Below are 72,089 nucleotides of genomic sequence, written 5' to 3' on the forward strand. Positions count from 1 at the left end.
TCAAAAATTCTATTTTTATCATTTACCTACTCGAGGACGAGCAGGAATTAAGCTTGGGGATGTTGATACGTCTCCAACATATCTATATTTCATTGTTCCATGCTATTATACTATCATTCTTGGATGTTTTACAATCATTTTATAACAACTTTATATCATTTTTTGGGACTAACCTATTAACATAGTGCCCAGGGACAATTGCTGTTGTTTGCTTGTGTTTTTACTTCGCAGGAAATCAATACCAAATGGAGCCCAAACGTAGCGAAACTTCTTGGTGATTTTTTCTAGACCGGAAGGCACACGATGGGCCAAGAAAGTACCTGAGGGGGGCTCCGAGGGGAGCACAACCCACCTGGGTGCGCCTGGGCCCCCAAGGTGGGTTGTGCCGACCTCGGCCGCCTCCCGCACCACCTCTTTGCTCTATAAATACCCCAATATTACAGAAACCCTAGGGGAGTCAAATATCAATTCCAGCCACCGCAAGTTCCAGAAACCATAGATCCAATTTAGACACCATCACGAAGGGGTTCATCATCCTCATTGGTGCATCTCCGATGATGCGTGAGTAGTTCATTGTAGACCTACGGGTCTGTAGTTAGTAGCTAGATGGCTTCCTCTCTCTCCTTTCATTCTCAATACGATGGTCTCTTGGAGATCTATTCGATGTAACTCTTTTTGCATTGTTGAAAGTACATGTAGTCCCCATGTGTGGTTTTGGTAATTACTGAAAATCCTTATGGACTAATGTTTGCATTGAGATATACATTTGAAGGTTAGTCCCATTGAAAAATAATTGAAGAATAATGGAAGACAACTCATTTGAAGCAACAATTACATCAAGATGATCAAAATGGAGTTCATTGGAGTATCTTAAGGGTTGCCATGCTTAGAGCTATGGTTTGAACCATAATGGATCAATATATTAAAAGGATGATTTGAATGATGAATTCTAGGAGTGGCTCAAAGATATGATCATAATGGACTCATGTGTTGAGTCATGATTGATCAAGTATTCAAGCAAGCTATTCAAGTGAAGAATTCAATATACCCTTCATGACTTCAAGATTAAACATGGAGTAGAGATATCGGTTGACCAAGATGAAGCTCAGACATCGAACTCTAAATGGTCAACACACGCGCGCAAACGATGCACCACATAGGATCTTGTGGTATGATAAGAAATTATCAATTGCACTATGTGTACTGACCCATACTATGTGTTGTCTATGTTTTTGAGGGTTACATGATTCTCATGGGTTCGCATTGAGAGAGAGAGAGAGAGAGAGAGAGAGAGATCTCAAGTGTCCATGAGAGGATCACATCAAGTGCTGATTATCATGGTTGACAAGGCAAGTTCAAGATAGCTATCCTGAAGGATTGCATGCTTGAAGCTTGTGGATGATCACATGACGAATGTATGAAGATTAATACAATTCAATGCTCCCCACATGGCTTATCGGGGAGCTATTTGAAGCCTTCACCGAGTGTCATGATCAAGATCATCGTTCTAACTTGAGCCAAGCATAAATGTTAACATCAAGCTCAATTGGAATGCTTTAGTCAAAGGTATTAGTTCTTGTGGCTTTAGTTGTTAGGATCGATGACCATCAGAAAGGATATATGCTCAAGAATGAGTTTTTGAAAGCTATCTAGTATAGTACTTTTATGATTCTTGAGTTATAGGGATCCCGCACTATTAAGAGGGGATCAAAGGGGTTAGTGATAGATTTTCTCAAGTCAACATCTTCTATTTATACTTACTCACATCATATTCCAACATAAGCATATTTCACTCCTATCCAATACAAATAAAAAATGCCTATACATCTACAAAAGAAAATCCAAAGCCAAATTGGGTACCCAAATACATGATAAAACCTTTACATAATTTGCATCCTACATTTTTGTTGATCTTAGGTGGTTCTCTATGTGAGGACCTGGGCTTTTTCCATAGCTTTAAAACGAGCCCAAGATCATCAAAATCGGAGTCCAGATGTGAAAGTTATGCATGTTTTAGTTTTGGGGTTCCTATAGTTTTTGGGTTAGTCAGATATCCGGGACTTGGCCCAGAAATCCGGCTATAGATGTCCAGAAATCTTACCGAAATGTTGTTTGTGTACGCCGGATGTCCGGCACTTCGCCAGATGTCCGAGGTCCCAAGTTTGGCCAGATGTTCGGGCTTCGGCCAGATGTCCGGGCCGTGTAACCTATTTTTCTACGTACGTGTGTGCACACCTCACAGCGGCCGGATGTCCTAGGCCCAGATGCTCGGCCCGGCACAACCACCTACAGTCTAACAGCCATATTTGCACAACCACTATATATATCCCTCTACCCATCTGGTAGAGGGTTGACCACTTCATCACAAATCGCCCCAAGAACACATGTGGCTCCCTCTCACTCTTCCGCACCTCCTAGATCCTGAAAGCATTTGTGACTTCTTGAGAGTTGTTTCAATCAAAAATACAGATCCAATCCCTCTCCCTCTTGTGACCAAAGGAATTCGTGATTTGAGCAAGTCTTGAGCATTTCCCCCTTTGTTCTTGTTACTCTAGGAGGTTGGAGACTCCTAGGCGGTAGGAGTGCTCCGGTGAGGAATCAACTTGTGATTTGTCCCCCGAAAAAGTTTGTGAAGATTTGGTGGCCGCCTCAAGGTCTACCACTAGTGTTTGGGAATCACCTTTGTGGTGATATCTCAAGGGGAGAATAGGGTGCCTTCGTGGCGTTGGTGTTCCTTCGTGGTAACATCCTATAACATCCCAATTTTCAATTTAGGTATTATACATAGATCATTCATATGCATCCATGTTTTATGCATTTTGTTGTTTTGTTTTAGTTGCCTTTTGATCCAAGAGGCCTTAAGCAACTCAAGGACCAATTTGAGAGAGTTGGAGGTTTCACAAAGATCCAATTTTGATTTATCAAAATTTGGTATTTGGATCAAATTGTTTTTCAAAATTCTTTTTCAAATATTTTAATATGACTTCTTCAAAACGAGTAGAAAAATATTGGAAATTGAATTTTGAATTTTTGAAGAGTTTATTGATTTTTTTCGCTAGTTTATTTATCAGTTAGCGGCGTAATTAGTACTGTAATGTTTGTTTTTAGTCTAGGCATTTATGCCCTGATAAATGTTCACGAGGTCACTAATAAGGCCATATAGCTATGTGATTTTTTCTGGAATTTTTAGGATTTATTTTATGTTTATTTTTCGTGTTTTAGTTTCTGGAAAAATTGTTTTATAAAAAAAAGTGTGTCGCCGAACTGGGCCGGCCCAGCTCAGCGCCAGGCCGCGGCCCACCTCCCGCACCACCTCCGCTGCCGGCTCGAGATGGAGTCCCGAGCGGTCCCGCCGCTGCTTGCCGCCGTGTTCGACTAGGACACGGGAGCCGCCAACGCCCCTTCCCCAAGTCGGACCCCCTACGCCTTTATATAGCCACCCGACTCCTCCCCCCTCTTCTCTCCACCTCAGCCGGCACCGCCGCTCGCCAGCCGCGCCGCCACCGCCTGCCGCCGCCGCCGGTACTAGCGAACCCCGCCGCCGCAAGCCCTCGCCGGAGCCCCGCCGCCTCGCCCGCGGCCACCGCCGTTGACCTCGTCGCCTCCATCACTGAACCTGCCGAGAACCGGTAAAAACCGCCGGTCCGATCCGGTTTTCTCAGTTTTTCATTCGGTTTATTCTTTCAAATCGGTTTATTTTTATTAGTTCGTTTAATTAGTGAACGTTCGTCAGATTTGTTTCTGTAATGAACGAATTCGTTCGTTAGCCTCTTTTAGCGGATGTTCGTCCGATAGTTTTTTTCTTTTCAGTTTAATTTTCGGCCAGGGACCTATCCACGAATATTTTCTTCGCAGATTAGCCCCTGATATTTAAACGTTAGTATCTTTTAGCTCGTTTGTCCAAATTAGATGAAACCAATGCCTAAATCTTCAGAGCGATCCCCTCTATCAAGTAAACCAACTTGAATAAGATTTTGACAATTTAAAATTTGAGTTTAGTTCAGATTAGTATTTGATCTTATTTTGTTTGTATCTTGAGTTTCGTAGCTCCGTTTGAGTTAATTCTTTTTGCTAATCGTAGCTAATCACATGTACCTACTGTTAAGACCTAATCCACATAAATATAGTGTTGTTAGAATTTTTTTCTGTTTAGCTTAGTTCTTTGCTTGTTTTCGAGTTTTACTTGGATCTTTTCTCATTTTCTTTCTTGCATCGTTTGCTTGATTGCTTATGTATGCTATTGTTTGTATACGCTAGATTTTCTGTAGTGTGAAGCTTGTTATTACAAATCTCTAGGGTTTTCCGATCGTCAGGGAGGCAAGTTCACACTTTGATCATACTTTTAAATACCCAGTTTTTACTATGCATTAGTTTCACCCTCAAAGATTGCATAAGTAGGTTTGGGAATTGGGCATTGCTATGTAGTTCATGAGGTAGGAACCTATGATCCTTGAAACACCGCGGGATTATTAGTTATATCATATATTGCTTAGCGATGCTTGTAGACAGGGATTGGTATGTAAGATTCATGCAAGTTATGAGAGAAATAATAATTAAGATGAAGTTTAAGGTGGCAACATTAACACACATATGGGTGGAATGGTTGGGGCACCCTGGAGAAACCGGTGGCTTGCCCGGGCACCTAGAGAAACCAGTGCTTGCCCAAGGGAATCTCGGAGTACTCGTGTGATTACCTACGGAATGCCACCCGGGCTCAAAGGGATCATATTATATTTCATGCCTAGAAACTTCCATGTGCAGCCACAAGACATTATGGGCTCTAGCATAGTTGAGTAAGTTGTGTGATCTCTTGAAGAGGTGGACTAGCACATCTAGAGGATAGTAAGTGTACCGACCTACCCAGAGTCAAGAGTTTATGCTTCAGAATGACTATGTCTCGATCTTCCGATCATGGATGCAGTCGAGTCTTGTGGGGAAAAGTGCGCAACCTCTGCAGAGTGTATAAACTAATCATGGTTAGTTGTGTCCCCGGTTATGGACATTTTGAGTATCTAGAAGTGGATATTTATGATGATCTCATCACTCTTTAATTAATGAATTGGGTTTAATGATGGTACTTGGTTAATGTTGGGATTTGAGTTGGAGGAACCTTCTCAAATATTTGTATAACTTTGTACTCCCTCCGTCCCAAAATAAGTGACTCAAGTTTGTACTAGGTTTATTACAAAGTTAGTACAAACTCGAGTCACTTATTTGGGACGGAGGGAGTAGTAAATAAAATTTATTCCTTTGTTGTAGGGAAAAAATTAGCTTTATGCAAAATATTAAACTTAGAGCCTCCACCAGCCAAATATGCATGTAGATATAGTTTCTTGCATTCATTTGCTCTACAGTGTAACTCTGCCAGCATATTCCATGTGCTGACCTACACGGCTGCAACGTCTCATGTTGCAGACTTTACCGACGAAGAATAAGGTGCGATAGGTCGTTGTCATGCACTCAGCTATGCCGTTGGAGTTGATGGACCCATTTACCTTCGAAGCTTCTGCAGTTATTTTGCTTAGATGGCCTTCAACCATATTATTTGTGTAATAATACCCTTTATGAGGACCTCGATGTAATAAGTATGTGATTGAACTCTGTTATAATTCCTTGAGTACTATGTGTGTTAGCATACCAACCCAGGGATGACACTTAAGCACAGAGATTTCTGCCCATTGGGATCATGGTCGCTATAAGATGGTATCAGAGCCCACGCTGACTGTAGGATGCGACCACTAGGAAAAGCCACATGATACTCTTCTCTGCTCATTTCTAATCCTCCTCTATTTCTACTCTATAGATGACGGACCCCAGGAACAAGTTCACCCAGCCGGATGATGACACCCCTTTCGGATGCCACTTGAAGGAAGTCACGAAGTACCTGAACATCGGACTACCAAGCTTCACTAGAACCTTCACTGCAACCTTACCAAAAGAGGAGCGCTGGAGGATCAAAGTTCGTGTAACTGGGAGGACGTTCACACCAACAACAGAGCCCATTGATTTTACCTTGGATGCGCCAACTTGGAACCTGCGAAAGAGCATGGCAGCCCACATCACTTTTGGACGCATTTGTGAGGTGTACCACAAGGAGCTTGAAGACACCGTCTATTAGATATGTGGACGCTGAGACGAGCAATGGGAGATGATTCGCACCAGGAAGGATGGATCAATTGCAGCGTACATTCAGGAGACAGATCAGCACATTCGTCTATATGAGAACCAGATGTGCGCTATCATGAAGAAGACCAAGAAGGTGATGAAGAGGAATATCGAGCTGGAAGAGGAACTCAAGTCTACATGCGATGGATATGAAGAATTAATTGTTGTGGTACTGGAGAAGCATGAAGATCTGAAGAAGAAGCTAGGAATACCCGTGGTGAACCAGAAGTAAGAACCTGAAGTGGACATTCGTTCGGATGACTACATCATATTGGATGACACCGACACGGACAGTGACGCAGATGATGACAGTGATGATGATTATGAAGACGAAGCGGGAGCAGATATTATGGAGTCTTCCACCGATCAAAATTTCTAGACGACCACCATGTTATTAGTAGTATTCTTCCAAGTAGTTAGAATCGATTGATTTGTAAAAGTAGTTAGATTGTTTGTGTGAATCTTGTTTGATATTGAGTGGTGTGAAATGAATGTATTTGCCACATATGCATATGGGTAGTGACATTGGATTCGTTTTCCCACTGGAGCTCACCCAGTTGATCCAGCAGCAGAATGCCTTGATGCAGATGTTGGTCCAGAACCAGAACCAAGGCAACAACAACAACAACAACAACAACAACAACAACAACAACAACAACAACAACAACAACAACAACAACAACAACAACAACAACAACAACAACAACAACAACAACCCACCTCCACCACCCCCTGTTGACAACCTAGCCCGTTTTTTAAGGTTGAATCCACCGGTGTTTTCTAGGAGCATCGAGCCGATTGTTGCAGATGATTGGCTCCGCAAGATTGGGAGAAAGCTGACCACTGCTGAATGCATGGATGCGAAGAGAGTGCGCTTTGCCGCACATCAGCTTGATGGACCCGTAGCATCTTGGTGGGAGAATTTCACCACCACTTACCCCATAGCTGCAGTTACCTGGGATCAGTTTCAGCAGGCCTTCCGCACTGCACATGTTTCAGCTGGGGCCATGAGTTTGAAGAAGCGTGAGTTTTTCAACTTACGCCATGGGAGTCGTACAGTGGGACAGTATGTTGATGAGTTTAGCAAACTAGCACGCTACGCCCCAGATGATGTGGCCACAGACGCCGCAAAGCAGGAGACGTTTCTTGAGGGACTCAATGATGAGTTGAGTATGCAGTTGATGGTGGCAACCTTCAACAACTACCAAGAGTTGGTAGACAGGGCCCTCATGATAGAAGGCAAGCAGCAGCAGATAGATAATGGCAAGAGGAAGTATGGACAAGGGAGGTACACTTCTGGAGCTCAGCAAAAGCCTCGCTATTCCCCGTACCTCATAACCATGTTGGGCATAACCATGGAGGACATTCGCACAATGGAGGAAGTTGACACAACCACAGTGGCCCTAAGAATGGTAATGTGAATGGAGGAAGCGACAGTCAGAACCGTTCCAACCCCACGACACCCGCCAAGAAGGATCTGAGTCACATTACTTGTTTCAAGTGCGGGAAGACTGGACACTACGCTACTGAATGTTCTGAAGCCAAGAATGAAAATGGCAATGGAGGTGTTACAAAGAAGCCCAACCCTTTCACCAGAGGTCAGGTAAACCACGTCAGTGTGGAGGAGATTGTGGAGCAAGCCGACGCAGTTGTCGATAAGTTTTTGATTAATGCATTTATAGCCCTTGTTCTTTTTGATACTACTGCATCTCATTCATTCATATCAAGGGGATTTGTGGACAAGTTTAAGTTGCCAACCGTAGCCCTTAAGTCACCTATGTTAGTAAGTTCCCCAGGAGCAGAGTATATGGCTAGTAGGGAATGTTATCAGTTGCCAATAACCACAGGTAGACATGTTTTCCCCACCGACCTTATTGTCCTGGAGTCACAAGGATTGGACGTGATCCTAGGCATGGATTGTCTATCCAAGTTTGAGGGAAACATCGATTGCGCCAGTAAATCAATTCTTCTCACCACCCCAGAAGGAAAAAGGATCAAGTATGTGTCTAGGCATGTGCCGAGGAGGACTCAAGTGAATTCCCTATCGAGAGTTGTTAGGAGGAAGTACTAGTGGTTAAGGATTATCCCGATGTATTTCCAGAGGAGTTACCAGGCCTGCCACCAGATAGAGATACTGAGTGTTTGATTGAGTTATTGCCAGGCACTGGACCAATATCAAAGAGACTGTATTGGATGCCCGCAAATGATCTGGACGAAATTAAGAAGCAGATTAAGGAGTTACTGGAGAAAGGTTATATTCGACCAAGCTCATCACCTTGGGGAGCCCCAGTGCTTCTAGTTGAGAAGGATGGATCTCTAAGGATGGTTGTTGATTATCGTGCGCTGAATGAGGTAACGATCAAGAACAAATACCCTCTGTCGATGATCAATGATTTGTTTGACCAGCTGCAGGGAGCTAAGGTTTTCTCCAAGATTGATCTTCGATCAAGTTATCACCAGCTGAAGATACGAGAGCAGGATATACCAAAGATAGCTTTTACCACGAGGTATGGGTTATATGAGTATACGATTATGTCATTTGGTTTGACTAATTCCCCTGCCTATTTTATGAGTATGATGAACAAGGTGTTCATGGAGTTCTTGGACAAGTTCGTTGTGGTTTTCATTGATGATATATTGGTCTACTCGAAGAATGAAGAGGAGCATAAGGAACATTTGTGCTTGGTTCTCGAGAAGCTCAGGGAACATCAGTTTTATGCCAAGTTCAGCAAATGTGAGTTTTGGTTGAAGGAAGTTGGATTTCTCGGACATGTTATATCAGGAGAAGGAATAGCAGTAGACCCCACCAAGGTTGCATCTGTCACTGAGTGGTTGGCACCCACCTCAGTTGGAGAGATCCAAAGTTTTCTTGGACTCGCAGGTTATTATCGGAGATTTATTGAGAGTTTTTCCAAGATCGCGAAGCCCATGATGAAGTTATTGAAGAAATACACCAAGTTTAAATGGACTGAGGATTGTGAGGCCAGTTTTCAGGAGTTGAAGAAACATTTGGTTACAGCCCACTGCTGATTCTCCCAGACATACGCAAGGATTTCCAAGTTTATTGCAATGCTTCACGTCGGGGACTTGGAGGCATTCTTATGCAGGACGGAAGAGTTGTTTCATATGCCTCACGATAGCTTCGACCTCATGAGTCGAATTAAGCTATGCATGCTTTGGAGTTAGTAGCCGTAGTGCATGCACTCAAGACATGGAGACATTTTCTTATCGGTAACCGATGTGATGTTTACACAGATCATAAGAGTTTGAAGTACATCTTCACGTAGAAGGAGTTGAACCTCAGGCAGAGGAGATTGCTGGAACTCATAAAGGATTATGACATGAGATTGCATTATCATCGAGGAAAGGTCAATGTTGTAGTAGATGCGTTGAGCCGCAAGAGTTATGTTAACACGCTCATAACCGGAGGATTACCTTAGGAGTTAGGCGATGATCTCCGAGAACTTCGCTTGGAGATAGTTCCGAGAGGTTATGTTGCATCATTGGAAATTCAACCTACTTTACTAGGAAAGATCAGAGAAGCCCAGAAGACGGACAAGGAGATTGCAGAGATAAAGGAAAGGATGAGTAAAGGAAAGGCCAAAGGTTTTCGTGAGGATGAGCACAAAACTTTATGGTTTGAGGATCATATCTATGTGCCTAATGACCCTGAGATCAAGAAGTTAATTCTTTAGGAGGCTCATGATTCGCCTTATTCAATTCACCCAGGCAACACCAAGATGTATCTGGACTTGAAGGAGAGTTTTTTGGTGGACAGGAATGAAGAAGGATATTGCCGAGTATGTAGTAGTATGCGATGTATGTCAGAGAGTTAAGGCAGAGCATCAGAAACCAGCAGGGTTACTTAAGCCTTTGCCGATACCCGAATGGAAGTGGGATAAACTTGGCATGGATTTTATAACAGGATTACCCAGGACCCGTTCAAGCTATGACTCTATCTAGGTGGTAGTCGATCGCTTGACGAAGGTAGCCCATTTCATCCCTGTCAAGACAACTTATACGAGTGCTAAGTTGGCGAAGATATACATGACCAGGATCATATGTCTGCATGGAGTTCCGAGGACCATCGTATCAGATAGAGGAACATAGTTTCCTTTAAAGTTTTGGAATCAGTTGCACGAAACTTTGGGTACCAGGCTAGAGTTCAGTACAGCCTTTCATCCGCAGACAAATGGATAGACCGAGAGAGTCAATCAGATTCTGGAGGACATGTTGAGAGCTTGTGCACTAGATTATGGATCTAGTTGGGATGATAATTTACCCTATGCAGAGTTCTCGTATAACAATAATTATCAAGCCAGTTTGAAGATGGCCCCTTTCGAAGCCTTGTACAGAAAGGACACCATTATCGTGGGATGAAGTTGGAGGTCGACAGTTGTTCGGAGACTTAATCCGAGATTCTGAGGAGAAGGTTAAGTTGATTCGAGATAGACTCAAGATAGCCCAGTCCAGGCAGAAGAGTTATGCCGATACTAAACACAAGGAGGTAGCCTATGAAGTCGGAGATAGAGAATATCTTCGTGTGTCTCCACTTCAAGGATTTAAGTGATTTGAAGTCAAAGGAAAGCTAGCACCATGATTTGTGGGACCATACCGAGTTTTCGAACGTATGGGAGAAGTTGCCTACAAGTTGGAATTACTCGAAGGATTGTCAGGAGTTCATGATGTGTTTCACATTTCCCAGTTGAAGAAGTGCCATGCAGAGATGGTTGATATTCCTCTGAGAGATACAGTGCCACCGGAAGCAATTCAGTCGGATTGTGATCTGACCTATGAAGAGAACCCATGAAGATTCTCGAGTTTTCTAGCCGGGTTACTCGCAGCAAAGTCATCAAGTTTTGCAAAGTTTAGTGGAGCCACCATACCGAGGAGGAATCCACCTAGGAGCGAGAAGAAGACCTCCGCAAGGACCACCCACACCTTTTTGCTGACCAACCCGAATCTCGAGGGCGAGATTCATCTTAAGGGGGGTAGGTTTGTAAGATCCCAATTTTCAATTTAGATATTATACATAGATCATTCACATGCATGCATGTTTTATGCATTTTGTTGTTTTGTTTTAGTTGCATTTTGATCCAAGAGGCCTTAAGCAACTCAAGGACCAATTTGAGAGAGTTGGAGGTTTCACAAAGATCCAATTTTGATTTATCAAAATTTGGTATTTGGATCTAATTATTTTTCAAAATTCTTTTCCAAATATTTTTAAATAATGAGAGAAGATAATATGACTTCTTCAAAATAAGTAGAAAATCTTAGAAATTGAGTTTTGAATTTTTGGAGAGTTTATTGATTTTTTCGCTAGTTTATTTATTAGTTAGTGAAATAATTAGTACTGTAATGTTTGGTTTTAGTCTAGGAATTTAGGCCCGAAAAAATGTTCACTAGGTCACTAATAAGGCTATATAGCTAAGTGAATTTTTCTGAAATTTTAGGATTTACTTTATGTTTATTCTACGTGTTTTAGTCTCTGGAAAAATTTGTTTTATAAAAAAAAGTGTGCCCCTGAACTAGGCTAGCCTAGCTCAGTGCCAGGTCGCGGCCCAGCTCCCGCACCGCCTCCATCGTCGGCTCAGGCCGCAGTCCCGAGCGGTCCTGCCGCCCCTCGCCGTCGTTTCCGACTAGGACACGGGAGCCGCCACCGCCCCCTTCCCCAAGATGGACCCCCAACGCCTTTATATAGCCGCCCGACCACCCCTCTCCTCTCCACCTCAGCCGTTGCCGCCACTCACCAGCCGCGTCGCCGCCGCTGCCGAGCCCCCCCACCGCAAGCCCTTGTCGGAGCCCCGCCGCCTCGCCGGCCGCTGCCTCCGTTGACCTCGTCGCCGCCGTTGCCAAGCCTGCCGAGAACCGGTAAAAACCGCCGGTCCGATCCAGTTTTCTCGGTTTTTCGTTCGATTTATTCTTTCAGATCGGTTTATTTTTATTAGTTCGTTTAATTAGCGGACGTTCGTCAGATTTGTTTCTGTAACGAACGAATTCGTTCGTTAGCCTCTATTAGCGGATGTTCGTCCGATAGATTTTTCTTTTTAGTCTAATTTTCGGCCAGGGACCTATCCATGAATATTTTCTTCGCAGATTAGCCCCTGATCTTTAAACCTTAGTAACTTTTAGCTCGTTTGTCCAAATTAGATGAAACCAACGCCTAAATCTTCAGAGCGATCCCCTCTATCCAGTAAACCAACTTGAACATGATTTTGATAATTTAAAATTTGAGTTTAGTTCAAATTAGTATTTGTTCTTGTTTTGTTTGTATCTTGAGTTTTGTAGCTCCGTTTGAGTTGATTCTTTTTGCTAATCGTAGCTGATCACATGTACCTACTGTTAAGACCCAATCCACATAAATATAATGCTGTTAGAAATTGTTTTCTGTTTAGCTTAGTTATTAGCTTGTTTTTGAGTTTTATTTGGATCTTTTCTCGTTTTGTTTTTGCATCGTTTGCTTGATTGCTTATGTATGCTATCGTTTTTATACGCTAGATTTTTCGGAGTGCGAAGCTTGTTATTACAAATCTCTAGAGTTTTCCGATCGTCAGCAAGGCAAGTTCACACTTGATCATACTTTTCAATACCTAGTTTTTACTATGCATTAGTTTCACCCTCAAAGATTGCATCAATAGGTTTCAGAATTGGGCATTGCTATGTAGTTCATGAGGTAGGAACCTATGATCCTCGAAACACCCCAGGATTATTCGTTATGTCATATATTGCTTAGCCATGCTTGTAGATGGGGATTGGTATGTGAGATTCATGCAAGTTATGAGAGAAATAATAATTAAGGGAAAGTCTCAGGTGGCAACATTAACACACATCTGGGTGGAATGGTTGGCGCACCCTGGAGAAACCAGTGGCTTGCCCGGGCACCTGGGAAAACCAGTGCTTGCCCAAGGGAATCCGGGAGTACTTGTGTGATAACCCTATGGAATGCCATCCAGGCTTAAAGGGATCATATGATATTTCATGCCTAGAAACTTTCGTGTGTAGCCACAAGCCATTATGGGCTCTGGCATAGTTGAGTAAGTTGTGTGATCTCTTGAAGAGGTGTACTAGCAGATGTAGGGGAAAGTAGGTGTACCGGTCTACCCAGAATAAAGAGTTTATGCTTCAGAAAGATTATGTCTCGATCTTTCGATCATGGATGTGGTCGAGTCTTGTGGGGAAAAGTGTGCAACCTCTGTAGAGTGTATAAACTAATCATGGTTAGCCGTGTCCTCGGTTATGGACATTTTGAGTATCTAGAAGAGGATATTTATGATGATCTCATCACTCTTTAATGAATGAATTTGGGTTTAATGATGATACTTGGTTAATGTTGGGATTTGAGTTGGAGGAACCTTCTCAAATATTGGTATAACTTTGTAGTAAATAAAATTTATTCCTTTGTTGTAGGGAAAAAAATTAGCTTTATGCAAAATATTAAACTTAGAGCCTCCACTAGCCAAATATGCATGTATATATAGTTTCTTGCATTCATTTGCTCTATAGTGTAACTCTGCCAGCATATTCCATGTGCTGACCCACATGGCTGCAACGTCTCATGATGCAGACTTTATCGACAAAGAATAAGGTGCGATAGGTCATTGTCATGCACTCAGATATTCTGTTGGAGTTGATGGACTCATTTACCTTTGAAGATTCTGCAGTTATTTTGCTTAGATGGCCTTCAGCCATATTATTTGTGTAATAATACTCTTTATGAGGACGTCGATGTAATAAGTGTGTGATTGAAGTCTGTTATAATTCCTCGAGTACTATGTGTGTCAGCATACCGATCCAGGGATGACACTTAAGCACTGAGACTTCGGTCCATTGGGATCGTGGTCTCTACACATCCATCCCTCCAACGGTGACTAGCTTCCCTCCAAGGAAGTGAATATCGGGATACATCCTCGTAGCCACTACTTGTGGTTTACTTTGGTCACTTGACCTTGCATTCACTATATATATTGTTGTCCTCATTATATTGTGTTGGTTACGATATCGTAGAGATTATTTAGGCCAACACTTTATAGTCCGCAATTCGTACTTGCTACTATTGATATATCTTATGCTTAGTGTGAATTGCTAGCATGTAACATTCATTCCCATATATTGTGACATAACTTGTGTAAGCTTGTAGTGCTTACTTGAGTTTGCTTGTATCATTCAATTCCATATATTGTAATACAATTTGTGTAAGCTTGTATTGCTTACTTGTGGTTGTGTGTATTATTCATTTCCATATCTCGTGATATACATTGAGTAAATTTTTGTAACTTGTGCTTACTCATATGCTCATTATTCTCATCTTGTTTATCCTAAGTTGTTGGTGCACTTAGTGAGCCTAGTATATTTAGGATTTGTGCTTGAGAAGTATCCTCTTAGTTTATTTCCACATTAGGATATAGCCAAATCCGTCAAAGATTTTAAAACATTTATTAACCCCCCTCTAGGCGACATTGTGGTTCTTTCAGTTGTGTTTGTTAGGATCCGATGAACTTTGAGTTTATGAAAAGATCTATGTTTTTATCCATGAAATTTATTTGAGTCTTTTGATCTCTTATATGCATGATTACTTACAGCCTCGTATTTCTTCTTCGAATCTTTGGTTTAGTTAGGCCAACTAGATCGATGTTTCTTGCCATGGGAAGAGGTGCTTTGTGATGGGTTTGATCTTATGTTGCTTGATCCCAGTGACAGAAGGGGAACCGACACGTATGTATCGTTGCCATTAAGGATAACAAGATGGGATCTATTTCTACATGAATAGATCTTGTCTACATCATGTCATCGTCTTTATTACATTACTTCGTTTTTCCATGAACTTAATACACTAGATGCATACTGGATAGCGGTCGATGTGTGGAGTAATAGTAGTAGATGAGGCAGGAGTCGGTCTACTAATCTTGGACGTGATGCCTATATAATGATCATTGCCTGGATAACGTCATGATTATTTGAAGTTCTATCAAATTGCCCAACAGTAATATGTTTACCCACCGTATGCTATTTTTCTTGAGAGAAGCCACTAGTGAAATCTACGGCCCCCGTGTCTCTTCTTTATTATATTTGCCTTCAAGATCTATTTTTATTCGCTTTTATTTTCAGATCTATTAATCCAAAAACACAAAAATACTTTGATGCACTTTATTTTATTTGCGATCTATTTATTCAATCTATTACAACTTTCTCCTGTCCACGTGCCAATTTCTAGCGCCGTTACCCGAAAGGGACTGACAACCCCTTTAACACGCCAGGTTGCAAGTATTTGTTCTTTTTGTGCAGGAGTTGTTTACATGGTGTTGCGTGGTTCTCCTACTGGTTCGATAACCTTGGTCTCATCACTGAGGGAAATACCTACCATTGTTGTGCTGCATCATCCCTTCCTCTTTGGGAAATACTGACGTAGTTCAAGCCGACATCAGTCGTGCAGCCCCTCAAGTGTGAACCTATCGAGGGTGATTCCTCCAAGTTCACCTTGACGATTACATCAAGTGGGGATCCATCGAGGGTGATTCCTCGAATTTCCCCCTGGATGTTATGGACACACGGATACCTTGACTTTACCTCAGTCCCTTGTTGATGTCGGGTCAGACCCGAGGGGTACCCGCGAGAGTTACTAAAGTCAGGTTGACCTGAAGGGTACCCGCGAGATAATTACGAGGCATGGCCGGGCGGGCAGACCACCCTAGAGAGGGATGGGTCTGACCCTTGTCAGAGGTCCTCGAGACGGGGTGTCGAGATCACTTATCATCTTCGCGCGCTCCTAAGAAACTAAGGGTTTGGATATATGATCTGAGTATGCCTCTCGCTTATCAACCACCACACGGGAATAAGTATGGGCACTTAGCATCGTACGATTCTTCCGAAAGCTCTCAGACGTCAATAGTTTAGCGGCATGCGCCCGGTTGGACGGTAACCACCTGCACTTGTATTAGGGGGTGGGTCTGCTCCAGGCCGCGTTCTTAACATATAGGATTGAAAGGGCGATTGGCCCATGACCCCTTCGCATTTAGGATGTAGACCGGTGTGCTGGCCTCTCTGTTGAGCCTAGATAGGACTACGATGTGTCGATCAGCCGAGGCCGGGCATGATCCAGAGAAGTGTGTTCGACCGGAGTTAATCGAGTGTGTTGGGTAAGTTGGTGCACCCTTGCGGGGAAGTTAATCTATCCGAATAGCCTTGTCCAAGGTAATGAATGCTCGGAGTTGTTTCCCGATCTATTACAACTAGAACTGAATACTTGTGACACTAAATGGATATGATGCTCTGGGATCACTTTCTCGCAGGGAGTCGAGGAAGGATCTCTGGGCGTTGATACTACAACATACTTATTACTTATGTTATGTTACTCTACTCTCTCCTGTTGCTGCAAGATGCTGCAAGATGCTAGTCTTTGATAGGCTAGGCCTTTCCCTCTATTTTGGCATTTCTATAGTTCAGTCCAAAGATAAAGCCCCATTTCTTTGATATTGATGCATACTTAGTATAGATCTGATGTAAGTCTTGCGAGTACTTTGGATGAGTACGCACGGTTGCTTTGCTACCTATTTTGCCTCTACCCGATTGCTGCGATCAGATGACGGAGCCCAGGAACCAGCTGATCCCGCCGACAACTATTACAAACCCCGACGGAGCCTACTACTACGTGAAGACCGCCAACGACCAGGAGTAGTTAGGAGGCTCCCAGGCAGGAGGCCTGCGCCTTTTCGATCCAGTTATCCTTGTTATGCTAGCCTTCTTAAGGTAGACTTGTTTATCTTATGTCTGTACTCAGATATTGTTGCTTCCGTTTGTTGGAGAACGTTGCATGGGAAAAAAATCCTACGCTCACCAAGATAAATCTAGGAGATGGACATCTACGAGAGGAGAGATTGCATCTAAATACCCTTGTATATTGCTAAGCGGAAGCATTAAGAAACGCGGTTGATGTAGTTGAATGTCTTCACGATCCAAGCACGATCTGCCTCATGAACTCCCGATCTAGCGCCGAATGGAAGGCACCTCTGCGTTCAACACACATACGGCTTAATGATGCCTTCACCTCCTCGATCCAGCGAGCGATGGTGAAGTAGTAGCTCGAGTCCTCCGGCAGCATGATGACATGGTGGCAATGGTGGTGGAGAAATCTCGGCAGAGCTTCGCTAAGCACTACGGAGAAGAAGATGGCTACGAGGGAGAGGGAGGGCAGCGCCGTGGCATAGATGGGTGCGGTTGCCCTCTCTCTACCTCTCTATATAGGGGGGAGGGGGAGACGCCATAGGGTTTCCCCTAGGGGGTGGCCACAAGGGAAACCCTAGATGGGTTTTGGGTGGCCCCCCTTAGGTGCCTTGCCCCCGAGAAGGGGGAGGCATCCCTAGGGGTGCACCAACCCTCCTGGTTACGTAAGATGTGGTGGGAGGGGTGCACAACCCCTTAGTGGGCTGGTGTGCCACCGCCTCTTGGCCCATGAGGCCTCCCAACACTTGTCGCCCCCCCCCCCCCCGAAACCCCTTTTGGTCATGCTGGTCATCACCTCGTACCCCCGAAACAATTCTGGAGTCCAATACCCTTCGTCCAATATATCAGTCTTCACCTCCGAACCATTCCAGAGTTCCTCGTCATGTCCAAATCTCATCCGGTACTCCGAACAACCTTCGGTAACCACCATAACAACTCAACTATACTTATATCGCCAGCAAACGTTAAGTGTGTAGACCCTGCGGGTTCGAGAACTATGCAGACATGACCGAGACACCTCTATGGTCAATAACCAATAGCGGGACCTGAATGCCCATAATGGTTCCTACATATTGTATGAAGATCTTATCGGGCAAACCTCGATGTCAAGGATTTAGCTAATCATGTATGTAGTTCCCTTTGTCTATTGGTATGTTACTTGCCCGAGATTCGATCGTCGGTATCTCCATACCTAGTTTAGTCTCGTTACCGGCAAGTCTCTTTACTCATTCTGTTATACAAGATCCTATGGCTAAACCATAGTCACATTGCTTGCAAGCTTCTTGTGATGTTGTATTATCGAGTGGGCCCTGAGATACCTCTCCGTCATACGGAGTGACAAATCCCAGTGTTGATCCATGCCAACTCAACAGACACCCTCGGAAATACCTATAGAGCACCTTTATAGTCACCCAGTTACGTTGCGACGTTTGGTACACACAAGGTAGTCCTCTGACGTCAGTGAGTTGCATGATCTCATGGTCATAGGAACATATACTTGACATGCAGAAAACGATAGCAATAAACTTGACACAATCATATGCTACGTTTATAGTTTGGGTCTTCTCCATCACATCATTCTCCTACTGATGTGATCCCATTATCAAATGACAATTCATGTCCATGGCTAGGGAACCATAGCCATATTCGATCAACGAGCTAGTCCGGTAGAGGCTTACTATGGACATGTCGTTGTCTATGTATCCACACATGTATCTGAGTTTCCTATCAATAAAATTCTAGCATGGATAATAAATGATTATCATGAAGAAGGAAATATGATAATAACCAATTTATTATTGCCTCTAGGGAATATTTCCAACAGTCTCCCACTTGCACTAGAGTCAATAATCTAGTTCACATTGCCATGTGGTTAACACTCATAGTTCACATCTTCATGTGACTAAGACCCAAAGAGTTTACTAGAGTCAATAATCTAGTTCACATCTCCATGTGATTAACACTCAATGAGTTCTGGGGTTTGATCATGTTATGCTTGTGAGAGAGGGTTTAGTCAATGGGTCTGCAACATTCAAATCTGTATGTACTTTGCAAATCTCTATGTCATATTGTAGATGCTGCTACCACGCTCCACTTGGAGCTATTGCAAATGGTTGCTCCATTATACGTATCCGGTTTGCTAGTCAGAGTCATCCGGATAGGTGTTAAAGCTTGCATCGACGTAACCCTTTACGCCGAACTCTTTATCACCATCATAATTGAGAAACATTTCCTTATTCCTCAAAGGAAAATTTTGACCACTGTCCAGTGATCCACTCCTGGGTCACTTCTGTACCCCCTTGCCAGACACGTGGCAAGGCAGCCGTAGGTGCGATACACAGTATGGCATACTGTATAGAGCCTATGGCTAAGGCATAGGGGACAAGCTTCGTCCTTTATCTTCTTCTACCGTGGTTGAGCTTTGAGTCTCACTCAACTTCAAAGCCTACCACTCAGGCAAGAACTCCTTTGACCAATCCATTTTGAAATCTTTCAAAATCATGTCAAGGTATGTGCTTTGAGAAAGTCTTATCAAGCGTCTTAATCTATTTTTATAGATCTTGATGCCCAATATGTAAGCAGTTTTACCCAGGTCTTCCTTTGAAAAACACCTTTCAAACAACCCTTTATGCTTTCAAGAAATTCTACATCATTTCCAATCAACAATATGTCATCCACATATACTTATCAGAAATGTTGTAGTGCTCCCACTCACTTTCTTGTAAATACGAGTTTCTTGCAAACTTTGTGTTGGGGATATGACTATTGGGTATGACCCGCCCAGGAGGGGCCGGGTTATACCTATGGCAGTTCATCAATACAAAGCCCATGAGGATGTTGAAGATGGCGATTCATGAAGCAAGGGCCAAATCCCAAAGGCGACTTAAGGCCCATAGGGGTAAACCGCAATATGTGTATGACTTATATTGTAAGGCAAGTATATTTAGTCATCGAGCCGGACACGTTGTCTATGAGCCGGCGGGACTCCGTGAGCCGCTGGGCGTCAACCTGTGTATATAAAGGGACGACCCGGTGGCAGTTCAGGGCAAGAAACAAGAGATCGAAAGCTAGGTCAAGCAGAATCGCTCCCTGGTAATCAAGACATAAGCAATACCACCTCAAACTGGATTAGGCCTTTACTTTCACCGCAAGGGGCCGAACCAGTATAAACTGATGTGTCCTTTGTCCTGTTTAACCCCTTTAAGCTAACCTAGTTGCGATGGCTCCACGACTAAGTCCTTACACTAGGACATCTATCATGACAAATCCACGACAGTTGGCGCCCACTGTGGGGATCGTGCATGGTGGTTTTGAGTTCTTGAAGGGCAGCTTCAAAGGGATCAAGGGATACACTGTGGGTCGGATGACCAAGAGTCGTCGCAGCAAGCTGTACATCGATGATGCAGGCTGGGGCCCCAAGGCCGGCTCAATTGAGTATGGGTACCGGGGCCCCTTCGACGGAATCCATGTATTCATTGGCAAGATCTGCGAACCGGGCCCAGAGCCGGACATCTACACCAACATCATCGAGACGGCTCAGTGTGCGTGACCCGCCCGAGTTCAGCCCGCCGTGAAGCGTACCTTCGTGGGATTCATCCATGGGGCGGAATCTGAGGATAGATCAGTGTCTGGTGGTGAGACGGTTGTCTACCCCGATGGTGAGTTGTCCACTGCCGACACTGATTTGCTGTACTAACTGCAAGATGGCCAGCTTGGGGGCTATTCCGATGGCGATAGTATTCCGGACCCCTGAGCCGCCAAATAGGGTTGCGATTTTCATGGCCGGTACGCAGCCCGCGCAGAATTCTTCGACTGTGGTAGCAATGGTCTCCGGGTCAGCAATTGCAATGGCAGCTGGGGCAGGAGGCCCTGTGCGCCCGCTGCTACGTCTTGAGCTTGCGTTGGTTTTCCTCGAAGAGGAGAGGGTGATGCAGCAAGTGTAGCATAAGTATTTCCCTCAGTTTTGAGAACCAAGGTATCAATCCAGTAGGAGGCTCCTCAAAAGTCCCACGCACCTACACAAACAAACTGAGAACTCGCAACCAACGCAATAAAGGGGTTGTCAATCCCTTCACGGCCACTTGCGGAAGTGAGATCTAATAAAGATAGTATGATAAGATAAATATATTTTTGGTATTTTATAATACATATGCAAAAAGTAAAGATGCTAATAAAAGTAGATTGAAAGCAAATATGATAAGAGATAGACCCGGGGGGCCATAGGTTTCACTAGAGGCTTCTCTCAAGATAGCATAAGTATTACGGTGGGTGAACAAATTACTGTCGAGCAATTGATAGAAAAGCGCATAGTTATGAGATTATCTAGGCATGATCATGTATATAGGCATCACGTCCATAACAAGTAGACCGACTCCTGCCTGCATCTACTACTATTACTCCACACATCGACCGCTATCCAGCCTGCATCTAGAGTATTAAGTTCATAAGAACAGAGTAACGCATTAAGCAAGATGACATGATGTAGAGGGATAAACTCATGCAATATGATATAAACCCCATCTTGTTATCCTCGATGGCAACAATACAATACGTGCCTTGCAACCCTTTCTGTCACTGGGTAAGGACACCGCAAGATTGAACCCAAAGCTAAGCACTTCTCCCATGGCAAGAAAGACCAATCTAGTAGGCCAAACCAAACTGATAATTCGAAGAGACTTGCAAAGATAACTCAATCATACATAAAAGAATTCAGAGAAGATTCAAATATTATTCATAGATAAACTTGATCATAAACCCACAATTCATCGGATCTCGACAAACACACCGCAAAAAGAGTTTACATCGAATAGATCTCCACAAGAGAGGGGGAGAACATTGTATTGAGATCCAAAAAGAGAGAAGAAGCCATCTAGCTAATAACTATGGACCCGTAGGTCTATGGTAAACTACTCACAACTCATCGGAGGGCAAGGATGTTGATGTAGAGGCCCTCCATGGTCGATTCCCCCTCCGGCAGAGTGCCGGCGAAGGCTCCAAGATGAGATCTCGCGGATACAGAAGGTTACGGTGGTGGAATTGTGTTTCGTGGTGCCCCTGGATGTTTTCGGGGTACTTAGGTATATATAGGAGGAAGAAGTACGTCGGTGGCCGCCGGAGGGGCCACGAGACAGGGGGCCGCGCCCTACAGGGGGGAGGGGGCGGCTTCCTATCTCGTGGGGGCCTCGGCTGCTTCTTGACTTGCACTCCAAGCTCTCCGGATCACGTTCGTTCCAAAAAATCACGCTCCCGAAGGTTTCATTCCGTTTGGACTCCGTTTGATATTCCTTTTCTTCGAAATACTGAAATAGGCAAAAAAACAGCAATACGGGCTGGGCCTCCGGTTAGTAGGTTAGTCCCAAAAATGATATAAATGTGTAAAATAAAGCCCATAAACATCCAAAAGGGGTAATATAATAGCATGGAATAATAAAAAATTATAGATACGTTGGAGACGTATCAAGCATCCCCAAGCTTAATTCCTGCTCGTCCTCGAGTAGGTAAATGATAAAAAAGAAATTTTTGATGTGGAATGCTACCTAGCATAATTCTCAATGTAATTTTCTTTATTGTGGCATGAATGTTCAGATCCAAATGATTCGAAATAAAAGCTTATAAAACATAAAAATAATAATGCTTCAAAGCATACTAACAAATAATCATGTCCTATCAAAATAACATAGCCAAAGAAAGCTTATCCCTACAAAATCATATGGTTAGGCCATGCTTCATTTTCATTACATGAAATACTCCCATCATGCACAACCCTAATGACGAGCCGAGCAATTGTTTCATACTTTTTAACGCGCTTCAGCTTTTTTAACTCTTACGCAATACATGAGCGTAAGCCATGGACATAACACTATGGTGGTATATGGTGGTGGTTGTGAGGACAAAAAGGGAGAAGATAGTCTCACATCAACTAGGCGTATCAACGGGCTATATAGAGGTTCCCATCAATAGATATCAATGTGAGTGAGTAGGGACTGCCATGCAACGGATGCACTAGAGCTATAAATATATGAAAGCTCAACAAAAGAAACTAAGTGGTTGTGCATCCAACTTGCTTGCTCACGAAAACCTCGTGCATTTTGAGGAAGCCCATCATTGGAATATACAAGCCAAGTTCTATAATGAAAAATTCCCACTAAGTATATGAAAGTGACAACATAGGAGACTCTCTATCATGAAGATCATGGTGCTACTTTGAAGCACAAGTGTGGAAAAAGAGATAGTAGCATTGTCCCTTCTCTCTTTTTCTCTCTTTTTTTCTCCTTTTTTTCTTTTCCCTTTTTTTATTTGGCCTTTCTTTTTTTTTCTTTTTGGCCTTTCTATATTTATTTTTCTTTTTCATTTTTTTGTTTTTGTAAAGTCCGAAGTCTCATCCCGACTTGTGGGGGAATCATAGCCTTCATCATCCTTTCCTCACTAGGACAATGCTCTAATAATGAAGATCATCACACTTTTATGGATTTACAACTCAAGAATTACAACTCAAAGCTAGAACAAGATATGACTCTATATGAATGCCTCCGACGGTGTACCAGGATATGCAATGAATCAAGAGCGACACGTATGAAAATTATGAAGGTGGCCTTGCCACAAATACGATGTCAACTACATGATCATTCAAAGAGCACTATGACAATGATGGTGTGTGTCATAATAAACGGAACGCTGGAAAGTTGCATGGCAATATATCTCGGAATGGCTATGGAAATGCCAAAATAGGTAGGTATGGTGGCTGTTTTGAGGAAGGTAAATAAGGGGTTTATGATACCGGTGAAAGTTGCACGGTAATAATAAAGGCTAGCAACGTAAAAAGGATGAGTGTGCCTATGTCCATGGACTCACATTAGTCAAAAGAGAACTCATATACTTATTGCAAAAGCCTACTTAGCCCTCGAAGCAAAGTAATACTACGCATGCCCCAAGAGGAATAGATTGGTAGGAAAAGACCATCACTCGTCCCCGACTGCCACTCATAAGGAAGACACTCAAAAGAGCACCTCATGCAACAAATTTGTCACACAACTTTTACCATACGTGCATGCTACGGGACTTTCCAACTTCAACAAAAGTATTTCTCAATTTCATAATTATCCACTAGTATGACCCTAACATTAATACCTTTATATCTCAAAACAATTATCAAGCATCAAGTTTATCATGGCATCCAATTCTTTTTCTATGATAGTTTTTATTATACCCAACTTGGATGCTCATCATTCTAGGACCAACTTTATGACCATAGAAAATACCATGCTGTTCTAAAAGAATCTCAAAAATATATAAGTGAAGCATGAGAGACTAGCAATTTCTTCAAAATTAAGACACCACCGTGCTCTAAAAGATATAAGTGAAGCACTAGAGCAAAAACTATCAAGCTCAAAAGATATAAGTGAAGCACATAGAGTATTCTAGCAAATTCTAATCAAATAGGCTTCTCCCAAAAGGTGTGTACAGCAAGGATGATTGTGGTAAACTAAAAAGCAAAGACTAATATAATACACGAGCTCCAAGCAAAACACATATCATGTGGCGAATAAAAATATAGCTCCAAGTAAAGTTACCAATGGACGAAGACGAAAGAGGGGATGCCTTCCCGGGGCATCCCCAAGCTTAGGCTTTTGGCTATCCTTGAATATCTTGGGGTGCCATGGGCATCCCCAATCTTAGGCTCTTGCCACTCCTTATTCCATAGTCCATAAAAGCTTTACCCAAAACTTGAAAACTTCACAACACAAAATTCAACAGGAAATCTTATAAGCCCCGTTAGTGAAAGAAAACAAAACCACCACATAAGGTAATGCAATGAACTCATTCTTTATTTATTTTGGTGTTAAACCTACTTTATTCCAACTTCCTTATGGTTTATAAACTAATTTACTAGCCGTAGATGCATTGAAATAAGCAAACAACACACGAAAAACAGAATCTACCAAAAACAGAACAGTATGTAGCAATCTGTAACTAACGCAAACTTATCGAACTCTAAAAATCCTACTAAAATAGGAAGTCCTGGAAAATTTGTTTATTGATTAGCATCAAAAAGAATCAGCGCAAAATCACGTTCCTATGATTTAACAAAATTATATTCGTGCGCGCAAAGTTTCTGTTTTTCAGCAGAATCAAATCAACTATCATCGTAGGTTATCCTATAGGTTCTACTTGGCACAAACACTAATTAAAAGATAAAAACACATCTAAACAGAAGGTAGATGCAAGATTTATTACTAAACAGGAGCATAAACAAAAAACATAAAGAAAATTGGGTTGCCTCCCAACTAGCGCTATCGTTTAACGCCCCTAGCTAGGCATAAAAGCAAAGATAGATCTAAGTAGTGCCATCTTTGGCACTAAATTCATAAGTAGCACGCATGATAGATTCATAAGGTAATTTGACTTTCTTTCTTGGAAAGTGCTCCATGCCTTTCTTTAATGGAAATTGGAATCTAATATTCCCTTCCTTCATATCAATAATCGCACCAATTGTTCTAAGGAAAGGTCTACCAAGAACAATAGGGCAAGAAAGATTGCAATCTATATCAAGAACGATAAAATCTACGGGCACCAAATTTCTATTTCCAACAATAAGAACATCATTGATCCTTCCCATTGGCTTTTTAATGGTGGATTCCGCAAGGTGCAAATTTAAAGAGCAATCATCAAGATCATGGAAACCTAGAATATCACATAAAGTTTTCGTAATCGTGGAAACACTAGCACCCAAATCACACAAAGCAAAACACTTATAATCTTTAATTCTATTCTTTATAGTAGGTTCCCACTCATCATTAAGTTTTCTAGGTATAGAAACTTCCAAATTAAGTTTTTCATCATAAGATTGCATCAAGGCATCAACAATATGTTTGGTAAAAGCTTTATTTTGACTATAAGCATGAGGGGAATTAACAACGGATTGCAACAAGGAAATACAACCTTTAAAGAACAATTATCATAGTCAAATTCCTTGAAATCCGAGATAGTAGGTTCAATATTATTGGAAGTTGAGGATTCTCCAATCTCACTTTTACCAAATTTAGCATTAAGATCTAAAGACTCCGAGTTCTTGGGATGCCTTTTAGGCAAAGTTGATTCATCATCAGTCCCATAATCATCAAAATTCATATAGCAAAATATAGATCTAATAGGAGACGCATCAATAACTTTAAGATCCTCATCATTATTTTCCCGGAAACTAGAAGAACACGCTTCTATAAAACTATCTCTTTTAGCACGCAATCTAGCGGTTCTTTCCTTACACTCGTCAATGGAAATTCTCATTACTTTGAGAGACTCATTGATATCATGCTTAGGAGGAGAAGATCTAAGTTTAAGAGAATCAACATCAAGCGAAAGTCTATCAACGTTCCTAGCCAAATCATCAACTTTGAGCAATTTTTCTTCAAGCAAGGCATTAAAATTCTTTTGAGAAATCATAAATTCTTTCACATTATTCTCAAAATCAGAAGGCATCTTATTAAAATTACCATAAGAATTATTGTAGGAACTTCCATCATTATTAGAGGAATTACTAGGGAACGGTCTAGCATTAAAGTTTCCTCTATAAGCATTGTTTCCAAAACTATTCCTACCAACAAAATTCACATCCATAGATTCATTATTATTCTCAATCAAAGAAGACAAAGGCATATCATTGGGATCAAGAGGAGTATTTTTAGTAGCAAACATCTTCATAAGTTCATCCATCTTTCCACTCAAAACATTGATTTCTTCTATAGCATGCACTTTTTTACTAGAAGATCTTTCGGTGTGCCATTGAGAATAATTAGCCATAATATTATCAAGTAGTTTTGTAGCATCTCCTAACGTAATTTCCATAAATGTGCCTCCCGCGGCCGAATCTAAGAGTTTTCTAGAAGCAAAGTTCAAACCGGCATAAAACTTTTGTATGATCATCCATAAATTCAAACCATGAGTAGGGCAATTGCGAAGCATCAATTTCATTCTTTCCCAAGATTGGGCAACATGCTCATGATCAAGTTGTTTAAAATTCATAATATTATTCCTAAGAGTGATGATCTTAGCGGGAGGAAAATACTTAGAGATAAAAGCATCTTTGCACTTGTTCCAAGAATCAATACTATTTTTAGGCAAAGACGAAAACCAAACTTTAGCACGATCTCGAAGTGAAAACGGAAATAACTTCAATTTGACAATATTGTTATCCATATCTTTCTTCTTTTGCATATCACACAAATCAACAAAGTTGTTTAGATGAGTAAAGACATCTTCACTAGGAAGGCCGGCGAATTGATCTTTCATAACAAGATTCAGCAAAACAGTATTGATTTCACAAGACTCAACATCATTAAGAGGAGCAATCGGAGTACTAAGGAAATCATTATTATTGTTATTCGAGAAATCACACAATTTGGTATTATCTTGCGCCATGGCAACAAGTAATCCAACACACAAGCAAACAGAAAAAGGCAAGCGAAAAGAGAGGAGAAGATTGGGAAAGAGAGGGCGAATAAAACAGCAAGGGAGAAGTGGGGGAGAGGAAAACGAGAGGCAAATGGAAAATAATGTAAATGCGAGGGAGATGGGTTTGTGATGGGTACTTGGTATGTCTTGACTTGAGCGAAGACCTCCCCGGCAACGGCGCCAGAAATCCTTCTTGCTACGTCTTGAGCTTGCGTTGGTTTTCCTCGAAGAGGAGAGGGTGATGCAGCAAGTGTAGCGTAAGTATTTCCCTCAGTTTTGAGAACCAAGGTATAAATCCAGTAGGAGGCTCCTCAAAAGTCCCACACACCTACACAAACAAACTGAGAACTCACAACCAATGCAATAAAGGGGTTGTCAATCCCTTCACGACCACTTGCGAAAGTGAGATCTAATAAAGATAGTATGATAAGATAAATATATTTTTGGTATTTTATAATATAGATGCAAAAAGTAAAGATGCAAATAAAAGTAGATTGAAAGCAAATATGATAAGAGATAGACCCGGGGGCCATAGGTTTCACTAGAGGCTTCTCTCAAGATAGCATAAGTATTACGGTGGGTGAACAAATTACTGTCGAGCAATTGATAGAAAAGCGCATAGTTATGAGATTATCTAGGCATGATCATGTATATAGGCATCACGTCCATAACAAGTAGACCGACTCCTGCCTGCATCTACTACTATTACTCCACACATCGACCGCTATCCAGCGTGCATCTAGAGTATTAAGTTCATAAGAACAGAGTAACGCATTAAGCAAGATGACATGATGTAGAGGGATAAACTCATGCAATATGATATAAACCCCATCTTGTTATCCTTGATGGCAACAATACAATATGTGCCTTGCAACCCTTTCTGTCACTGGGTAAGGACACCGCAAGATTGAACCCAAAGCTAAGCACTTCTCCCATGGCAAGAAAGACCAATCTAGTAGGCCAAACCAAACTGATAATTCGAAGAGACTTGCAAAGATAACTCAATCATACATAAAAGAATTTAGAGAAGATTCAAATATTATTCATAGATAAACTTGATCATAAGCCCACAATTCACCGAATCTCGACAAACACACTGCAAAAAGAGTTTACATCGAATAGATCTCCACAAGAGAGGGGGAGAACATTGTATTAAGATCCAAAAAGAGAGAAGAAGCCATCTAGCTAATAAATATGGACCCGTAGGTCTGTGGTAAACCACTCACAACTCATCGGAGGGGCAAGGATGTTGATGTAGTGCCATCCGTGGTCGATTCCCCCTCTGGCAGAGTGTCGGCAAAGGCTCCAAGATGGCATATCGCGGATACAGAAGGTTACGGTGGTGGAAATTGTGTTTCGTGGTGCCCCTGGATGTTTTCGGGGTACACAGGTATATATAGGAGGAAGAAGTACGTCGGTGGCCACCCGAGGGGCACAGAGACAGGGGGCGCGCCCTACAGGGGGGGCGCAGCCTCCTATCTCGTGGGGGCCTTGGCTGCTTCTTGACTTGCACTACAAGCTCTCCGAATCACGTTCATTCCAAAAATCACGCTCCCGAAGGTTTCATTTCGTTTGGACTCCGTTGATATTCCTTTTCTTCGAAATACTGAAATAGGCAAAAAAACAGCAATACGGGCTGGCCTCCGGTTAGTAGGTTAGTCCCAAAAATGATATAAACGTGTAAAATAAAGCCCATAAACATCCAAAAGGGGTAATATAATAGCATGGAACAATCAAAAATTATAGATACGTTGGGGACGTATCACCCGTTGGCTCAGGTTTTGACTGATTTGTTGGATAATCTGACAACCTTGTTAATAGCGGAGGTTAACCCGGCAAATCAAGTTCAACACAACACGGAAGTTGCAAACTTGCGTGATGACATAGCACAGGCCAAGGAGAAGCTGAATGTAGAGAACGTTAGGATGGCCACGGAGTGAGCTGCCCTATATGCTCAGGCACATCAGATTCAGTCAAAGGCCTTCTGGCTTACAATGAATCAAAACGCTTCAAATGAAGTCATGAGGAGGAGGCATCAGTCTCGTCTACCTTTGGTTTACGACGTGAGAAACCTCTTTCGCACGCCTGGAGTGGAGACCATTAACCAACCAGAGATAAACCGGGTTCAAGCGCCTGGGGCTGGAGCGCCGGCTCAACCGCGCACAAGAGAGCTGCCTCGTCTGAATAATAATCCGCCTCAGTATGTGCCCACACCATCGGGTCATTATTCTAATCCTTTGGATAACATGATTGTTGCGGCGACATGGCTGGCGGTAGTGCCGGTTAAGGGTGAATCACAGGCAGCGATGGAAATACGACGAGCCGGGGAGCTGCTCCAGACGGCTATGGCTCAACATGCGGTTTATTCATACAGTCGGGACTGTATCCACTCCACGTCACGTCCGAGCAAAAGTTATAGCAGGCATATTGATGAACCGGCCGTGTCAAGCAGTGGATGAAACCACAACACGCCTCGTGGGCATGAGCCGGCGCGTGGTGGAGGTAATGCTCAGAATGTTGTGGATCAGGGTAGAGCGCGTCGGGAGGCAGAGCTGGCGGCTCAATACGCAGCTCGTCAACATTCTCCGGCTCATCCGACAACCTTGGTGGAAACATGCGTAACCTTCAGAACTTTGGGTGTGCCATGCTTAGTGCTGGCTCCGCGTAATGAACGTTTACCTAAGGATTTCAAGGGTCCTCACAAGGTGCCTAACTACATAGCTGATTTAGCCCCTGAGGCATGGGTTGAGAGTTATGAGATGGCCATGGAACTCTTGGATGTTAGTGATGCTGCATGTGCTAAGTATTTCACCATGATGTTGGATGGAACAGCTTGTACTTGGTTGAAAGGGTTGCCTGCTAACTCCATTGGGTCATGGGCTGAGTTAAAAGCCCGGTTTATTCAGAATTTTAAAGATACATGCAAGTAGCCTATGTCAATTGTGGATCTGGACACATGTGTCCAAGAAGAGGGCGAGTCAACTACCCATTGGGTGCGCTGGGTCTCAACTATCCTGCACTCCTCGGATCGCATCAATGCCGGCTCAACAGTCTTGATGTTAGAGAAGAATTGCCGATTTATGCCCCTTAAATAGAAGCTGGGGCGGCTCAAGCGCCACTGCAGTGACATGGGGGAGTTGATGGCAGCTCTGGTTAAGTATGCCGACTCTGATGGTACCAAAGACCCCGAGTCTGATGATGAAAAGCTGGGAAAGGGAAAGAAGAGTGGCAACACCAAGGGGCAACATCATAACCCAGAAAGTTAGGGGGGCAATGGTAAGCGCAAGGCTGATAATAGTTTGGATTTTGTGGCCAATACCAACACATAGAATTATAACCAACGTCGTAAGGGGAGGCCGGCTCAGTCTGGAGGAGGAGAAGTCAACCTAGAAGCAGTGATGAACCAGTCGTGTCCAAGGCATGGAACAAAGGAATCTAAACATTTGTGGAAGGATTGCTTTATCATGAAGCAGTTCAAAGAGTCTCATCTTTTCCAGCATGGCCATGGCCCGAATGGCGGCTCAGGTTCCGGCTCACAAGGTCCGGGTTACGGTGGTGGTGGTTCTAATTCCGGTTTCCAGGGCCACCAAAACCATCAAGGTAATCAGGGTGGTTATAATCAACAATCTGGTCAGGGGGCTCAGCAGCAGCAGTCTGGTTATTAAAGTAATCCGAAGCAGTTGAATAGTGGGCACTACCACGCTTCACCACAAGTTTATGCAAGCGAGATCAGAAGCTCCATAAAAGGGATGTGAACGCTGTTGAGCCGGCAGTTCCCCGTTACTTGCGATGGTTTGAGCAGCCCATTATGTGGAGTCGAGAGGATCACCCGCCCCGGGTTGATAATCCGGGTCACTTGGCTTTGGTGGTGGCGCCTCAAGTTGGTGGATACAAATTCACTAAGGTACTCATGGGTGGGGGTAGCAACATTAATATCCTTTACTATGATACTTTCCGTCGCATGGGGTTGACGGGCAAAAGTCTTAAGCCGTCTAATACTGTTTTCCATGGAGTGGTGCCTGGTAAGTCATCGTATCCTGTAGGAAAGATTGATCTGGAAGTAGCCTTTAGGGATGAACATGATTCCAGGGCCGAGAGACTAACCTTTGAAGTGGTCAAGATTAAAAGCCCGTATCACACTCTGTTTGCATGGCTGGCTTATGCCAAGTTCATGGCACGGCCTTGTTCTGTTTATCTATAGCTCAACATGCCGGGTTACAAGGGGACCATCACAGTGCATGGAAGCCGGAAAATAGCTTTGGAGTGTGAAGAAGGTGACGCTGCTTATGCCGAGTCTGTCTGTGCAACAGAGGAATTGAAGTTCTACAAAGACAATGTTGATCCGGCGGATATGACATCTTTGAAAAAGCCAACTACAGAACATGATCCGATATTGAAGTTTAAGTCGGCCGATGACACTAAGCTAGTTGAGTTTGTTCCTGGCGATTCATCCAAGCAGTTCAGTATTGGTGCTAACCTGGACCCAAAATAGGAAAGCGCGCTCATTGAGTTCATCCTAGAGAACCGGGACATCTTTGCATGGAAACCTTCTGATATGCGAGGTGTGCCGAGGGAAATCACTGAGCACCCTCTTAATATTGATCCAAAGTTTAAGCCGGTCAAGCAATTCCTTGTCGCTTCAATGAGGAGAGGCGTAAGGCCATTGGTGAAGAAGTGGCCCAGCTCTTGGCGGCTGGGTTCATTATTGAAGTCTTTCATCCTGAGTGTTTGGCTAATCCGGTGCTGGTACTTAAGAAGAATGGCACTTGGCATATGTGTGTGGACTACACGGAATTAAACAAGGCCTGTCCGGCTGATCCTTTTAATCTCCCTCGTATTGATCAAATCATTGATGCTACGGTGGGTTGTGAGCGTTTGAGTTTTTTGGATGCTTATTCTGGTTATCATCAGATCGAGATGGCAGTTAAGGAACAGGATAAGAAGGCTTTCATCACTCCTTTTGGAGCCTTCTGTTATGTGTCTATGCCTTTCGGGCTCAAGAGTGCTCAGGCGACTTACCAGCGCTGTGTGCAGAATATTTTTCATGATCAGACTAGGCGCAATGTTCATGCTTATGTGGATGATATTGTGGTGAAATCCAGAAAGAAGGTAACTTTGATAGATGATTTGAAGGAGGCCTTTGACAATCTTCGGGTCTATAAAATGATGCTTAACCCGACCAAGTGTGTCTTTGGTGTGCCAGTGATACGTCTCCAACGTATCTATAATTTTTGATTGTTCCATGCTATTATAGTACCCCTTTTGGATGTTTATGGGCTTTATTTTACACATTTATATCATTTTTAGGACTAACCTACTAACTGGAGGCCCGACCCTTATTGCTGTTTTTTGCCTATTTCAGTATTTCGAAGAAAAGGAATATCAAACGGAGTCCAAACGGAATGAAACCTTTGGGAGCGTGATTTTTGGAACGAACATGATCCAGAGGACTTGGAGTGCAAGTCAAGAAGCAGCCGAGGCCTCCACGAGATAGGAGGGTGCCCCCCTATAGGGCGCACCCCCATGTCTCGTGGGACCCTCGGGCGGCCACCTACGTACTTCTTCCTCCTATATAAGCCTACGTACCCCGAAAACATCCAGGGAGCCAACAAAACACAATTTCCACAGTCGTAACCTTCTGTATCCGTGAGATCTCATCTTGGAGCCTTCGCCGGCACTCTGCCGGAGGGGGAATCGACCACGGAGGGATTCTACATCAACAACATAGCCCCTCTGATGAGTTGTGAGTAGTTTACCACAGACATACGGGTCCATAGTTATTAGCTAGATGGCTTCTTCTCTATTTTAGGATCTCAATACAATGTTCACCCCCTCTCTTGTGCAGATCTATTCGATGTAAACTCTTTCTACGGTGTGTTTGTCGAGATCCGATGAATTGTGGGTTTATGATCAAGTTTATCTATGAATAATATTTGAATCTTCTCTGAATTCTTTTATGTATGATTGAGTTATCTTTGCAAGTCTCTTCGAATTATTAGTTTGGTTTGTCCTACTAGATTGTTCTTTTGTTGTCATGGGAGAAGTGCCTAGCTTTGGGTTCAATCTTGTGGTGTCCTTACCCAGTGACAGAAAGGGTTGCAAGGCACGTATTGTATTGTTGCCATCGAGGATAAAAAGATGGGGTTTATATCATATTGCTTGAGTTTATCCCTCTACATCATGTCATCTTGCTTAAAGCGTTACTCTGTTCTTTATGAACTTAATACTCTAGATGCAGGCAGGAGTCGGTCGATGTATGGAGTAATAGTAGTAGATGCAGGCAGGAGTCGGTCGATGTATGGAGTAATAGTAGTAGATGCAGGCAGGAGTCGGTCGATGTATGGAGTAATAGTAGTAGATGCAGGCAGGAATCGGTCTACTTGTTGCGGACGCGATGCCTATATAGATGATCATGCCTAGATAATCTCATAATTATTCGCTTTTCTATCAATTGCTCGACAGTAATTTGTTCACTCACCGTAATATCTATGCTATCTTGAGAGAAGTCACTAGTGAAACCTATGGCCCCCGGGTCTATCTCTTATCATATTTGCTTCCAATATACTTTTATTTGCATCTTTACTTTTTGCATCTATATAAAAAATACCTAAAATATATTTATCTTATCATACTATCTCTATCAGATCTCACTTTCGCAAGTGGCCGTGAAGGGATTGACAGCCCCTTTATTGTGTTGGTTGCGAGTTCTTTGTTTGTTTGTGTAGGTGCGTGGGACTTTTGAGGAGCCTCCTACTGGATTGATACCTTGGTTCTCAAAAACTGAGGGAAATACTTACGCTACTATTGCTGCATCACCCTTTCCTCTTCAAGAAAAACCAACACAAGCTCAAGACGTAGCAAGAAGGATTTCTGGCGCCGTTGCCGGGGAGGTCTTCGGTCAAGTCAAGACATACCAAGTACCCATCACAAACTCATCTCCCTCGCATTTACATTATTTGCCATTTGCCTCTCGTTTTCCTCTCCCCCACTTCACCCTTGCCGTTTTATTCGCCCTCTCTTTCCCAATCTCCTCCTCTCTTTCGCTTGCCCGTTGCTTGCTCGTCGTTAAGTTTAGTTCCTTGTCCGCTCCTATGTTTCCCGAGTTTGAAGTTCTTCACTTCAAGCAAAGGAAAGGAGAAAACTTAAAAGATGCTTGGTATAGGATGATGGAATATTATCGCAAGTGCACCCTAGAGGTGAACTTTAGAATTCTTCTTCACAATTTTTATGTTGGGTTAAATATGACGCATAGACAACTCTTGGATTGCATTGCCAAGGGAAATTTTATCGAAATTGATCCTAGTATTGCTCATGAAATTATAGAGGGAATAGTGGGAACACTACCTCAAAATGGAGATTCACATCCTACCCAATAAGAAACACAAGTGTTTGGAAATATTTGCGAAGTAACAATTTTTTTACAGAAGTCTCTTGAGCCTCTTAAAAGTGTTAGCGGAAATCTTCACCGCATGAATATGTTGATTACTCTTTGCAATAAGAGGTTGGATTCTTTAGATCTAAAAAAATTCGAGTATGAAGGGAAACGTAAAGAACTTCCCGGATTCGAGCATGACTCCGCTAAAAAACTGAAAATTAAAGATGGCACTCGTTAGATCTATCTTCGCTTATATGCCTAGCTAGGGGTGTTAAACGGTAGCGCTAGTTGGGAGGCAACCCAATTTTCTTTGTGTTTTTTGTTTTTGTTCCTTTTTAGTAATAAATCTTGCATCTACCTTCTGTTTATATGTGTTTTTATCTTTTAGTTAGTGTTTGTGCCAAGTAGAACCTATAGGATAACCTATGATGATAGTTGATTTGATTCTGCTGAAAAACAGAAACTTTGCACGCACAAATTTAGTTTTGTTAAATCACAGAAACGTGCTTTTGCGTTGATTCTTCTTGATGCTGATCAATAGACAAATTTTCCAGGACTTCCTATTTTGATAGGAATTTTAGTGTTCCATAAGTTTGCGTTAGTTACAGATTGCTACAGACTGTTCTGTTTTTGACAGATTCTATTTTTCGTGTGTTGTTTGCTTATTTCGATGCATCTATGGCTAGTAAAATAGTTTATAAACCATAGAGAAGTTAGAATACGGCAGGTTTAACACCAAAATAAATAAATAATGAGTTCATTACAGTACCTTATGTGGTGGTTTTGTTTTCTTTCACTAACGGAGCTTATAAGATTTCCTATTGAGTTTTGTGTTGTGAAGTTTTCAAGTTTTGGGTAAAGCTTTTATGGACTATGGAATAAGGAGTGGCAAGAGCCTAAGCTTGGGGATGCCCATGGAACCCCAAGATATTCAAGGATAGCCAAAAGCCTAAGCTTGGGGATGCCCCAGGAAGGCATCCCCTCTTTTGTCTTCGTTCATTGGTAACTTTACTTGGAGCTATATTTTTATTCGCCACATGATATGTGTTTTGCTTGGAGCGTCGTGTATTATATTATTCTTTGCTTTTTAGTTTACCACAATCATCCTTGCTGTACACAACTTTTGGGAGAAGCCTATTTGATTAGAATTTGCTAGAATACTCTATGTGCTTCACTTATATCTTTTGAGCTTGATAGTTTTTGCTCTAGTACTTCACTTATATCTTTTAGAGCACGGTGGTGGCTTATTTTTCTAGAAATTGCTAGTCTCTCATGCTTCACTTATATCTTTTTGATAGTCTTTTAGAACAACATGGTATTTGCTATGGTTATAAAATTGGTCCTAGAATGGTAGGCATCCAAGTTGGGTATAATAAAAACTATCATAGGAAGTGAATTGGATGCCATTATCAATTTGATACTTGATAATTGTTTTGAGATATGGAGGTAGTGATATTAAAGTCATGCTAGTTGGGTGATTACGAATTTAAAGAATGCTTGTGTTGAAGTTAGCAAGTCCCGTAGCATGCACGTATGGTTAAAGTTGTGTAACAAATTTGAAACATGAAGTGTACCTGGCTTGTGCATCCTTATGAGTGGCGGTCGAGGACGAGCGATGGTCTTTTCCTACCAATCCATCCCCCTAGGAGAATGCGCATAGTGCTTGATTTTTGATGACTTCTAAATTTTTGCAATAAGTATATGAGTTCTTTTGACTAATGTTGAGTCCATGGATTATACGCACTTTTACCTTTCCGCCATTGCTAGCCTCTTCGGTACCGTGCATTGCCCTTTCTCACTTTGAGAGTTGGTGCAAACTTCGCCGGTGCATCCAAACCCCGTGATACGATACGCTCTATCACACATAAACCTCCTTATATCTTCCTCAAAACAGCCACCATACCTACCTATTATGGCATTTCCATAGCCATTCCGAGATATATTGCCATGCAACTTTTCACCGTTCCGTTTATCATCATCATGACATACTTTACTTTTGTCATATTGCCATTGCATGATCATGTAGTTGACATCGTATTTGTGGCAAAGCCACCGTGCATTATTTTTCATACATGTCACTCTTGATTCATTGCACCATCCCGGTACACCGCCGGAGGCATTCATATAGAGTCATATCTTGTTCTAGTTTCGAGTTGTAATTCATATGTTGTAATCAATAGAAGTGTGATGATCATCATTATTAGAGCATTGCCCAAATAAAAAAAATAAAAAAAAGAAGCAAGGCCAAAAAAGAAAAAAAAGAAAGGCCCAAAATAAAAAAAGAAGAAAAAAAGGTAAAAAAGGGGCAATGTTACTATCTCTTTTTCCACACTTCTGCTTCAAAGTATCACCTTGTTCTTCATGTAGTGAGTCTCATATACTGTGCTTCAAAGTAGCACCATGTTTTTCATATAGTGAGTCTCATAAGTTGTCTTTTTCATACTAGTGGGAATTTTTCATTATAGAACTTGTCTTGTATATTCCTACGATGGGCTTCCTCAAATGCCCTAGGTCTTCGTGAGCAAGCAAGTTGGATGCACACCCACTAGTTTTATTTTGTTGAGCATTCATTTATAGCTCTAGTGCATCCGTTGCATGGCAATCCCTACTCATGTTGACATCAATTGATGGGCATCTCCATAGCCCATTGATTATCCTCGTCAATGTGAGACTTTCTTCTTTTTGTCTTCTCCACACAATCCCCATCATCATATTCTATTCCATCCATAGTGCTATATCTGTGGCTCACGCTCATGTATTGCATGAAGGTTGAAAAAGTTTGAGATTATTTAAGTATGAAACAATTGCTTGGCTTGTCATCGGGGGTATAGAAGTTGGTAACATCTTTGCGTGATGAAAATGAAGCAAAGCCTAACTATATGATTTTGTAGGGATGAACTTTCTTTTGACATGTTATTTTGAGAAGACATGATTACTTTGATTAGTATGCTTGAAGTTTTACTATTTCTTTTATCAATATGAACTTTTATTTTGAATCATTTGGATCTGAACATTCATGCCACGATAAAGAAAATTACATTGAGAATTATGCTAGGTAGCATTCCACACCAAAAATTTCTTTTTTATCATTTACCTACTCGAGGACGGGTAGGAATTAAGCTTGGGGATGCTTGATATGTCTCCAACGTATCTATAATTTTTTATTGTTCCATGCTATTATATTACCCCTTTTGGATGTTTATGGGCTTTATTTTACACATTTATACCATTTTTGGGACTAACCTACAAACCGGAGGCTGTCACATCCCTAGTCTGGTATGACCTAGACTAGCTAGTCATTTGTGCATCATGTTTAAATTCCATTTAATATTGAAATGGGGATTTGTGGAACCCTCAGAATCATTTTTGAAAATGACCCAAATAAAAATTTCTCCAAAAGGGTCCAAGAAAATGCTCATGTTGCTCTCTGAAAATATTGGACAGAGATAAAAATCAAACCAATATTTTTAAGAGCTCATAGGTATTTATTTTGGGCATTTGGAATTAATGCATAAATATTTGCATTGGAAATATATTAGTTATATATATTAATATATGTCCAAAAATTATGCCACCTGTTGGGGAGCTCTGGAATAATATAGCTAGCTCCTGCAAAAATTGGCATAAGGTAATAAAATGATTTAATATTTTAATTAAATCAAAACAAATGTCAGAAAAATAGAAAACAGAAATAAAGAGGAGAAACTTACCTGCGGCCCAGCTCCTGTGCGGCCTGGCCGGCCCAGCAGCCAGCGCCGGCCCAGCCCACTGGCCTCCTCTGTCGTCTTCGTCCTCGACAGAGGGAGGGGAGCGTGCCCGGCGCGCGCGCGCGCCACCGCGCCACGCCACCAGCCTCCCTGCTTGCCTGGCGCCCTTCTCGTCGCCCTGGATGCCCTGGAACGTCGCCACGCGCCGCCCCGGTCCTCTTCCAATCTCTCTCGCTCTCCCTCCTCCCCTGGACATCTCCCTCTCCCCGCACCCGAAGCACTGCCGCCGCCGCAGCTCACCACCGACGCGCTCCCCGCTGTCCCCTCGCCCCTCCGTAGAGTCCACGAGCTCCGCCACAACCCCCTCCACCTCCTCGTCGAGCCACGCACCTCCGGACGGCCTCCATCGTCGCCACCCTCGCCGTCTTCATCACCGGCTGCCCGAGATCGCCGACGACGCTCCGGTCGCACCAGTGCTTCCCCGAGCCCGCTGACACCTTCGCTGGATCCACCGTGAGCTTCTTCCCGTTTCCCCTCTCTTCTTCCCTTCGTTCCCGCGCCGTAGCCCCGTTCCCCACCATGGCCGAAGCCATCGCCGCCGCAGCTCCTCGCCGTCGTGGCCACAGCCGCCGCAGGCCGCAGCCGAGCTCGCCGTTGCACTCAGTGCACTCTGGCGAGTCGCGCGGACCCGCTCGCAGCCTCCCTAGTGCCCCGCAGCCCGTTCCCGATCGAAGCCGAGCTCCGATCGCCGCCGCGAGCTTTGCTCCGGTGAGCTCCGGCCTCCCCAGCTCCTCCCACCTGCCCCTCCAGATGCGTGAGAGCCCGGGCTACGCCCCGGTGCTCTCCGACGCCGTCCCCGTGGCCGGTATCGCGGACGCTGCCGCGTCCAGAGGTCGCCGCCGATGACCTCACCGGCCTGACGGGTGGGCCCCGTCGGCCAAGTGATTAGCTTAGTGCTAATCACCATTAACTAACCCCCCCTCACACTGACAGTGGGCCCCAGCGCCACTAACTTTTAATTAGGATTAAATTAACCCCCTGTTTAACCCCCTGTCACTAACGTGTGGACCCCACACGTCAGGTTTGACCCCAGTCAGCCGCAGTTGACTGCTGACGTCATGCTGACGTCATGCTGGCGCAATAATATGATTTCTGGATTTAAATTAAATCAGGAAATTCCAGAAATTGATTGAAACTTCAAAAATTCATATCAATTCAACCGTAGCTCAGATTAAAATAATTTATATATGAAAAATTATCAGAAAAATGCAATCTTTCCATATGTACTAGTTTCATGCATGACAAACCAACTTATACTTGCTGTATAGGTGAAAACACATTATGGCATATATAAGAGCTTACTTTGCAGATGCATTTGAGCTTATGGTTCAAATGGACTTCAAACCAAATGATTACTAGTTGCATTAGCTCAAACAGCATCACATCTACATGCCATGTTCATGCATCATTTTGTTGCATATGATTGTGTGTTGATTGCCGGCATCGTTCCTTCTCGATAGGTCCTGCTCCGGAGCCGTTCCAGAGTACCTGTCTGTGAAGCAGTGCCTCCTCTGTTGATTTACCAGGCAAGCAAACCCCCTTGTTCATTCCGATACAATCCTACTCTCTCGCTCCTGCTCTCAGTTATTGCATTAGGACAACAACGATTCTTCTGCTACTTTGTGCTGCGGTAGTTGAACCCATTCCTCTGCATGACCTGTCATTGCCACAGTAAATAGTTGAAACCCACTAGCATGTGTGGGAGTTGATTGAAGCCATTGTTGCATTCCTACCATGCTATGCCTGCTATTGCTTAGGCTTGTGTCAGGTCTGATTCATTGGGAATGAATTGGAGTGTTACGATATGTTCTGGTGCTGAGAGTTAAGTGTGTGAACACGATTTGGTAAAGGTAGCGGTGAGAGGCCATGTAGGAGTACATGGTGGGTTGTCTCACTAGAACCGTCCTTAAGCACTGAGTTCTATGTATGTTGTCCAATGACTCGATACTACCACACATTGGGCTCCGGGCGCTCCAAGCCCTCTCGACTTATTAACCAACTTGATCTCTGTCCAGGAGTCGCAACTAGTTTCTAGTGTTTGTAGGTAGTGTTAGTAGTCTACCAAGTGGCACCCGGCCAGGTGGGCTTGGGACAGACTAGGCACAAGTGGCACGGTGTACCAAGCGTAGATAGCGAGGTGGGCTTGGGAACCCTGCACACATCGTTTGGGGCCGTGAGTGAAACCCCGGCCGGATCTCCTTGCGGATGGAACCCGAATAGGCGATAAACCTGGATTAGAGTCTTGTGTGGTTAGTCAGGTCGTGGCCGACACCCTCGCCAGGCTTCCGCTTGAAGGTTGCCGAGATACATGACGTGTACATGGCGGTAAGTGGCGAGAGCGTGTGTGAAGAAGTACACCCCTGCAGGGTTAACATGATCTATTCGAATAGCCGGGTCCGCGGTTATGGACTTCTTGGATGCTTACATGGTACATAGACAACTTGAAGTGGATACCATAAAATGCTCAAGACAAGTGTGAGTGCTATGGATGGCCTTCTCGTAGGGAGACGGGGATGAATCCATAGTAAGTGTATTGTGTGGTGATTAGTGGACTCGTGTACGTTGTCTCACCTCAAGAGTTTCTGGTAGTTGTAGAACAGGATAGCCACAGAGTCAAAGCTGGCTTGCTGCAACTAAACCCCACATTACTCTCTTGATACAAATGCATGTATGATAGGATCTGATGTAAGTCTTGCTGAGTACCTTTGTACTCATGTTGCTTTATTTATGTTTTTGCAGCAGAGACTTCGGTCTTACTAGTGTTCTCTTGGACTTCGACGAGTAGCTTGTACCTCAGCTACGATCTTGATCGGACGTTGTAGAATAGTCAGGCTTTCAGCCTTTTTCATTTTTCGATGTCAGTACTCAGACATGTAATGCTTCTGTTTGTTGCTTGATTGCTCTGAATTTTGGGTCATGTGACCCCTGTTTGTAATAATGCTATGATGGTTCTTCTGAGCCTTTATCTATATGAGTTGTTGAGTTATGCTGTGATGCCATGTTGTATAGCACATACTTGCATGTTATGCGTACGTGTAATGTGTATTGCTATGTGTGGGATCTGACTATCTAGTTGTTTATCCTTAGTAGTCTCTCTTACCGGGAAATGTCTCCTAGTGCTTCCACTGAGCCCTGGTAGCTTGCTACTACTCCGGAACACTTAGGATGGCCGGCATGTGTCCTTCTTCGTTCCTGTGTCTGTCCCTTCAGGGAAATGTCACGCGATGAATACTGAAGTCCTGTTAGCCCGCTACAGCCCGGTTCACCGGAGTCCTGTTAGCCCAGTGCTACAGCCTGGATTCACTCGCTGATGACCGACACGTTCGATGCTGGGTCATGGATGCCTGTCCCTGTAAGTTAGTGCCACTTTGGGTTTACGACTAGCCATGTCAGCCCGGGCTCCTTATCATATGGATGCTAGCGACACTGTCATATACGTGTGCCAAAAGGCGCAAACGGTCCCGGGCAAAGGTAAGGCGACACCCGTGGGGATACCGTGCGTGAGGCTGCAAAGTGATATGAGGTGTTACATGCTAGATCGATGTGGCATTGAGTCGGGGTCCTGACAGCGCTGGTATCAGAGCCTGACTGCCTGTAGGATTACCAAGCCAAGCTGGTCAAAGTTGAGTCTAGAAAATCTTTAGTTATGTAAGGGAATTGATTGTGGGTTGGAACGTAAGGCTCTTTTTACTCCTTTACCTCATGGCCTTCTGATCTGAGTCATCCTATCCTTCCTGCGGGGTTAAGGAACTAGGCTTTCTCTTCCGTCTATCAGGATCACGTGTTACTACTCCGTAGTCCCATAGGATTTGTTAATCAGAGTCATACCCCAGTTTTGAGTATTTCCGGTGTGGTCTGTTTAGTATGATCTCAGAACCTTGAGTAAGGCTGATGAGTATGTTATTGCCCCATTTTTAGTAGGATGTCTCATTCTGAGCATTTTACTGCCGTTATGCTGCCGGAATTTCCCTAGGAGTTCGAGAGATACTAATTCCTTGTCCTACATTCTACAGTCTATAGTTGATGCTGACTCCGTCCTTGGTTTCATTTCTCAGGATGTCATCAGCTAAGCGAAGCTCCATTGCTCGTAGCCAGAACCACGGAGATGGTAGGGGTGAGGATCCTCCCGATCAACCTTCATTGGCAGAGTTCATGTTAGAAATGGAGAGGAGCAAGCGTGAGTCCAACCGCTTGTTGGCACGTATCGAGGAGAACACCGCACATCAGTTCAAAGGATCTGTGACCATTCATGACTTTATCCGCTTGCACTCACCCACCTTTCATCATTCCATCGAGCCACTCGATGCAGATGACTGGCTCCGTAGCATCACCCATAAGCTGCGTTCCGCGAACGTAGCTGAAGATGACAAGGTCACTTATGCTACATATCACCTGGAAGGTCCTGCTAGTCTTTGGTGGCAGAACTATGAGGCTATGCTTCCAGCTGACCAGACTCCCACCTGGAGGGATTTCGTTGAGGCTTTTCGCGAGCATCACATTCCTGAAGCCCTCATCGATCGCAAGAGAGAAGAGTTCTGTAGTTTCACCCAGGGTAAGATGGTTGTTGATGCCTATAGTAGAGAGTTTGAGAACCTCGCCCGTTATGCCACAGAAGAGGTGTCCACGGACGCCAAGAGGCAGGCTAGGTTCCGGAAGGGTCTCAACCCCAAGTTGCGTCATGATCTCCACTTGCATCATTGTGATACATTCCAAGCCCTTGTGAACAAGGCCATTAATGCAAAGACAGCTCAACTCACTTATGAGGAGTCTCGTAAGCACACTCGTGATTTGGAATCTTCCTCCGGTTCTAGCTCTCAGAAGCGCCGGATTTGGGTTCCAAACTCCGCTCTTCCTTCCGAATATATACCGAGGCCATCTTATGTGGCACCTCATCCAATTCAGCAGTATGCTCCACCCAGGTCTATTGGTGGACCGCCTTCCAATGCAGGTCCACATCCTACCTCCAAGATTTGTTACAAGTGCGGAGAGCCAGGCCACATTGCCCGTATTTGCACTCAGACCAGAGCTGCTCCACCCCAGCTCGAGAAGTCTATTGGCCATGGTAAGCCATCACGCAAGATGATCAGTGCCAAGTCAGCTCCCACTGAACATGGACGTGTGCATCACGTCTCAGCTAAAGACGCTCATGATGATCCAGATGTCGTTCTTGGTACACTCCTTGTCAACTGTCATCCGGCATCGGTTTTGTTCGATACTGGAGCATCTCATTCTTTCATTTTTGAAGGCTATGCTCGCTTGCATGACATGTCATGTTGTGATATGCCCTCCCCACTACTTATTCAAACTCCTGGATCCAAATGGCAAACTTCTAGGATAAGTTATGGCAATGAAATCCATGTTGACAGACTTGTATTCCTTGCTTCCTTGATATCTCTCAAGTCTTCGGATATTAACATCATCTTGGGTATGGACTGGATGACAGCTCATCATGCCAAGATTGATTGTTTCACCAGGTCTGTTCAGCTCACACACCCATCTGGCAAGATAGTCACTGTCTCCACCAGAGTTGCAAAGCGTCAGCTCTATTCTCTTAATACCAGCCCTCTTCCAGACCTTGAAGATATCCTGGTAGTCCGTGACTTTCCGGATGTCTTTCCAGAAGAACTGCTAGGTGTTCCGCCTGACAGAGATGTAGAGTTCGTCATAGATATTATCCCAGGAACAGCTCCAATCTCTAGGAGACCCTACAAGATGGCACCCTTAGAACTAGCCGAGCTTAAGAAACAACTCGATGAGTCCTTGCAAAAGGATTTCATCCGTCCTAGTTCTTCTCCTTGGGCTTGCCCCGTCCTCTTCGTCAAGAAGAAGGATGGTACGGACCGGATGGTTGTAGATTATCGTCCCGTTAATTTGGTCACGATAAAGAACAAGTATCCGCTCCCCAGGATCAACGACCTGTATGATCAGCTCACTGGATCCTCAGCCTTTTCCAAGATGGATTTGAGGTTAGGTTACCACCAAATCAAAATCAGAAACAGGGACATCCCCAAGACGGCTTTTGTCACTCGTTATGGTCAGTACGAGTACACCGTCATGTCCTTTGGCCTAACCAACGCCCCAGCCACATTCTCCCGCTTGATGAACTCGATCTTCATGGAGTACTTAGATAAGTTCATCGTGGTTTATCTCGATGATATTCTTATTTACTCGAAGAACGAGGAAGAGCATGCCGAACATCTTAGACTTGTGTTAGAAAAACTCAGAGAGCACCGCCTTTATGCCAAGTTCTCCAAGTGTGAATTTTGGTTGCCAGAAGTGACCTACCTAGGCCACGTAATTTCTGGTAAGGCATTGCTGTCAATCCCGAGAGAGTTCAGGCTGTTCTCGATTGGACTCCACCTGAAACCGTTAAACAAGTTAGGAGTTTCCTTGGTCTAGCCAGCTATTGTCGCCGCTTTGTTGAAAACTTCTCCAAAGTAGCCAAACCCCTCACGGAACTTCTCAAGAAAGATAAAAGGTTTGAGTGGTCCCCACAGTGTGAACACAGTTTTCAGGAACTGAAAAGGCGCCTGACTTCTGCTCTCATACTTGTGCCACCGGATTTCACTAAAGACTTTATTATCTACTGCGACGCCTCACGATAGGGACTAGGTTGCATTCTTATGCAGGATCGTCATGTGATTGCCTATGCATCTCGACAGTTGCATCCACATGAGGAGAATTATCCTACACATGATCTAGAGCTTGCAGCCGTAGTCTATGCACTCAAGACCTGGCGACATTACCTACTTGGTAAACGTTGCGAGATCTACACCGATCACCAGAGTCTCAAGTATATCTTCACCCAACCGGATCTGAACCTTAGGCAAAGATGTTGGTTGGAGTTGATCACAGATTATGATCTAGGGATTACCTACACCCCAGGCAAAGCCAATGTCATGGCTGATGCTCTAAGCCGTAAATCCTATTGCAACAATTTCATGTTGCAGCAAGGCCAACCACTTCTCCATGAGGAATTCTGTAAGCTTAATCTTCACATTGCTCCTCACGGATTCCTTTCTACCCTGGTGGCGAAACCTGATCTTAAGGATCAGATTATCGCAGCTCAAAAGCAAGACACAAGGATTTCCCGGATCAAGAGAAACATTAAGAAGGGAGTTGGTGGATGTTTCTCTATGGATGATCGTGGTGTTGTTTTCTTTGAGAATCGCTTGGTGGTTCCCAAGAATCAACATCTGCGACAATTGATTCTTAAGGAGGCGCATGAATCTCCTCTCACGATTCATCCCGGTAGTACTAAGATGTATCAGGACCTACGCCAGAGGTTCTGGTGGACTAGGATGAAGAGAGAAATCGCTCAGTTTATTGTTAACTGTGATGTTTGTCGTCGCGTTAAGGCAGAGCATCAAAGACCTGCTGGCACCCTTCAGCCTTTAGCTATTCCTGAATGGAAGTGGGATAAAGTTGGTATGGACTTCATCACCGGTTTTCCCAGGACCAAGAAAGGGAATAACGCTATCTTCGTAGTCGTTGATCGTCTTTCCAAAGTGGCTCACTTCCTTCCTGTTCGAGAGAGTATCACTGCTAGTCAGCTTGCTGACTTATACATTTCTCGAATAGTATCACTCCATGGTGTTCCACTAGAGATCAATTCAGACCGCGGCAGTCTTTTCACTTCCCGTTTCTGGGAGAGTTTCCAAACTGCCATGGGAACCCATCTTTCCTTCAGTACCGCTTTCCACCCTCAGTCGAGTGGTCAGGTGGAACGGGTCAATCAAATTCTCGAAGACATGCTTAGAGCTTGCGTTATCTCTTTTGGTATGGATTGGGAGAAATGTCTTCCTTTTGCCGAGTTTGCTTATAACAATAGCTATCAATCTAGCCTCAAGAAAGCTCCTTTTGAGGTTCTCTATGGACGAAGATGTCGAACACCTTTGAACTGGTCAGAAACCGGTGAAAGACAATTCTTTGGACCGGACATGATCCAGGAGGCAGAAGAGCAAGTTCGCATCATTTGTGAGAATTTGAAAACAGCCCAATCTCGTCAAAAGAGTCAGTATGATCGTCATCATAAGGATATGCCTTATGAAGTTGGCGAAAAAGCTTACCTTCGGGTTACTCCCATGAAGGGTACCCATCGTTTCGGTATCAAGGGCAAGTTGGCTCCTCGTTACATTGGTCCTTTTCGCATTCTCGCTAAACAAGGAGAGGTTGCCTACCAATTGGAACTACCCCCACATCTTTCTCGAGTTCATGATGTCTTCCACGTCTCTCAACTCAGGCGTTGCTTCTCGGATCCCATCCGCGGAGTGGACCACGAAACGCTTGATCTCCAAGATAACCTCACATACCGAGAGTACCCAGTTCGCATTCTTGATCAAGCAGAGTGTGTCACTCGACGTCAGAACATCAAGTTTCTCAAAGTTCAGTGGTCTCATCATTCCGAGAGAGAAGCTACTTGGGAGCGAGAAGATCGTCTTCGACTGGAGTACCCCGCTTTCTTTCCGTCGACCCCTGAATCTCGGGGCGAGATTCTTTCAAGTGGGGGTGAGTTGTCACATCCCTAATCTGGTATGACCTAGACTAGCTAGTCATTTGTGCATCATGTTTAAATTCCATTTAATATTGAAATGGGGATTTGTGGAACCCTCAGAATCATTTTTGAAAATGACCCAAATAAAAATTTCTCCAAAAGGGTCCAAGAAAATGCTCATGTTGCTCTCTGAAAATATTGGACAGAGATAAAAATCAAACCAATATTTTTAAGAGCTCATAGGTATTTATTTTGGGCATTTGGAATTAATGCATAAATATTTGCATTGGAAATATATTAGTTATATATATTAATATATGTCCAAAAATTATGCCACCTGTTGGGGAGCTCTGGAATTATATAGCTAGCTCCTGCAAAAATTGGTATAAGGTAATAAAATGATTTAATATTTTAATTAAATCAAAACAAATGTCAGAAAAATAGAAAACAGAAATAAAGAGGAGAAACTTACCTGCGGCCCAGCTCCTGTGCGGCCTGGCCGGCCCAGCAGCCAGCGCCGGCCCAGCCCACTGGCCTCCTCTGTCGTCTTCGTCCTCGACAGAGGAAGGGGAGTGTGCCTGGCGCGCGCGCGCACCACCGCGCCACGCCACCAGCCTCCCTGCTTGCCTGGCGCCCTTCTCATCGCCCTGGATGCCCTGGAACGTCGCCACGCGCCGCCCCGGTCCTCTTCCACTCTCTCTCGCTCTCCCTCCTCCCCTGGACATCTCCCTCTCCCCGCACCCGAAGCACTGCCGCCGCCGCAGCTCACCACCGACGCGCTCCCCGCCGTCCCCTCGCCCCTCCGTAGAGTCCACAAGCTCCGCCACGACCCCCTCCACCTCCTCGTCGAGCCATGCACCTCCGGACGGCCTCCATTGTCGCCACCCTCGTCGTCTTCATTGCCGGCTGCCCGAGATCGCCGACGACGCTCCGGCCGCACCAGTGCTTCCCCGAGCCCGCTGACGCCTTCGCTGGATCCACCGTGAGCTTCTTCCCGTTTCCCCTCTCTTCTTCCCTTTGTTCCCGCGCCGTAGCCCCGTTCCCCACCATGGCCGAAGCCATCGCCGCCGCAGCTCCTCGCCGTCGTGGCCACAGCCGCCGCAGGCCGCAGCCGAGCTCGCCGTTGCACTTAGTGCACTCTGGCGAGTCGTGCGGACCCACTCGCAGCCTCCCTAGTGCCCCGCAGCCCGTTCCCGATCGAAGCCGAGCTCCGGCCGCCGCCGCGAGCTTTGCTCCGGTGAGCTCCGGCCTCCCCAGCTCCTCCCACCTGCCCCTCCAGATGCGCGAGAGCCCGGGCTACGCCCCGGTGCTCTCCGACGCCGTCCCCGTGGCCGGTATCACGGACGCCGCCGCGTCCAGAGGTCGCCGCCGATGACCTCGCCGGCTTGACGGGTGGGCCCCGTCGGCCAGGTGATTAGCTTAGTGCTAATCACCGTTAACTAACCCCCCCTAACACTGACAGTGGGCCCCAGCGCCACTAACTTTTAATTAGGATTAAATTAACCCCCTGTTTAACCCCCTGTCACTAACGTGTGGACCCCACACGTCAGGTTTGACCCCAGTCAGCCGCAGTTGACTGCTGACGTCGTGCTGACGTCATGCTGGCGCAATAATATGATTTCTGGATTTAAATTAAATCAAGAAATTCCAGAAATTGATTTAAACTTCAAAAATTCATATCAATTCAACCGTAGCTCAGATTAAAATAATTTATATATGAAAAATTATCAGAAAAATGCAATCTTTCCATCTGTACTAGTTTCATGCATGACAAACCAACTTATACTTGCTGTATAGGTGAAAACACATTATGGCATATATAAGAGCTTACTTTGCAGATGCATTTGAGCTTATGGTTCAAATGGACTTCAAACCAAATGATTACTAGTTGCATTAGCTCAAACAGCATCACATCTACATGCCATGTTCATGCATCATATTGTTGCATATGATTGTGTGTTGATTGCCGGCACCGTTCCTTCTCGATAGGTCCTGCTCCGGAGCCGTTCCAGAGTACCTGTCTGTGAAGCAGTGCCTCCTCTGTTGATTTACCAGGCAAGCAAACCCCCTTGTTCATTCCGATACAATCCTACTCTCTCGCTCCTGCTCTCAGTTATTGCATTAGGACAACAACGATTCTTCTGCTACTTTGTGCTGCGGTAGTTGAACCCATTCCTCTGCATGACCTGTCATTGCCACAGTAAATAGTTGAAACCCACTAGCATGTGTAGGAGTTGATTGAAGCCATTGTTGCGTTCCTACCATGCTATGCCTGCTATTGCTTAGAGTTGTGTCAGGTCTGATTCATTGGGAATGAATTGGAGTGTTACGATATGTTCTGGTGCTAAGAGTTAAGTGTGTGAACACGATTTGGTAAAGGTAGCGGTGAGAGGCCATGTAGGAGTACATGGTGGGTTGTCTCACTAGAACCGTCCTTAAGCACCGAGTTCTATGTATGTTGTCCAATGACTCGATACTACCACACATTGGGCTCCGGGCGCTCCAAGCCCTCTCGACTTATTAACCAACTTGATCTCTGTCCAGGAGTCGCAACTAGTTTCTGGTGTTTGTAGGTAGTGTTAGTAGTCTACCAAGTGGCACCCGGCCAGGTGGGCTTGGGACAGACTAGGCACAAGTGGCATGGTGTACCAAGCATAGATCCATCCGGCGAGGTGGGCTTGGGAACCCTGCACACATCGTTTGGGGCCGTGAGTGAAACCCCGGCCGGATCTCCTTGCGGATGGAACCCGAATAGGCGATAAACCTGGATTAGAGTCTTGTGTGGTTAGTCAGGTCGTGGCCGACACCCTCGCCAGGCTTCCGCTTGAAGGTTGCCGAGATACATGACGTGTACATGGCGGTAAGTGGCGAGAGCGTGTGTGAAGAAGTACACCCCTGCAGGGTTAACATGATCTATTCGAATAGCCGGGTCTGCGGTTATGGGCTTCTTGGATGCTTACATGGTACATAGACAACTTGAAGTGGATACCATAAAATGCTCAAGACAAGTGTGAGTGCTATGGATGGCCTTCTCGTAGGGAGACGGGGATGAATCCATAGTAAGTGTATTGTGTGGTGATTAGTGGACTCGTGTACGTTGTCTCACCTCAAGAGTTTCTGGTAGTCGTAGAACAGGATAGCCACAGAGTCAAAGCTAGCTTGCTGCAACTAAACCCCACATTACTCTCTTGATACAAATGCATGTATGATAGGATCTGATGTAAGTCTTGCTGAGTACCTTTGTACTCATGTTGCTTTATTTATGTTTTTGCAGCAGAGACTTCGGTCTTACTAGTGTTCTCTTGGACTTCGACGAGTAGCTTGTACCTTAGCTACGATCTTGATCGGACGTTGTAGATAGTCAGGCTTTCAGCCTTTTTCATTTTTCGATGTCTGTACTCAGACATGTAATGCTTCCGTTTGTTGCTTGATTGCTCTGAATGTTGGGTCATGTGACCCCTGTTTGTAATAATGCTATGATGGTTCTTCTGAGCCTTTATCTATATGAGTTGTTGAGTTATGCTGTGATGCCATGTTGTATAGCACATACTTGCATGTTATGCGTACGTGTAATGTGTATTGCTATGTGTGGGATCTGACTATCTAGTTGTTTATCCTTAGTAGTCTCTCTTACCGGGAAATGTCTCCTAGTGCTTCCACTGAGCCCTGGTAGCTTGCTACTGCTCCGAAACACTTAGGCTGGCCGGCATGTGTCCTTCTTCATTCCTGTGTCTGTCCCTTCGGGGAAATGTCACGCGATGAATACCGAAGTCCTGTTAGCCCGCTACAGCCCGGTTCACCGGAGTCCTGTTAGCCCAGTGCTACAGCCTGGATTCACTCGCTGATGACCGACACGTTCGATGCTGGGTCATGGATGTCTGTCCCTGTAAGTTAGTGCCACTTTGGGTTTACGACTAGCCATGTCAGCCCGGGCTCCTTATCATATGGATGCTAGCGACACTGTCATATACGTGTGCCAAAAGGCGCAAACGGTCCCGGGCAAAGGTAAGGCGACACCCGTGGGGATACCGTGCGTGAGGCCGCAAAGTGATATGAGGTGTTACATGCTAGATCGATGTGGCATTGAGTCGGGGTCCTGACAGAGGCCCAGCCCGTATTACTGTTTTTTTGCCTATTTCAGTATTTCGAAGAAAAGGAATATCAAACGGAGTCCAAACGGAATGAAACCTTCGGGAGCATGATTTTTGGAACGAACGTGATCCAGAGGACTTGGAGTGCAAGTCAAGAAGCAGCCGAGGCCTCCACGAGATAGGAGGGCCCCCCCTATCGCGCGCGCCCCCTGTCTCGTGGGCCCCTCGGGCGGCCACCGACGTACTTCTTCCTCCTATATAAGCCTACGTACCCCGAAAACATCCAGAGAGCCAACAAAACATAATGTCCACCGCCGTAACCTTCTGTATCCGCGAGATCTCATCTTGAAGCCTTCGCCGACACTCTGCCAGAGGGGGAATCGACAATGGAGGGCTTCTACATCAACACCATAGCCCCTCCGATGAGTTGTGAGTAGTTTACCACAGACCTACGGGTCCATAGTTATTAGCTAGATGGCTTGTTCTCTCTTTTTGGATCTCAATACAATGTTCTCCCCCTCTCTTGTGGAGATCTATTCGATGTAAACTCTTTTTGCGGTGTGTTTGTCGAGATCCGATGAATTGTGGGTTTATGATCAAGTTTATCTATGAATAATATTTGAATCTTCTCTGAATTCTTTTATGTATGATTGAGTTATCTTTGCAAGTCTCTTCGAATTATCAGTTTGGTTTGGCTTACTAGATTGATCTTTCTTTCCATGGGAGAAGTGCTTAGCTTTCGGTTCAATCTTGCGGTGTCCTTACCTAGTGACAGAAAGGGTTGCAAGGCACGTATTGTATTGTTGCCATCGAAGATAAAAAGATGGGGTTTATATCATATTGGTTGAGTTTATCCCTCTACATCATGTCATCTTGCTTAAAGCGTTACTCTGTTCTTTATGAACTTAATACTCTAGATGCAGGCAGGAGTCGGTCGATGTGTGGAGTAATAGTAGTAGAAGCAGGCACGAGTCAGTCTACTTGTTGCGGACGTGATGCCTATATACATGATCATGCCTAGATAATCTCATAATTATTCGCTTTTCTATCAATTGCTCGACAGTAATTTGTTCACCCACCGTAATATCTATGCTATCTTGAGAGAAGCCACTAGTGAAACCTATGGCCCCCGGATCTATCTCTTATCATATTTGCTTCCAATCTACTTTTATTTGCATCTTTACTTTTTGCATCTATATTGTAAAATACCAAAAATATATTTATCTTATCATACTATCTCTATCAGATCTCACTTTCGCAAGTGGCCGTGAAGGGATTGACAACCCCTTTATTGTGTTGGTTGCGAGTTCCTTGTTTGTTTGTGTAGGTGCGTGGGACTTTTGAGGAGCCTCCTACTGTATTGATACCTTGGTTCTCAAAAACTAAGGGAAATACTTACGCTACTATTGATGCATCACCTTTTCCTCTTCAAGGAAAACCAATACAAGCTCAAGACGTAGCAGCCAGTAGGCAAGCTTTTGGGCTTTCTGGTTTCTCAACGGGGTATTGAAACTAACCCGGAAAAAATTAAGGCTATTACTTCCTTGGCTAAGCCGGCGTGTGTCAATGATGTTCAACGTTTGGCGGGTCGTATTGCGGCTTTAAGCCGGTTCATAAGCCGGTTGGGAGAGAAGGCTATCCCTTTGTATCAGATGATGAAAAAGACAGATAATTTTGTTTGGAGTGATGTTGCTAAAGAGGCGTTTGAAACCTTGAAGAAACAGCTGGCTGAGCCACCAGTTCATGCTACTCCTATTAATAAGGAGCCGTTGTTATTATACGTGGCTGCTAATGCCCGGGCTGTCAGCGTAGCTATTGTGGTGGAACGGAAGGAAACAGGCAAGGAATATCCGGTTCAGAGGCCGGTCTATTACATCAGTGAAGTGCTTATTGAATCCGAGCAGAGATATCCGCATTGGCACAAGCTTGTTTATGGGGTGTTCATGGATAGTCGAAAGCTCAAGCAGTATTTCTTCGGTCATCCTATCACTGTGGTTAGTTCTGCCCCTTTAGGGGATATTATTCAAAACAGAGAAGCTACAAGTAGAGTAGACAAGTGGGCTATTGTGACGCCCCCGATTCAATCGTACACTAATCATGCATGCAAACGTGTACGATCAAGATCAGGGACTCATGGGAAGATATCACAACACAACTCTAAAAATAAAATAAGTCATACAAGCATCATATTACAAGCCAGGGGCCTCGAGGGCTCGAATACAAGTGCTCGACATAAACGAGTCAGCGGAAGCAACAATATCTGAGTACAGATATAAGTTAAACAAGTTGCCATAAGATGGCTAGCACAAACTAGGATACAGATCGAAAGAGGCGCAGGCCTCCTGCCTGGGATCCTCCTAACTACTCCTGGTCGTCGTCAGCAGCCTGCATGTAGTAGTAGGCACCTCCAGTGTAGTAGTCGTCATCGACGGTGGCATCTAGCTCCTGGGCTCCAAAGTCTGGTTGCGGCATCCGGGAAGAAGAGGAAAACGGGGGAAAAGAGGGAGCAAAGCAACCGTGAGTACTCATCCAAAGTACTCGCAAGCAAGGAGCTACACTACATATGCATGGGTATATGTGTAAGGAGGCCATATCAGTGGAATGAACTGCAGAATGCCAGAATAAGAGGGGGGTAGCTAGTCCTATCGAAGACTATGCTTCTGGCAGCCTCCGTCTTGCAGCATGTAGAAGAGAGTAGATTGAAGTCCTCCAAGTAGCATCGCATAGCATAATCCTACCCGGCGATCCTCCCCTCGTCACCCTAAGGAAAAGCGATCACCGGGTTGTTTGTGGAACTTGTCTGGGTGTGTTTTATTAAGTATCCGGTTCTAGTTGTCATAAGGTCAAGGTACAACTCCGGGTCGTCCTTTTACCGAGGGACACGGCTATTTGAATAGATAAACTTCCCTGCAGGGGTGCACCACATAACCCAACACGCTCGATCCCATTTGGCCGGACACACTTTCCTGGGTCATGCCCGGCCTCGGAAGATCAACACGTCGCAGCCCCACCTAGGCACAACACAGAGGTCAGCACGCCGGTCTAAATCCTATGCGCGCAGGGGTCTGGGCCGATCGCCCATTGCACACCTGCATGTTGCGTGGGCGGCCGGAAGCAGACCTAGCAACCTCCATTACAAAAGAAGTCACGTTACGCGGTCCAATTTGGCGCGCGCCACTCGGTCGCTGACGTCACGAAGGCTTCGGCTGATACCATGACGTCGAGTGCCCATAACTGTTCCCGCGTAGTTGGTTAGTGCGTATAGGCCAGTGGCCAGACTCAGATCAAATACCAAGATCTCGTTAAGCATGTCATTATGAAGTAACCGCGGACGCCGACCAGGGCCAGGCCCACCTCTAGCCTAGGTGGTCTCAACCTGCCCTGTCGCTCCGCCACAAAGATCCACACAGAGGGTCGTCGAGACAAAGGTCCTTTCAGCCCCCAATCCGAGAATCACTCGCGCGTACTCAACGAGCCGACCCAACTTTAGTCACCATCTGTATAGTATGTATATATGTATAGTATATACCCGTGATCACCTCTCGAGTGATCACGGCCCAATAGTATAGCAAGGCAGACTAACAAGAATGTAGGGCCAATGATGATAAACTAGCATCCTATACTAAGCATTTGGGATTGCGGGTAAGGTATCAATGACTGTAGCAACAATGACAAGCTATGCAACAGAATATGAGTAACCGAATAGTAACATGCTACACTACTCTAATGCAAGCAGTATAGAGAGGAATAGGCGATATCTGGTGATCAAGGGGGGGGCTTGCCTGGTTGCTCTGGCAAGAAGGAGGGGTCGTCAACTTCGTAGTCGAACTGGGCAGCTGTAGTGTCGGTCTCGTAGTCTATCGGAGAGAAGAGGGGGAAGAAACAGTAAATACCATGCAAACATAAGCATGACGATCCATGACATGACAATGAGCGGGGTTAGGTATGCCCTAACACGATAGTAGGTGATACCGGCGAAAGGGGGAAACATCCGGGAAAGTATCCCCAGTGTTTCGCGTTTTCGGATTGGTGATCCGGAGGGGGAAATTTGCGTGTTCGATGTGTTAGGGATGTGTGGCGAACGAACGGGCTGCATATCCGGATGCGTCTCATCGTTCTGAGCAACTTTCATGTACAAAGTTTTTCCATCTGAGTTATGGTTTATTTGATATTAATTTTCAAAGTTTTAAATGATTTTTAGAATTAGCAGAGTTAATTTAATCAAAAAGCATTTATGATGTCATCATCACGTCAGCAGTCAACTCTAACTGTTGACTAGTCAAACTGACAGCTAGGTCCCGCTGTCACTGACACAGTTTAAATAATCAGAGTTAATTAGCTTAACTAAAAGATTTGGTTAACTAGATTCAATTTATTTTAGTTAGCAGAATTAATTAACTTAATTAATTCACTAATTAATTAATTAATAATTTATTTATTTATTTTAGATTTGTTTTTTACTTCTAATTCTCTTTTTTAAATGTTCCAGGGGCTGGGCCCCACATGTCAATGGCCCTAGGGGCCTTAACGGGCACCCGGCCGTGCGGTTACAGGCACGGCCGTAACGTGCGCCCGCTTGGAGGCCCGAGGCCACCAAGGGGGCCGCCGGCCACGGCGGTAGCTGGAGCATCGCGGCAAGGGGGCGTCAGAGCGGGGCGGTCGGGCGAGGCAGAGGGTGCCGGGGTGGCGCCGCGCAGGGGACGCAGGCTGCGTCGACAGCGGCTGGCGAGCAGCGGCGCACAGCGGGCGGCTACGGTCGAAGGCAGAGGCGGCGATGGAGTGTGAGCTCGGGAGCGACACGGCGACGTGCAATAGAGAGGGGGAGAACAGGAGAGGGAGGCCGTGGCCTCACTAACGTTGCAGAGACGAGGGTCGGCGAGGCTCGGTGGAGCCTTTGGGGAGGAGGACGGGGACGACAGCGACGTAGAGGAGGAGATCCGACGAGGGAGAGGTCCGAGGGCGACGAGGTCGAGCGGCGGGCATCGCGGTTCATGCAACGTCGAGGTCCAGCCCCGAACCAGTTCTGGATCGGGGAGGAGGATGAGGACGGGGCAACGATGACCCGGCGACCGCGTTGGCTGGGAGGTGAGGCGACGCCGGCGGGAGGCAGGAGGCGATGAGGTCCGGGTGGTGGTGGTGCTCCGGCAACGGTGGTGTGGATGGGGCGGCGACGGTGTACGGCGGTGGCGGGGGCGCCCGGGGCGCGGCCCAGATCCAGTCGGGGAGGTCGAGGGACGGGGCGTCAGGGCGTCGAGTGACGCCGGCGACGGCAAGGGGCGACGGAGCGCCGCGGTGGCGCCGAAGGCGGCGATCGGCGTCGAGGGCGAGGCCCTGGATCCAGAAGGGATCGGGCAGAGGAGGGGTGTGGGGATGGGGGGGTTGTGCGGTCGTGGGTTAGGGTTACAGAGAATGGGGGGGGTTAGTAGTGGGTTAGGTGGACCGGGGTGGGACGGCCTGTTGGGTTGGTTGGCCCATGGGGGGAGGGGTTCCTTTCTTATCTTTTTCTTTTTATTGCTTAGTTTCCTTTTATTTTTGTTTTAGTAAAATACCAAAATGGCACCTAATTTGATGTTACCAAATATGCCACTGCCACATTAACTAGTTACCTAAACCAAAAATAGTTTTGTAATTATCTGTTATTTAAAAGTATTTAAATAATAATTTTCGCTACTGTTTTATTCATCTTATTGCATTTAAACGTTTTATAAAAGTAGGGTTTATTCACCTATATTACTTATGAATTATTTGTCACATCCAGAACATTTTAGTTTTAATATTTGAAAACTTTTATCATTTGACTCGACTTTGAAATTGAATTCAAACGAGATTTGAATCATCGCGAGATTAGGAACAGTAACCATGGTGACGTGGCATCATTAACAGAGGTTTATTGTAGCTTAATTATCCGGGTGTCACAATTCTCCTCCACTACAAGAAATCTCGTCCCGAGATTAAGAGGTAGAGAAGGGGGAAGGTCTAGTTACGAAATTCTAACGGATCTTCTCGGCCTTGGTTGCTCTTCTCGAAGAGGTCCATCCATTACATTGATGTCTGCATCTCTCTGCTTCAGGTCATCATGGTGAAGTCATCCTTTTCTTTGGGAACTCCAACGTACTTACTAATCGGTAAGGGGCAGCTCGGCTACGACAAAATGCTTATGAGGGAAACAATCTGGGGTTAACCCATGAATGAGCATAAGAGTATCTCTCGAGTTGAACATATAAAATACATCGAGAGTAAGGTACGAAGGTACAATAAGTGGTTCCAAGCGGATAGATAGTTGCTCGAAGTCTGAACCAGAGTGAGAAAGGGGTTCAGAGCAGCGAGAGTAAGTATTGCATCTGATACCAGAATAGAGCACTAGGAAGGTGGCCCGTGAATTAAATACGAAGTCAAGTGTGAGGAATAACCATTAGAATCTGGGTTATAAAGAAGAGTCAGGTTTCAATCCAGTGGACCTGTGGGTTATGGGCCCACCATGTGGGTTGAAAGTAGGAAGGGTGGTGACATCTTGCACAGCCGCGACTGGGAGGCATGTCAGTGAATAGCTTGTCAGCTATGCTGGCAACAATTTCGGTACCAAGGACGGGGAACGAAGAGAGCAATTTTCCTGCTTGTTGATCGAGGCGAACCAATTGGCAAAGTTATCACCTAGCGGTGGTTACCGGAATGTCATCAACAATAGTAACAGGGTCTTACAGACAGAGTGGTGCAACAAGGTGCCTACCTAAGCAGTGAATTATTACTGCTTAGATCATATAGATCACAAGAAAGATTAAACAAAATAATGGAACGAAAAAGGTGATCATCAGATTAAACAGAACAATGGAAAGGAAAATGTGTTTAAACACTTATTTCAGGGGTATATCCTTCCCAAGGGCAAGCAGAGCATGATATCCATGACGGGATATTACGTAGAAACCCTTTAGGAAAGGAGAAACTTCATGCCATTACCCATACAACGGTATTAGGGTAATTGATAAAGAAAATTTAGCATTTGTGCTTCAAATGTTCTTATCGAAAATCGGAGTACCACAGACATGCTTCGAGATAGCATTGACATGGTCTTCAAGCAAACGTCAGACTTCGGATACACGTAGGATCCATCAGGAACAACTTGTAGAATAAGTTTTACAATTTCCTCATGGAAGAATGGATATCCTTGCTAAAAGGAAATTATAATAATGGGCCCTCCGGTCAGGTGTGCTAGGCATGACATCACCTTACCAGGTCATATGACGACTAATGTTATAACTCTTGAAAATATGTTCCAACCATCATATCTGACCGAGGTTCAGATCCGATTGGTGTTTGGATACCTCAGACTCAGGATGCCTGAGAAGAAAAGGTGCAATGCAATTGACGAGATGACATTATAAGATTCTCGGGCAATGAACTATGAAAGCGAGTTCTGAAACAAGAGTTCATCATTAAACCAAGGAGAGGATGAGGAGGTGGCTGATGGACTCAGCGACAATCCATCGAAATTTCCAAAGGATGGATTTCCACAATTACGTGAACAAGGGGATATCATTTGTCAGATCAAATGATATAATGAGGTACACTCAAGGAAAACATACCCAATTAAACATTGGTTGTAAGGTGCACCTGAGATATGTGCTTAGGTAGAATGATCAATGTTGGATGGTGATCCGACAACCAATGGTCTAGGAATGAAATGTCGACCATTAACTTCAAAGCAATCGGGTCGCTAGAAGTATGTAATCCAAACAGCACCGTTCGCTTGTTGGTATCCTAGTTAGAATCAATATGAGGACCAAAAAAGAATGGTGATGGTGAGAAGTACCACTATACCAAGAATTCTTAAGAGGTGGTGAAATTCTCACGACATTCTTGGCATAAAAGATGGTAATACTCCAAGGTAAAGGAGAACAAATGCTGGATAGCAAGGATCACAAGGTATACACACAACGCGAACAAGTTTGTGTTGAACAGAAGGCAATAAGGTGGTCGATGATAACACAAATCATCGAGGGCAAGGATGGTATTTCTCATCATGAATTCAATTGATATCCAGGAAGGAGTCAAGATGTTGATAATGATCACGAGAAATTTTGTCGAGAGATTTCAAGATGTAATCAATCGGCGATGACATCAAGTCAAAGGAATGATGGAGCGAAAGGTTAATGGATCCAAGGGTATGACACAAACTCCAAACCAAGATTGTTGTCCAAAGCGAAATGATATGATGAGGAAGATCAACGTAAGCTTAGCTCATCATCGAAAATTGTGCTTCGGAAAGAAGGACCAGATAGCACAGTTAAAAAGTTGCACGATAATGATATAGCCGATTAGACTAGGAATGACTTGAAGGGTTATTAAATCATAAGCAACGGAAATTACTTAGAGTTATTGAATCGTAGTGTGGAATCGATTTACTTAATGGTGTTCTCGAGTGACTAATAACTCAGAACCCGAGGGAAATTGGAATTGGCGAGAATAATAGTTGATGAAGAACTCATAAGAAGTTATGTAGTTCCGTGGTATTCTTGAGATACCAGAGTGTAATGCTCGACGGTAGATCAAAGTAAGGGTTGGATAGGTGCAATGATCTGCAGAAGACCAGTACTTCAACTTGTCCGAGAAATGGTATTTAAAAGGAGAACATGGCCGGAACAACGATTGAAAATGCCAGATCCCAGATATAAGATAAACTTATACCAAGGAAATATTTATTTGAAGAGAAGCTTTAATGATACGATCTACATCGTTTCCATGGGCATGAACACAAAGTTCAAGGTCGACTCCCACTTCTCCAATGCGTGACCATTCATTCACTGCTCTAATAAAAATGATTTCAGTGTGAAATCCTATCGGGTGAATTACTAGAGGAGTATGACCCGTGAAAAGTTTTTGGGTCACACAGATTAAGGAAGGCATAACATTCAACCCATCGGGATATCTTAGAAACATATACTACAAGTTCCAAGAGTAAATATCACCAGCTCGAAAGCAGAGCATGGTTGGCCAAATCAGAGAATAGGATTTACTAATGGCATTATGTATCAGGGAAGAATTCACAAGGCGGTTAAATATCAAGGACATTGCCGAATAATAATCCAACAAAGGATTTGACGGTCGATAGCAGAGCTGATGTGAGCATCAGCACACAACCAGTTGAAGAAAGAATGCAAGGGCATCGTATTATAGAACATCTGAATGATTCGATGCTTAGATAACAAAGGAATTGAGATTTCCAAACCAAAGGATCAGAAAAGGTCGCTCTGATCAAGGGTGGATAAGTTCAACAGACCTAAGGGTACAATTGACGACAAATAGATTGCTCAAGAACAAGCTCATGTTTAAAATGATGTCTGAGACGGAAAGATAATTTAAAAGGATCAACCGATGATTGCGTGCATTCGCACTCATGTTGAATCAATAGGATCAAAATGACGGTGCCTAAGGATACTAACGAATATTGCCAAACATATGGAAAGCATCCATAATGTAAGCAGACAAGTATTGCAGAGCAATAAGCTACTAAGGATTTCTGGAGGATCGAATAGTATTTCGAAGACCATTGTGAAACACATGAACAACTGGGGATGAACGGCTACTCGATAAGTATGAGGAATTATCTGCAGGTGTATTCATGTGGTAAAGAACTGCAAGGCAGTAAGCTTAGAGGATTCTCGGGACAATAGAGAGTATTTCGGGGCATCTTGTAATAACAAGATCAACAGGGAATGATTGTATGAATGGCAAGTGTATGCAGTTTTCATAGGGGTTGACGATGGAAGGAAATCGTAAATGCGATGGCACAAAGACTTGAGAGCACATCGTAGAGTATCTTCGAAATCTTCTGGTGCAGCAGGCGGTCATCGGTAACAAGGGGCTCTCCGGGTGGAAGTGATCACGAGATCCTAATGTTCGAGTTAGCAAAATTCATTTAACCCGAATAGAAGAGAGATTAGATTCCCAGAGTATAGACGAGGAGCAAAAGATCCTAATACCACCCAATGGCGACGTGGGCCCATAAGGCATGCAGCCATGTTAGTAAAACAGTTTTCATCGACTAGACTCGACTTCGGCTAAGGAGTGTGGAAGGGGGATTCCTACAGGCAGTCGGCTCTGATACCAACTTGTGACGCCCCCGATTCAATCGTACACTAATCATGCACGCAAACGTGTACGATCAAGATCAGGGACTCACGGGAAGATATCACAACACAACTCTAAAAATAAAATAAGTCATACAAGCATCATATTACAAGCCAGGGGCCTCGAGGGCTCGAATACAAGTGCTCGACATAAACGAGTCAGTGGAAGCAACAATATCTGAGTACAGATATAAGTTAAACAAGTTGCCATAAGATGGCTAGCACAAACTGGGATACAGATCGAAAGAGGCGCAGGCCTCCTGCCTGGGATCCTGCTAACTACTCCTAGTCGTCGTCAGTAGCCTACACGTAGTAGTAGGCACCTCCAGTGTAGTAGTCGTCGTCGATGGTGGCATCTAGCTCCTGGGCTCCAAAGTCTGGTTGCGGCATCCGGGAAGAAGAGGAAAACGGGGGAAAAGAGGGAGCAAAGCAACCGTGATTACTCATCCAAACTACTCGCAAGCAAGGAGCTACACTACATATGCATGGGTATATGTGTAAGGAGGCCATATCAGTGGACTGAACTGCAGAATGCCAGAATAAGAGGGGGATAGCTAGTCCTATTGAAGACTACGCTTCTGGCAGCCTCCGTCTTGCAGCATGTAGAAGAGAGTAGATTGAAGTCCTCCAAGTAGCATCGCATAGCATAATCCTACCCGGCGATCCTCCCCTCGTCGCCCTGAGGAAAAGCGATCACCGGGTTGTCTATGGAACTTGTCTGGGTGTCTTTTATTAAGTATCTGGTTCTAGTTGTCATAAGGTCAAGGTACAACTCCGGGTCGCCCTTTTACCGAGGGACACAGCTATTTGAACAGATAAACTTCCCTGCAGGGGTGCACCACATAACCCAACACGCTCGATCCCATTTGGCCGGACACACTTTCCTGGGTCATGCCCGGCCTTGGAAGATCAACACATCGCAGCCCCACCTAGGCACAATAGAGAGGTCAGTACGCTGGTCTAAATCCTATGAGCGCAGGGGTCTGGGCCCATCGCCCATTGCACACCTGCACATTGCGTGGGCGGCCGGAAGCAGACCTAGCAACCTCCATTACAAAGGAAGTCACGTTACGCGGTCCAATCTGGCGCGCGCGCTTGGTCGCTGACGTCATGAAGGCTTCGGCTGATACCACGACGTCGAGTGCCCATAACTGTTCCCGCGTAGTTGGTTAGTGCGTATAGGCCAGTGGCCAGACTCAGATCAAATACCAAGATCTCGTTAAGCGTGTTATTATGAAGTAACCGCGGATGCCAACCAGGGCCAGGCCCACCTCTCACCTAGATGGTCTCAACCTGCCCTGTCGCTCCGCCACAAATATCCACATAGAGGGCCGTCGGGATAAAGGTCCTTTCAGCCCCCAAGCCGTGAATCAATGGCGGGTACTCAACGAGCCAACCCGACTTTAGTCACCATCTGTATAGTATGTATATATGTATAGTATATACCCGTGATCACCTCCCGAGTGATCACGGCCCAATAGTATAGCAAGGCAGACTGACAAGAATGTAGGGCAATGATGATAAACTAGCATCCTATACTAAGCATTTAGGATTGCGGGTATGGTATCAATGACTGTAGCAACAATGACAGGCTATGCAACAAAATAGGAGTAACCGAACAGTAACATGCTACACTACTCTAATGCAAGCAGTATAGAGAGGAATAGGCGATATCTGGTGATCAAGGGGGGGGGGCTTGCCTGGTTGCTCTGGCAAGAAGGAGGGGTCGTCAACTCCGTAGTCGAACTAGGCAGCTGCAGCGTCGGTCTCATAGTCTATTGAAGAAAAGAGGGGGAAGAAACGGTAAATACCATGCAAACATAAGTATGACGATGCATGACATGACAATGAGCGGGGTTAGGTGTTCCCTAACGCGGTAGTAGGTGATACCGGCGAAAGGGGGAAACATCCGGGAAAGTATCCCCGGTGTTTTGCGTTTTCGGATAGGTGATCCGGAGGGGGAAAGTTCCGTGTTCGGTATGTTAGGGATGAGAGGCGAACGAACGGGCTGCGTATCCGGATTCGTCTCGTCGTTCTGAGAAACTTTCATGTACAAAATTTTTCCATCTGAGTTATGGTTTATTTTATATTAATTTCCAAAGTTTTAAATGATTTTTAGAATTAGCAGAGTTAATTTAATCAAAAAGCATTTATGATGTCATCATCACGTCAGCGGTCAATTCTGACTGTTGACTAGTCAAACTGACAGCTAGGTCCCGCTATCACTCACACAGTTTAAATAATCAGAGTTAATTAGCTTAACTAAAAGATTTGGTTAACTAGATTCAATTAGTTTAGTTAGCAGAATTAATTAACTTAATTAATTCACTAATTAATTAATTAATAATTTACTTATTTATTTTAGATTTGTTTTTTTACTTCTAATTCTCTTTTTTTAAATGTTCTAGGGGCTGGGCCCCACATGTCAATAGCCCTAGGGGCCTTAACGGGCACCCGGCCGTGCGGTTACAGGCACGGACGTAACATGCGCCTGCTTGGAGGCCCGAGGCCACCAAGGGGGCCGCCGGCCACGGCGGTAGCCGAAGCAGTGCGGCAAGGGGGCGTCAGAGCGGGGCGGTCGGCCGAGGCAGAGGGTGCCAGAGTGGCGCCGGGCAGGGGACGCAGGCTGCGTCGGCAGCGGCTGGCGAGCAGCGGTGCACAGCGGGCGGCTACGATCGAAGGTAGAGGCCGCGATGGAGTGTGAGCTCGGGAGTGGCACGGCGACGTGCAACAGAGAGGGGGAGAAGAGGAGAGGGAGGCCGTGGCCTCACCGATGTTGCAGAGACGAGGGTCGGCGAGGCTCGGTGGAGCCTTTGGGGAGGAGGACGGGGACGACGGCAACATAGAGGAGGAGATCCGGCGAGGAAGAGGTCCAGGGGCGACGAGGTCGAGCGGCGGGCGTCGCGGTTCGTGCAGCGTCGAGGTCCAGCTCGGAACCAGTTCTGGATCGGGGAGGGGGATGAGGACGGGGCGACGATGATCCGGCGACCGCGTTGGCTGGGAGGTGAGGCGACGAGGTCCGGGTGGTGTGGACGGGGCAGCGACGGTGTGCGGCGGTGGCGGGGGTGCCCGGGGCGCGTCCCAGATCCAGTAGGGGAGGTCGAGGGACAGGGCGTTAGGGCGTCGAGTGACGCCGGCGACGGCAAGGGGCGACGGAGCGCCGCGGTGGCGCCGAAGGCGGCGATCGGCGTTGAGGGTGAGCCCTGGATCCAGAAGGGATCGGGCAGAGGAGGGGCCTGGGGATCGGTGGGGGGGGGGATGTGCGGTCGTGGGTTAGGGTTACGGAGAGTGGGGGGGTTAGTAGTGGGTTAGGTCGACCGGGGTGGGCCGGCCTGTTGGGTCGGTTGGCCCATGGGGGGCCTTTCTTTTGTTTTCTTATCTTTTTCTTTTCTTTTTCTTTTTATTGCTTAGTTTCCTTTTATTTTTGTTTTAGTAAAATACCAAAATGGCACCTAATTTGATGTTACCAAATATGCCACTGCCACATTAACTAGTTACCTAAACCAAAAATAGTTTTGTAGTTATTTTTTATTTAAAAGTATTTAAATAATAATTTTCGCTACTGTTTTATTCATCTTATTGCATTTAAACTTTTTTTAAAAGTAGGGTTTCTTCACCTATATTACTTATGAATTATTTGTCACATCCAGAACATTTTCGTTTTAATATTTGAAAACTTTTATCATTTGACTCGACTTTGAAATTGAATTCGAACGAGATTTGAATCATCGCGAGATTAGGAACAGTAACCATGGTGACGTGGCATCATTAACAGAGGTTTATTGTAGCTTAATTATCCAGGCATTACAGCTATTGAGCTTGGACCTCATGGTTTGAAATATATGCCTCGCACGGCCATAAAATCCCAAGCACTTGTGGATTTCATCAATGACTAGACAGAGCTGCAGATGCCTGAAGAGAAGCCAGATAACACATATTGGACTATTCACTTTGATGGTTCCAGGCAATTGGAGGGCTCGGTGGCTGGAGTTGTCTTAGCTTCCCCTCGAGGTGACAAGTTTTGTTATGTTTTAAGGTTGATGTTCCCTTGTACTAACAATGCAACTGAGTATGAAGCCTTGCTCCATGGTCTTCGGATGGCTAACGAGATGAATTTAAGCCTGGTGAGATGTTTCGGCGACTCAGACTTAGTGGCTCAGCAAGTTTTGGGCAAGTGGGATTCTAAGGATCCACTCCTGGCGGCTTATCGCCGCGAGGTTGATGCTATTGCTGGGCACTTCAAGGAACATAAATTGATCGTAGGAAAAATGAGGCGGCTGATGCCTTGAGCCGGTTGGGGTCCCAGCATAAGCCGGTACCACCTAACACTTTCTTGGATATTTTACATAACCCCTCAGTTAAGTTACCTACAGAGGACGATCTTGCTATTCTTGACCCGGAGGCACAATTGGTGGCGACTCTTCACAATATTCCTGATTGGACAGTTCCATATTTGGCTTATAACCCGAGGCGAGTTACCTGAGGATGAAACCTTGGCTAGATAGATAACCCGGCGGTCTAAATCGATGACATTTGTCAACGGAGAGCTACACCGTGGCAGTGTTACTGGGGTGTTTCAACATTGTGTCTCTCCTGAAGAGGGTCGTGAAATTCTTCGTGAGATTCATGAAGGAAATTGTGGTCATCATGTTGGCTCTAAATCTCTCGTGGCTAAAGATTTTCATCGGCTCATGTTGATGCATAGGATTTGGTTAGTAAATGTGATGGTTGTCATAAATTTTCACGGCGAGCTCACATGCCGGCTCAAGAATTGAGGATGATTCCAATTACTTGGCCGTTTGGAGTTTGGGGGCTTGATATGGTTGGGCCTTTCAAAAGGTCCAAGAATAAGAAGACCCACCTTTTGGTGGTAGTTGACAAATTCACAAAGTGGGTTGAAGCAGAGCCCGTTAGTAAGTGTGATGCGGCAACAACAGTTTTGTTCATCAAAAAGGTGATTTTCGGCTTTGGTTTTCCCCACAGCATTATAACTGATAATGGCACTAATCTGTCCAAGGGTGCTATGAAAGAGTTTTGTCAATGTGAGCATATTCGACTTGATGTATCCTCAGTGGCTCACCCCCAATCCAATGGTCAAGCTGAGAAAGCCAACCAAGAAATTTTGAGAGGCATCAAGCCTCGTCTTATGGTTCCTTTGCAGAGGATGTCGGGTTGTTGGGTGGAGGAGTTACCCTCAGTGTTATGGAGTATCAATACTACCCCTAATAGGTCTACGGGTTACACGCCTTTCTTCATGGTTTACGGAGCAGAGGTGGTTCTCCCTAGTGACATCCGTCACGACTCGCCCCGAGTGGTGGCTTACGTTGAAGCTGATAATGAAAAAGCACGTCAGGATGCACTTGATTTGTTAGATGAGGAGTGTGACCTCACGGTGGCTTTCAAAAACCAACAAGATCTGCGCCGTTATCACAGCCGTCGGGTTAAGACCAGAACCTTTCAAGAAGGTGATATGGTGCTTCAGCTTATCTAGGATCAAACTGATATGCACAAGCTATCCCCACCTTGGGAAGGACCCTTTATGGTCAACAAGAATCTGAACAATGGGTCGTATTACCTTATCGATGTTCGAGACCATAAGGACTCACGCAAGTCAGAGGAGGAGACCCGCCGCCCGTGGAATATTGCTCATCTTCGGCCTTACTACACCTGAGCCACCGACTCTTGTGATGTACGTATTTTTGACAATGTATATATTATGATGAATATAATAAAGCCGGCATGCCTGATAATTCAGGGCCTCTGTCGTTTTACTTCTTCGAAACTGAGTCTTAATTACCATCTTACTTAAAGAGGCATGACGCCCAAATTACAGGGACCAAAGAGAGTTGGATGCACAGCACATCTCAAACATAGGTACCCGTTGAGCACAGCTCAAAAATATATCACTTGGGGGCTTCTTGTTCAAAGAACACAGCTGAAATTACCCTCTTGATAGGCATGGATGCCAGGTGTATTCACCAAAAATCCAAGTTATCCGGCCTGTATCCAAGATGCTCTTCGACCAGGTAATCCTGGATGACCCGCCCTGTTCTTAACAAGTCAATCTTTTAAAGAGACCCTGAACTTGTTAAGGTTAAGACATTGATTGGGTCATGAAAGAGCCGGATTACAAAGCGCAGGGAGAAGCTCGGGCCGATATGTTGCCTTCTTTGAAACTTGGTTAAATCGACCTATTTTTCATGAAGCTATTCCGACCCCGCCATACTCTCGATAACTTAAACTTTTAAAGACCCTGAACTTATCCAGGTTAAAATCTCGATTGGGTCATGTGAAAGCCGGCTCACAGAAAGCGTGGATACTCCAGCGGCTATCATGCTAGTTTCATTGAAGAAGAAAATTTTGGCTTGGAGGCCTATAAAGGCCTTGTATTTTTTGGATTTCTTTTCCGTTTTGGATTTATATAACTTCCTTTTTCTTACCATTTGGTTGTTACAAGCTGGGCCAAGCAACCTTGTCTATGTCTCATATTTGAGCATTGTTGGGTTTTTTAACCCAGCCTGGCTGTGGATTATAAGTCATCTGTGTATGATGCTTTTATGTACTTAGAAGCGTGGTTCTCTAAGTCTTGGGATATTACCACTTCCTGCATATGGCATTGTAAGTCGGCAATATGTGACAATTGAATAGGGCATTATGTGCTCAAAATTTGGGTTATCACCCTTACCGCACTGGTATCATAAGCCGGCAGTATGATTAAATATCGCAGGTATGATATTTTTTGTTATGAATTTATATGGTTATAATTAAACCAGCCCCGGTTATGCACTGTTCTAGTCACCAGTGGCTTTATATAGAGTATTATTACCCATCCTGTGGTAGACCGCCAGGACACTTGTGATCTGTTTGTAAGCAGGAATAGACTCAAAATTGATAGCACTATAAGCATAAGTAGCAGACCCTCCGTTGGCGGATCAGCAGTGTTGCGCAAAACACAACGTGCATGACGGCACGGCAGATCAAATTTTTACCAGCCTATTACATGACTCAATGAGCCAAAATGATTAAGTGTTTTCAGAAGATCAAATATATGAACTGCCCAGCGGATCAATTTTCTTGGCCTTGACGGCTTGAAGCTTCTGGATCATCCTTCTCCGATTATCCGTCCTCCTCTGCTGCCTGGAAGTTTGGTGATGACCAATCGATGCCACACAAGGCTTGGAATTCAGGTTCATCATCTATAAGTTCGGGCGGATCAACTTCAGGAGCGAAAGTATCTTACGGGCTAGAGGGATCAGATCCATCACTTTATAAGCCGACGTGGGCATCTTCTGGTTCTCCATATCGTAAGCCGGTTGATACTTTGAAATATCAGTCTCATCAGTAATCAGACTGGCCAAGGGATGTATTTCTTTCACACAAGCAGTGAAGTCTTTTTTGTCAAAGGGCATGCCGTCTTCTTTTAAACTTGGATACCCAGTAGCCAGATCGGCTCGATCCATGCTTTAGCCCGGCTTAAAGCCGTCATGGCACCAACTCTTGCAGATGACTGTTTTATCTCTTCAATACTAGCAGGCAGAACAGAAAGTTTTTTCAAGACATCACTCAACAGAGTGGATGCTTGGTTAGTTGGAGAAATTGTGGCCAGTGTGCCCTGAGTTCCAGTATATAGCTGTTCAACAAGCGTATATACGACTTTGAGCTTCACAAGCATCTCTTGACCAAGGTTGCTGCTTCTAGGACCTGTGTAACAATTGCCGATTGATCAGAGGAAGTTTATGACATGAAAGATAAGACTCGGTTATGATATTTACCGAAGATAGCAGAAACCATCTGGGATATATAGCGTTTTAAACCAGCAAGCTCAGCGGTCACCTCTTGGAGAGCAGCTTCCGCTTTTTCAGCCCGCTGTGTCAGAGCAGTATTCTCTTCAGCCCAAGCGGTTCTTTCAGCATCAAAACTGGTCTTCGGTTTTTCTTTTTCATCCAGGCTAAATTTGAATTTTGAATCGGATTTCCGGGTCTCTGATTCTTGGTGCTCTAGCCAGGTTTTCACATCGGTCAATTGTGATTGAAGTTGAGCAGTGGTGTCCTGTGTATGCACTGTTTTAAAATCATGATCATAGTTGGGTTACAGAAATGAAGTCCCAAGCCTTTTGCAAGCAACAACACTCGGCACTTGGGGGCTAATGAGTACGGAAAAATTCTTCATACAAACGTACATATAAACAAGTCCCAAGCACTTTGCAAGCAAGAGCACTTGGCACTTTGGGGCTAATGCATATTGCTCGCTTTCATTATTGTCTTATGATGACCCGGTTGTGCTGTAAACAACCACACACGGCTCATGGGGGCTACAGAGGTAAGCTTTCAATTATAAACAATGGTGAATAGTAGCGGTTCATTCATGCTGAGTAAACCGGCCCTTGGGGGCTACGAACACAATTGTTAAAGACCTGGTATAACTCGGATGGTGCAAGCCAGATTTTGAAGGATGCTATTTATATTCAGGGTTATTCTAAGTGTACATCATATTCAATCCTATCATACACAGTAGACTTGGGGGCTGACAGGATATGCATAACTCATTAAAGCAGGAGTCCATACCTCATATTTTTTATGCATCTGCTTCACCATGTCAACTTCAAGGTCGCGGCTGGTGTGCACTTGGTTGAGATAACTAGAGAATACTTCACTAATGCTCAATTGAGAGTAGTTGGCAACATCAAATCTCACTTTTCGCTTCCCAATATATTCTTCTTTGGCGGAGTGTTTAGCCAAGATAGTAGGTCTTCCCAGCTCTCTGAAGCCGGTGCTAGTGATCATCACGTCATCAGCATGTGTTTCAGCCGGTTTAATTGGGCTTGATGATTCAGTATTCAAAGGATTGTTGTTTGTCTGGTCAACGGAAGGGTCAGGAATTTCTGGTGGAACATCATGAACAGGTTCTTCTGGTTGTGGTACGGAGGTGTCAGATGCTGGAATTTGTTGCTCCGGTTCAGGGACTTTGGGGTCTTCAGCCGGCTTGATCACCTTTGCCTTCTTGCTAGTTTTTGCTTTTCCACTACATGAGTTATGAGAGGTCAGTACAAAGATAAGAACCCAAGGAGGAAGAAAATAATAACTAATTGTTGTTACCCAGGGGCAGTTTTGAAAGCCGGCAGCTGGGTCTGTGATGAGTCACTGGAAGAGGAGCGAGAAGTCTCCTGATACTTTGAATCGGAAGAATTAAGTGGCTAGCGAATGAGACCCGCCAGAGGACAAAAAGAGTTTAAATTTGGGATGACCTCGTTTCGACGTTTCCTTGGAGCTGGAGTATTTGGTAAGCCGGAAGATAATTCTTCACCTTTGCTGGTCCGAGTTTGTCGCCGGCTCTCGTGCTGTTGTTGCTTCAAAAGAAAGTGAGGATCCAGACAAGCTAAGGGGTGTGAAAAGCTTACTTTCTGGGTTACTCGTCGAATTTCTGTCTTGGCAAAGGCTCTGAGTCAGAGTAAATGATAGTTACCTCTTCCTTGACCGCTTGACTGGCCCCCGTATCATCTTGATGATAATCAATGTCAATAAGATAGTTGAAAAAGGAGCAAGGGAATCAAGAGCTACCTCCAACTCAAAGCTGTCGTCCAGTTCAAACAACTCGGAAGTACTTAATTTCTTCTTGTTCTTCTTGGCGGTTCTCTTGACGGTTTTCGTTTTGGCCCTGACTTTCTTGGCAGCCTCATGGTCATATTCTTTATTCCAGAAATCGGATTCAGCCTGTGAAAATCATCAAAGGTTGAGTTAATAGAACATTTGAATGATAAGGAAAAATAAGTGATTTAGAGACTCACATCTGGTGCCGGGTTAGATTCGCAAAATCGGTTCAATCCAACTTTGTTGCATCTTCCAAGCTCTCGTTCAGAAGGGTCTTTGTCAATTCATTGACTGCATTTTCAGTTAAAGAATCGAAGTTGTGGCGCAGTGGATCCTTTGCATCACCCGTATAAGTGCACATTAAGCTGGATCGGCGGCTCAAGGGTATGGTTCGCTAGGAAACCCATCACTGGACCAAGTCAACTCCGATTAACACATTCCCCAGCAGGGTTTTGACCTTTGCGATAGTGGGTGAAAGTTTGGCATGCTCAGGAGCGGTAAGCTTTTCAGGAAGATGATGTTTTGGATCGAGTCGCTGGACACGATAACCCAGTAGTGGATTCTCGTCAGCCGGAGAGGTGTCCTTACAATAAAACCATGTCTGGTTCCAATCTTTGGGTGGCTTGGCAAGTGGGCATAGGGGAAGATAGCATATCTTCTCCGTTGAATTGAGACCCCGCCAAGTTCTAAGCTAGGGCCATTGGTAAATTCGTTCTGCCGGTTCAAATAGAAATATTACCTGAAGAGTTCAACACTGGGCTCCTCTTGAAGGTATACTTCACAAAATACTTGAAAGTTACAAATGTTTGACATGGAGTTGGGTCCAATATCTTGAGGATGCAGTTGAAAGAAGTGCAGAACATCTCGGAAAAACTTGGATCCAGGCAGTGAGAAGCCCCGGTTCATATGATCAGTAAAAACAATGACCTCACCATCTCGCGGCTGGGGTTTTTTCTCACTTGTCTTGGGAGCACGCCAAGACAGGACATCTTTTGCGGGCAAATAGCCGATTTTGACAAAATCTTCGAGCGTATTTTTGGTGACAATGGAAGGAACCCAATTGCATGAGGTGACTGTCTTCGGCATCGTAAGAGAAAAGCCTAAAAGAAAATATGGTCGGTTTAAGTTGATTTGCTAAACCGGAGATAAAAGTCAACAATATATATTGGCAGCTTAAATGGGGCCTAATGGCATATGACTAGCTATAACTGGTGATGTAAGCCGACATGACAATACTGATAGTTAAGATCTATCAAGAAGAAAAACTCTGGTAAGTGTTGGATAAATAGGTTTCACTGATTGATACAGTCAGGTTTGGATC

Source organism: Triticum aestivum, chromosome 6B (assembly GCF_018294505.1).
Source record: "Triticum aestivum cultivar Chinese Spring chromosome 6B, IWGSC CS RefSeq v2.1, whole genome shotgun sequence".
In the NCBI taxonomy this organism is placed as follows: Eukaryota; Viridiplantae; Streptophyta; class Magnoliopsida; order Poales; family Poaceae; genus Triticum; species Triticum aestivum.